Here is a 72089-nt window from a genome sequence, read left to right on the forward strand (position 1 = left end):
CATTCTTTCCTGCTTGCTCTAGTATATGTTTTACTACTGGGACCTGTGGATTGTTTGTCATTTGTGCTTCACAGTGAGTACATGTTAAATATACAGTGCAGCACATGGTGTGAACACCCAAATGTCTTGAGTTAACACTCAGTGGGAACTAAAATGTCAGAAAAGACATTACCCTGGTTTTATTCAGATAACATAAGAGACTGCAGGGAAGACCCAAGAGGCCCACTTGCCCCGGAGTAGAGTGAATGCCACCCCAACACCGACCTTCCCATTAGGACTTACAAAAAGGTTTGTTTGACTGTTCTAGTCCTCCACAATCCTACTGGAAGAGCTCGGGGGTCTGTTACAGCACCAACAGGAGATGTCCGAGGTCTTGCTTCAGGCAGGAGAACATCTTCCCTTACCACTCAGGACCTCCATGAGCTTTTTATGCGCTGCCCCTGTTTTTCCAGCAGACTGATGCAAGCAAGTCTGTAGCTGGTAGTGGGAGGCCAGAATCACATCTCCGTGTCCTCACAGGATCTCCTCAGAGGCCCTTGGTGGCTCTGCTCACTTCTGTCTGTGTTTTTTCTTCTGTTCTCTCCTTTGCTATGCTCTTTGGTCCCTCTTCATCCTTGAGTCCACCACCTTGAAATGACCTCTGACCCCAGCTGGCCTGCGCACTTTGTGACCCATGCCTTTTTGGCTACTACATAGGTGACTTGGCGGAGCAACGGCAAATTGTCTTATGAAGTGACTGCCCTGAATTCCATTCCCACCAGCAACATAAGGTCTCCTTCTCCACATTCTCCAACATTTGTTATTGTCTGTCTTTGTGAATATAGCCATTCACCTATTTGTGAAATAATACCTCACTGTGGTTTTAACTGGAATTTCTCAGATGACTCATAATACTGAACATCTTTTCATGTTTATTTACCATTCATATTCCTTTGCTGGGATGTCTATTCAAATATATTCCCCATTTTAAAAATCGGTTTGTCTTATTTTGAGTCGTTAGTGTTTTATGTATTAAAATAAGTCCTTTGCAAATTATATGATTTGCAAATATTTTATCAGAGTAGGTGGCTTTTTTTTTATCTTAATGGTGCCTTTTGAAGAATATTGTACTTTTAATGTTATATATTCAAGAGCTCTTTGCCTAACTGAAGGTCACACAAGGTTCCAGAAGGTCCTATGTATTCCAATCCCTCTCTTTGGCTGATGACTTTAGTCCATATGTTTTTGTTTTTTCATGGTCAGATTAGTTTTTAGATCTACCCTTTATCTTTTTTGTTCTTTAGTATCACCTTGTCAGCAGTGAGAGGATTCATGAGTTGAAAGGATGTTCATAATATTTTAAGAGGACAATAATACTATAGAAGGATAATAACATTATCCTTTTCCTTCTTGTTCTCTCACAAGTGGGCAGCGTGGGTTTTTCAGAGACCACATAACTGTCAACAAAGGCAGAACAAGATGTGAGGATCCGTTTCTCTTAAATCTTTTTAAGGAGGTTTGTAGAAATGCGAAACAACGGCACTCTTAGTGGTTTTGGAAAATATATTTATTTTTCATATGAATGTTTGTGTTAATATGGACGAGGCTTATTTTATTTTCTCCAGGGAATTATAACACTGCAGAGTACTGAGGCCGAGGTGTTTGAGAATTGCTGCTCTGTATGGTGTTTGGTGCATCGTGGGCTGTGTGTGTGTGTGTGTGTGTGTGTGTGTGTGTGTTTGTATTTGAGTTCTGCTCAGGAGTACATGTTCCTTGGTATGAGGGCTCAGAGCTTCCTTCCCTTTCTGGAACATCAGCCATGGTATCTTCCAATAGTGTCTTTGCCTTTCTCTTCATTCTAGTCTCCTGGCCTATTTCCTAGACATATTTAAACTCTCACAAGCTATTGTCAATACCTCTTTATCTCTGCTGTAGTTTTCACTTCTGGGTCTGTATAACACATCTGGAGTGATTTCTTCACATCTGTTTTGAAATTTGTTAACTTATTTGTTTTTTCATCATTTTTCTATCTTTGTTGAGGTATATTGGGCAAATTAAAAAAAGTGTATGTAGGGCGTATGCAGGATGGTTTGATATACATATACATTGTGAAAGAATTACCACAGTCAAATCAATCCATCCATCACTTCACATAGTTACCTTTTATGTGTGTGTGTTGGGGGAGAATCACTCATCATCAGCAGAACTGTATTATCTATGCTGTTTAATTTTTTCCTCTTGATTTTTAACACTGTAGATTCATTTCTAGAAATAATATTTGGTTCTAATGGAAATCTGGTTGTTTTGGTGGTGTTCTTTTTCACCAATTAAAAAAAGAACTATTGAGTGACTTTGCCTCCTTTAAAAAAGCTTTAATAATTTAATTATTAAAATTCTCAGAATATAATCTTTTAATATGTTGTATCTATAGATTGCCATTCATGGTGGGCTGTTGCCTCATATTTGTTGCAATTTGAAACTGAGGCTCATCTTCCCTGGGACTTAATTTGGGAATATTGCATGGCTGGAATGAGGATTTAATTTGGGGGATTCTGTGTGCTTCTGAATGAGGCTGTCTCCATCATTAGGAGCTTTGCATTTGCTTCTGCCAAGTCCTTTCCAGTTACATCCTTGTCTGTCCAGTTACATCTACGTGCACACTCCTCTTGAGATGAGGGGAGAGCTTCTCCAGGCCATCTGAAAGTCAATTTTATCTCCACAAGGTCTCTCTTTCTTTTGGTTCCTGGAATGTTCTCTTACTTTTATATGAGTTCATATCCAATTAAAGGTATGATTGTTGTATTTTATCCAGAATTTGTAGGTGATTTTTAATAGAAGATTTTCTAGGTTGTCTTGATGTTTTTTAAATCAATAGTGCTCCATTACTCTTAACAATGGGAGTGACCACAATTCATTGGGTTTACTATAACCCCAGTGGTCTGCAACTCTTCTGAATCTGCACACTTTTTTAAAGATTTTATTTTATTTTTAAAAGATTTTATTTATTTATTCATGAGAAACAGAGAGAGAGAGAGACAGAGACAGAGACAGAGGGAGAAGCAGGCTCCATGCAGGGAGCCCGATGTGGGACTCAATCCCAGGTCTCCAGTATCAGGCCCTGGGCTGAAGGCGGCACTAAACTGCTGAGCCACATGGGCTGCCCTTAAGATTTTATTTTTAAGTAATCTCTACACCCAATATGGGGCTCGAACTCAGAACCCTGAGATCAAGAGGTGCATGCTCTACTGACAGAACTAGCCAGGCGCCCCTGAATCTGCACTCCTTCTTACATGTCTCGTCTCTCCAAGGTTACTAGATCCTGTTTCTTACACTTCAGGCCACCGGCTGGATTGCTACATAAAAGAACTGTTTGCCATCTTACCTCATCTATTTTGCTCAACTTCCTGTTATTAGATCTTCTCCCAATTATGCCTGTTTCCTAGAACAGCTCCATTAGTGCTACTTCTTGACTCCTGTAGTCTCTTGCCTTCACAGGCCACCACTGCTGATATTTGATTGATTGAGTACACTTTATAACAGAGAATTTAAAAATTAAAGTTTCCCTGAAAACAAAGAGCATATTTTGATCTATTTTTTTTTCTGTATGAAACAAACATTTTTCCTCAGTCGTTTATCTTGTTGGAATTAAAAATTCTACTAACAAAGAGAGATCCTTCCACATAAATATGGAAATAAAACTGATTTCTTATTGAATAAGCATAAGAGAGAACATGCATGTAGGTAGGCCATAAAGACTATAGAACTGGGATAAAATTCTACGCAATTTATATGGCAAAGCAGGTACAAAATTCACTTGGGAATTGAGATAGCTATTTGTTTAGTTAATTGACCTCCTCCAAAAGAATAATAAAACTTCTTTTATCTTTCTAAGAAATTAATGGTTATACCTGGCAATGTGCATCTAAATGATCAGAGGAGGGAATGAATAGCAACATTTTTTCATACACTTTCCTTATCATGCCTGAACCTCTCAATTACGCAGGCAAGGAGAAAATAACCACATTTCACAGACTGTATAGACCCCAAAAGGTTGAAGTGACATGTTCTAGAATATGCAGTCACTTGGTATAGTATTATGACTCTGTTCCTTTCCTTCCTTCCTCCCTTCTTTTCCCCTTCCTTCCTTCCTTCCTTCCTTCCTTCCTTCCATTTTTTAAAGATTTTATTAATTTTTTAGAGAGAGAGAGAGAGAAACAGAGCACAAGCAGGGGAAACTGCTGGCAGAGGGAGAGGGAGAAGCAGGGTCCAGCTGAGCAGGGAGCCCAACAGGGGGTTGAGTCCCAGGACTCTGAGATCATGACCAGAGGTAAAGGCAGACATTAAACCCACTGAGAACCTAGGTGCCCCTCTTCTTTTCTTTTTAAACAATAAGTTGGAGTTTATTTTTTTCACAGCAAAGTAGCACATAGGGATGTAAGATTGTTAAAATATTGCATCTGGGCACTCTTCCACCCTTCAGTTCTCTTTTATATCTTTGTTCTCATTTTTATTCTATATAGTTGTTAAGTTCATTATAATGTTCTATACATGACTAAGCTTTTAAATTACTGCAACATTTTCAAGTCTTTCTCTCATTATTGGGGAAGTGGAATTTTCCCTTAGGGGAAATTATAATTAACTTGATTACCTTTTATCCAGAAAATAAAAGAAAATAATAGAGACTTGCTTTCTAAGTAAGGTTTTTTTAAATAAAACTTTCCCACAATTGATTAAAGTAAGTGAGATGAAAAGTGTGCTTTGAACTCTTATATTACTTTTAGAAATATTCAAAATTGTTTGCTTTATGAATTTATCAGGATTTTTTGGGTGCTCATTGGTTATTTACTTATCCTATTCTACGCATTATATACATACACATACATGTTGTATGCATTACATATACATATAATCTGGAATATGCCAAGCAGGGATTTTGAGTGATAAGGCTACAGCAACAAATAAAAGAAAGCTCAGCTTTCAAAAAACTTATACTTCTTTGGGGGAGGGAGATAGTATGCAATTAAATATATAATATTTTAGGTAGAATACTCTGTAGTGGTAACAAAGAAGAGTAAGCTACAGCTGTGCAACATTAAGAAAAATTTAGATAAATTCTCAAGTTTTGCACAACATTGCTGTAGCCATATTGGTTTATCACTCTTAAGAGAACCTGCAATGGAGTCCAGGATCTTCTCTAATAATAGCAATTATTAAATGCTTTTTCTTATTACTACATACACTTGCAACTCTGAGAACTTGGAAACACCAATCTGATAATATCAATACCACCATAGACTCCACAATGGCTTCTTGTATCCTGGAAAACTCTTAACAAGCATTTCCACCAAAGTACTTCAGTGAGTAAAGGATGCAATAAAAGGTACAATAACCAAGGCTCAGATGATTGTCAAAGACTGTCAAAGTGCTTAAATCTTGCATTTTGACAAAAATATACCAACAGATTTATACTCTACATGTAATATGCTTACTTAAAAATAACATTTTATTTATAATTATATATTATAAGGAGAAAACTTGCTGCCATCATCTCATTGATTTGTGGGTGCAATACTGGTGAATTTCACCTATTTGTTTTAGAAAATGGAATGGGAAGTTGACATTTTATTTTCATTTCAGTTTAATTTTCTCAGATTTTTATTGCAATATTGTATTACTCTTTGTTTATTATCCATATTGAGTAACATACATGATAAAGGAAGATATGTGTGACAAGGTGGTCCTTCCAAATACCAACATTTTACTTTATCCTCTTTCAGTTCTTAGCTGTTAGAAAAAAGACCTTCAAGATTATTTATATTTCTTTAGCATAGCAGTGTTGTTTGAACTAGCTTAGTAATAAAAAGGAAAAGAAGGAAAGGGGGTTGGAATAATACTGGAATAGTTCACAAAAGAAAGTGTTCTAGAAAACAGGGCCACTCCGCTGTTGAGTGAAGTGGGGAGACACTGGGGCTCTGGGGCTGGGACCCAGCCAGACCCAAAGGAGTCACTGAAGGTTCTTGGTCTTGTCATGAGAAGGAATTCAAGGACAGACATGCAGCACAGCTAGTGAAAAACAGAAGCAAGAATATTTATTAAGGCAAAAAATATACTCTCAAAATAGGACAGCCAGTGAGCTCAAGACTGTGAGTGAGCTGCACATCCTAAGGGTCAGGTTTTTTTATTGACACTTGTTACCTGGGCATGGAATATTCATTACTTGGGGTAGGAAAACATTTTCGAGCTTTTCCTTCTTAATTTGGTCAGGGGTTTCCTGTCATGCCACCCGCCATCTTCAACCTGTCTGGTTTGATCCAGCTTCTTGTGGTGTGCTGCCAGGATAGGCCTTGGATTTTCCAATAGCTGGCCATGACTTTCTCATTGCTGACCCTCGGGGTGTCTTGTTAGACCCTAACAAATTGCTTATACTAACAGTTCTAGAGTCCCTCAAGAAACTGAACTAGAGATTGGCTGAATCCAGAATTTGATTTTTATGCCTGTTTTTTACATTCCCTGATAATCGGTTTCATTCACTCTGGCTGATTCATGTGGCAGAGAACACTGTTACCAGCAGTCTGGGGTCAGACACTGATATGTTAGTGAAGCAAAGAGGTCCTCAGCAGCTGCTTCAATTAGAAAATTCTTGAGTAAGAGCTCTGACTGTTCTAGTTTGGGTTACATGCTCAACCCCGGATGAATGATAATAGTCATAGGATGTGTGATTGATTGAGTCTTAGGGGATATGATTGGCCCTTCAGGACCTATGTGTTTGACATGAAGTGGAACAAAATATACCATTCCCAAATATGCCTCTTTTGAATACTGACTTTTTGAGGTTGATTATTTTTAAGGTGGGCAGACTCAGGAGAAGCTCTGAAAACTGGATAGAAGTTACTCTTTTGTAAAAGACATTTTATGTATAATGGATATCTCCATTTATAAAGGTGTCTCCATCTCTGTACCAGAAAAGGAAAGTGACTAAATCTTTAGGAACTGTTATCAATAAAGAAGGCAATGACTTAATCTGCATAACAACCATAACTTTGCTTATTGTGCTTCCCTGGCAACCCCCGCATAACTGGTCTTAGCTCCCTGTACCCTCTAACATTTTCTTGTCTTTAGCTGGAGATGGTATTTGAGGTGATGAATTGGACCATTTGGAGGAACTACTCAGTTTCTCCTGGATAGCTCCCATTGTATACACGGATATTATTAAACTTTTCATTTTTCTCCTACTAAACTGTCTTTTATTATGAAGGTTCAGCCAAGAACCTAGAAAGGAAGAGGGAATATTATTATTCCTCCCTGACTGATGCATCAATAAATCTCCTATGACTCAATCAATGCAGAAATATAAGTAATACTCACTGGCTATGGTTCGTAGGATTAGAAGAAAACAAGAGCAAAAAGAAGAAATTCAGTTAAGAAGCTACTGAGATATTGTTGGCAATTTAGAAGATGAATGAGACAAAGATGTAATTAAAAGTTGACTCCTTAAAGTGAACCTTGATATGGCACATGCTGTTTCAATTCTAGGTCACATCTCTAGCACCTCATCTCTCTTAACAACTAATATTTAGTAATTAGGACTTTGATATAATTTAGAGGAAAAAAAATCAAAGACTATATTTAGTATTTATCCCAAGAGTTAAGAACATAGGTTTTATATTTTTTCTTTTGTAATAGAAAATATGGTATTCTTTCATTCTTATTCAATAATAATACAAAATATGAAGACGGTACTCTTGACACTTAACTTTCCCTGAATCAGGTTTATTTTTTGGTCGTCACACCAGAAGATCCAAGCTAAGCTGAAAGAACTTGATGAGGTTATTTAATTCACTTTAGTTAATGCAAAATAACCATCTACTAAGTTCTGTACTATGCACTAGATCAATACAGACAGAGCTGAGTAAGACACAATGTGAAGAAGACACAATGCTAGTTTACTTCAAGGAACTGATAATGTAGTCAATGATGTAAAGTGTATATAAATAATTACAGTCCAAGATACTTGATAAGCACTTTAATGTAAAAACAGAATAAAACTCAAAATATTCTATGTTTCTTTTTTTCTAAGATTTTATTTATTTATTCATGACAGAGAGAGACAGAGAGAGACAGAGAGACAGAGAGAGAGAGAGAGGCAGAGACACAGGCAGAAGGAGAAGCAGGCTCCACGCAGGGAGCCCGACATGGGACTGGATGCTGGGTCTCCAGGATCACACCCCAGGCTGAAGGCAGTGCTAAACCGCTGGGCCACCTGGGGTGCCCAAAATACTCTATGTTAATACTGAGGAAACAAATTTATTTCCCCTTAAGGTATTAAGAAGGACTTAAAGGAGTCCTGTAAGAATAAATAGGATTCAAATAATAAAGGAAATTTGGGGAAGGCATGCAAAACTGAGTCAGCAGTTGTAACAGATCTTAATCTTTAATTCACGCAACTAAAGTTTCACAAGGAAGTAAATATATTTTGGACATATACACAAAACCCTATCATTTAGTATATATAGATCATGCAGAACACTACGTGAATGAGGGTGAATTGGGTAGATAGAACTTTACCTCACTCCCAAAAAATGAGAGAGATGAGAGATAAATGTACTATCCTCTGCTCTTTCCTAGTGAATCATCACCATCTATATCAGTTTTAAAGTTTTCTAATGTGTAAACAAGACTCAAAATAATACCTCATTTTCAAATGGTGTTCAATTATGTAAATCTCTATCTTTCATCTTTGCTTTTATTAGCATAGCGGTGTCCAGTGATTATAATGAGAGCATTTTTTTTCAACTATTTAAATGTCATTTATTTAAGGAGCAAAATTTTTGCATAATACACCTACAAAAGATCAAATAGATAAATAATTCAAGGAATATTTATGAGTCTATTCATTTGTTTTGCAAGCCTTCTATCTCAGTAGATGAATTAATGTGCAAATTAAATATTCATGAGCCAATTTGTGTTATTGGTTTATTTTGTGATATCCAGATGTTATTTTTTCCCTCTTTGCATTTAGTAATTATCATTTGAGATTCAAATGCAAACACTAGGCATAGTTGTCATACCTATACATCATTAAAAATGAATAATAAGGCACCATAAGATAAAGCATTTTGCTTATTGCTTTCTTTTCAGTAAGACAATACCATTGGGAATCTTATTTTCTACTTCAAAATAATTTTGTACCTACAACATCTCTGCTTATGAAAGTAGCATTTTATAACGTGGTAATTTTAATTTTTTTTCTTCTCAGAATCCTTTTATATGCTTAAAATTATTGACAACCTCAAAGAAAACCAAAAGAGTTATTTTTTTTTGTCTGGGGTATAACTAGTAATTTTGGCTCTATTAGAAATATTATAAAGTAAAATTGGTAAATTTAAAAATAATTTATCACTTTATTTTAAAATAATAGTTATATATTATATTAATGATCATATATGTTAACATTAATAACATTGTTTGATAAAATTAATTCTATTTTCAAAGACAAAAATAAAAATCATACCACCATTCACTTGTCAACCCACCAGACTGGCTTCCATTCTTAATATTTCATTACAACTTGTTTTGGCAAGGACAACCAATATTCTGTATACTGCCAAGTCCAGCAAGCACTCCTTGCTTTAATATTTTATATTACTGGTTTTCTCTGTTGCATCTGAGAGGAAACAAAACAACAACAAAAACAATATATACATATGCTTTAAACAATGAATTGTTTTTTAAAAACCTTAAAATAAGAAAAATACTCTTACTCACACATTTATCATTTCCAACATTCTTCATTCCTTTGTGTAAAGCCAAATTTAAAAAAAAACTTTTTATCATTTTTTTAGCCCAGAGAACATCCTTGATGTGTCTTGTAATGCTATCAACAAAGTCCCCTTTGTTTGTGATGGAGAATATGACACAAAATTTTAGATAATGTTGACTTAGTGTCTGCTTGTTTTCTTTCAGTACTTTAAAGAAGTCTTTTCTATTTATTTATTTATTTATTTATTTATTTATTTAGAGTGCAAGTGTGGGGAGGGACAGAAGGGGAAAGAGAGAAAGAGAGAATCTCAAGCAGTCTCTGCTGTCCGAGGAGCCCGAACACAGATCTCCATCTCACAACGCTGAGAGCATGACCTGAGCTGAAACCAAGAATCAGATCCTAAATGACTGAGCCACCCAGGCGCCCCTAAAGAAGTCTTTTCACTGCTTTCTGACACTATTTCTGATGAGAAGTCTGGTCTTTCTTAACATCAGTCCTCTGTTCACAATGAATCTTTTCTTGGCTGTTGTAAACTTTTTTAAATAATCACTTTCAACATTTCAATATATGTATTCTGGTATAGTTTTCTTTCTGTTTATTCACCTTGAAGTTTGCAGAGCATTATGGGATCTGTGGGTTTATAATGTTGTCCAAATTTGGAAATTTTTTTAGCCATTATTTCTTAAAATATTTTCCTCCATCTCTTCTCTTTCTGAAACTCCAGTTAAAGATATATTAAATTGCTTTATTTTGCTGCATGTATCACTAGATTCTGGTCAGATTGTTTTCAGCATCTTGTATCCTTGTGCTTCATTTTGGATATTTTTTATTGCCCTTTCTTCAAATTCATTAGGCTTATCTTTTTTTCCTATAACCTCTAATCTCCTATTAGGCCAACCTAGTGAATTTTTCATTTCATAAATTTTTTCGGTCCTAGAAATTCTATTTAATCTAGCTTTATTGCTTCTGTTTATCTTTCTTATTATATGCATATCTTCTTTAAATTCTTGAACATATTTGTAGCAGATGTTTCTTAAAGTCCTTATCTGCTAATTTCATCACCTCTGTCATTTCTGGTTCCTTTTCTATTTACTGATATTTTTCCTGGTTGCAAGTCACGTTTTTCCTGCTTCTTTGTATATTTTGTAATTTTTATTGGATGCTGGACACTGTGAATTTTTTGTCACTTTGTATTTAGATGTCATCCCTCAGACAGTATTGAGTTTTGGTAGGTAGTTCACTTACTTGTGGGTCAGCCTTATCCTCTCAAGTCTTGTTTTTAAGAAGCATTGTTAGGTCTAGAGTAGCCTTTTATCCTAGGGCTATTTTTTAAGTAAGTAAATCATTCTCTTTGTCCAATCTAATAGGCAACAATTTTATAATGTTAATTTTTAAAATACTAATGATGCATTATCAATTAATTTGTGAATTATTAAAATTTAAAGAATTTATTAAAGCCACATTTACATGCCATTCCCTGATTTCTTTTGAAACTGCCTCTTTTGAGTCTGCTTCTCTACTTCTCCCTCTACTCCTCCCCCCACTCGTGTATACTCTCTGTGAAATACACAAATCTTAAGAAAAATAATTCTTCATAATGTAGACTTTGAGGAAATGTGGGAACTTTTGAGAAAAAAATATTAATTACATGTATCAAGAAATAGAATGTGGAGATATAAATGACAATTCAATTCCCTCAATGTAGATATCCATTTAGAAATGCCTCAACTAACACAGATAAATGGAAGAATTAATGTTGAAAATGAAGAATCAATATTGCTTTACACATTAATATTTATGTTCAAGTAAAAACCTACATTACCTGAAAACAATTTCAAATTTTGGTAAGATCATAGGACCTATTTACTTAGTCATAGGTGGGCAGGAATAGTATGTTATGTTTTTTTCATAAAATGAAACGATTAAGGTTGGAAGATCTAGTTTTTGGTCGGGGATCAAAACTCTGCCCTGACAGTGGCTACTTGTACTTTGTTGAGCAACCTCTCTTAAGTTTTCTGAAGGTTTCTACACTGTGGATAGTTGGTTAGAAATATATATCTATATAATGAATTATATATTTATATAATGCCAGTGGTGATTTACAAAAACAAAACTGTTTTTCAACTTCAAAGATCAAGCAAATAAAAGAAAGATATCCTGTAGTTATCCACAATAAGTACAAAGAACAATATATGGTTTCAAGTATATTGTATAATTATGATCTTTTCTCCTCTCAATATGCATAAACAATAAGTTTGCAAGTGCTTAACGTGAAATGAAAGATGAAAGAATTACATGAATGTAAAAGACCAGAAAAAAGTATAAGTGATTTTCTCTGTCCTTTGTGTATTTAGAATATCATGCTTCATGGTATTGTCAAAAACAATATTTAAGAGATGAAAAGAAATGTTCCCAGAAGAGATCAGTGACTTACAAAAGCAGATAAAGTCAAATCTTACAAAGTAAACACGTATCAATATATCTCTCAGTGTTTATTGAGTTATCGTGTCTTTTTGTCCCATAACTTTAGCTGTTTACTCTATCTTCAAATTTATCTTTCTCTTTGAACCCATATAATCAGAAATTATATGGAAAGAAAGCTACTAAAGATGACCTAGGTGAACGGAATGATTTAACCCTTCTTTGAATTTTACAGTGTGACTACACATTATATAATTGTGTAAAACACTGAATAATATAAAGCACCATGAAAGTAGAATTCAAAGAAATTGAATTATACTTTTTCTCACCTTCAAATTTTATACATAAAATATCTACAGTATCAGCATAGGTAGGTTAAAAAATAATAAAATATTAGGTAACAGTTGTTTCTAACTTATATACTTAACATGTCAAAATTCCAAACTTCTTTTTTTCAAACATTTTTTATATCATGGTCCAAATATTTTTTTTTCAAATTTAATAGAATATATGCATAAATGTGGGCAAGGCACACATTTGTGCTTCCATTTCCTTATCTGAAAATTAGTGCTACAGTATCTGCATGTGGCATAGATTGTCAGTGCTTCCTAATATCGATCTCATCTTTGTCTTAGTAATGGTAAACTTCCTCTTCTCTGCCTACTTCTTTACAAAGTGTTAGCAGGGAAGATGTCCATCCAGCAGAAGACTATGATTTCTATCCTAACCTCCTAGCAGCCCTATATGGCCCTGTCAACTCTCTGGTCACATAACTGAGTCCTGGCCATAAGGAGGAGCACAAGGTCTAGATCACACCTTAAGCAATAGTCGAATTTCTCCTAATTACCTTTCCCTCATTGGTTTAGAATCTAGATACAGTGCTAACAGGCTAGCCTTGTGGATGAAAAGTGAGTGAGAGCAACAATTTTGACCTGTACTGTCCAGATCAGTGGCTACCAGCTGCATGGGGCTGTTCAGCCCTTAAAATGTGGTTACCATGACTGATGAAATGAATTTTAAATTTATTTGTTTTTTTTAATTTATTTATTTAAAAAAATTTTTTTAAAGATTTATTTATTTACTTATGATAGACAGAGAGAGAGAGAGAGAGAGAAAGGCAGAGAAGCAGGCTCCATGCCGGGAGCCCAAAGTGGGATTCGATCCTGGGACTCCAGGATTGCGCCCTGGGCCAAAGGCAGGCACCAAACCGCTGAGCCACCCAGGGATCGCCAATTTATTTGGTTTTAATTAATTTAAATTTAAAAATTGATACTCTGGTTATCAAAGAATTTTTAAGTATTTTTGAAACATACATAAATTAATCTATTTTTTAACTGAGACTTTATGAAATCTAAAAATGGAACAAGTATTTCCCAATTAACATGTAATTAAACATCCACTTAACATCTAACTGAAATTCAATGCATGTTTGAATTATAACATTTTGGACATAATAGGATGTGTTGAATCGATTTTAAAGTTAATTTCATCTGTTTCTTTTTATTTTTTAAATGTGATTAATAGAATACTAAAAAAAAAAAAAAAAATTACATGTGTGCCTCACACATTTTTCTCAGAAAGCACTGGTCTAAGGGATGGAATGGCCGCAAGATAGAAGGATCCCAGTCTTTGGATGACCTCCTGGACAGAATAATACAACAGCCCTGAGCCATTTACCTGCTTAGATTTCTATGTAGGAGAGCAATAAAACTTCTAATTGTCTTAAGTCACCATTATTTTGGTTTCTGTTAAAGCAGCATATACTGTTTTAACTAATAAACTACTTCACAGAGTTTGGGGAAGACTAAATGAGTTAACGCTCATTAAAATTTAGAACAGATCATGCCTAAGACTATAGGCTCAATGTCTATAAATTATTATCATTATTATGTCTCTCAGTTTCAATGTAATTTTCTACCCCCTTATAATTCTATGTCATTTTATATATTTGTATAATATAATGCCATCATCATTCAATCTCATGCATTTAAATTAGAACTCACTGTGGAAAATTTGTCGGAAGGGGTATGTTCATATTCTATAATTGTTAACCTCAAAGATGATAAGCAACTCTTGCTCAGAGTTTTACTAATATATTTATTACATTCAACCACCACCCCTTCACCATTGTTTCTACAACCATAAGGAAACCACAGTCCTGTCATTGTGCATCTCAAACCCTTCTCTGGTTTTCTATTGCTCTACGAATAAGCACCACATTCATGTGTCCTTCCCACCTCCCTAGGATTACTTCTCCCCATTGGTTTCCTGGGATGTCCCATACTCTGTTTTTCTCTAATTTCTTCAATTGGCATCTCAACATCTTGTGTATTTGTTTCATTCTTCCTTGAATATGTTCTCTTCCCTCAACATGCAGGTAAGTGATACTTACCCTTCATTTAAGCTCACATATTGTCCTCTTCAGAAAGGCCTTCCCTGCTAGTCTCCTGCTTCATGTTTGCAGAGCACCTTTTCTGTACCATCCTGTCCCATGTCTCTTCTAGAATCTATGAATATCATCCTTATTATAGATGTAGCACATTTCCCATTATTAAAATGTGACACTGTTTTCTGTCCACTTTTCTGCTAAGCCATAACTTCCTTAAGGGCAATATTGAATGTATACTTTGACTTCCCCTCCCACATCAAGACAGAGCTTCTTCTCTCTCTCTCTCTCTCTCTCTCTCTCTTTTTTATTTACTGTAAGCTCTATGCCCAACGTGGGGCTTGAACTCACAACCCGGGAATCAAGAGTTGTATGCTCTACTGACTGAGCCAGCCAGGTGCCCCAAGACACAACTCCTAATAAATGCATCGAACTACCAAATAAACTATACAAAAATTGACTAATATTTGATGTGACAATTTAGAGAAAAATAAGGAACACATCAACTCAGTGATGGAGATGAGAAAATATTTATAGAGCTACTAAGATGTGAGTTGGACCTTCTAAGGTAGAATTCAGGATGGGTTAAGAGAGTGGATTCTGGAACCAAAATGGCTAGGGATTGAATCCTGTATCTTCCAGTTAGTAGCTATGTGATTCTTGGCAAATAACATGAATCCTCGGTGCTTTAGCTTCTTCATCTGTAAAACAGAGAAAACAAACAGCTGTGTCATAAGCTTTCAGGGAGAATGAAATGAATTAATACAGATTTAGCGTGGAAGAGTGCTTGGCACACAGGAAGTACTTGATATATGTGTGAAATGTGACCTTTGGGGTGAGAGAAAGGAGGAAGGAAGGCATTTAAAATAGATAAAATTGGGGATCCCTGGGTGGCTTAGCGGTTTGGCGCCTGCCTTTGGCCCAGGGGCAATCCTGGGGTCCTGGGATGGAGTCCCAAGTCGGGCTCCTGGCATGGAGCCTGCTTCTCTCTCCTGTGTCACTGCCTCTCTCTCTCTCTCTCTCTCTCTCTCTCTCTCTTTCTCTCTATCACGAATAAATAAATAAATCTTTAAAAAATAAAATAGATGAAATTTCACAAAATATAATGAGGGGAAGTAATAAAAGAGTGAATGAACTTACTTTTGAGATGCAGTCCGTAAATGAGTAGTAGGTGGTTAACACAAGGAAATGGTCAATAAAAGACTTCATCATATAGTGGTTGGGAAGTCAGTGTAAACTCTTGGTCAGAGCAAGTGGCATTCTCAAAATTATTTTTTGTTTTTGTCTGTCAGGATTGCCGGGGGGCGGGGGGGGGGAATAGTGACATAGAGAATTACTTGTTAAGGCATTTAAGAGGCATTTTCTCTTTTGATAACACAAAGCTATGAGTAGGTATTACTACAATGCCCTCTTTATTGATAGTGGAACTGACGTAAGAAGAGATGTGAAACAAAAAGACAATGATAATACCAAAATAATAGAACTTCTAAGAGGATTCAAGGTATGAAAAATATTTAGCACTTATGCAATACAGCAAGGGTTCAGTAAAAGAAATCCATAGGCGTTAATGTTAGTATTACTATCTATCATAAGGGAGGAGTATTATCCTTTTATCCCCCTTTTTAATCCTATATAATGTAGTGAAATATAAGAAAGCTTTCACATGCTTTGTAGAGACAAATGGTGAGTTTTAATTTCTAATTTATATGTGTTTTACAAATGCATAAAATTAGGGTAAGGTGAAACAACAATATTAATTTCTCCTTGGGCTGAGGAGGGTCAGTTCTGTCCTGAGCATGTCTATAAATACAGATTTAATTGCCCACAGAGAGGACATGAAAGGAAAAAAAATGAGTGATAGCTAGAGGGTACTTCACGGCTCCAAATCCATTTCCTCAGAATTGAGATTGTTTGAATCTTTTTGAACAGAGTGCTGGTGGTTATTATGTGTGAGAAAGGAAGGGGTTTCAGGGGGATGAACTTGGCATGTGAGGGATGACTCATGGCACAAGCAGTGGGTGAACGTGGGTGGGCTTATTGACAGATGAGAGGGAGTCTAGTAGACATGGGAAGGGTTCAGCTTTACAGAATGAAGATAATAGGACAATCTTCCTTAGTGGGTGTCACGACACTATTAGAGTAAAGAAGTTCTGCTGATTGTTGAAAGAAATGGAAAGACAGCTGTGGACTCCTTGGAGTTCATTTATTCTATTTTCCCACTTTTCTGCTACTTCTATCATATCAGTCAACTCCAATGAAAGCAATGAAAGGGGGAAATGATTTTCAAATCATTAAATATATATATTTTTGTTTGTTATGGGTTCTAAGTGAACTCCTTAATGAAGAAGTTGAAGTAACTGTCTCAAATTGGGTTGGAAGTTGTAAATGGCTTTTGGTAAACCACAATGTTTTTTCCATTATTATTAGAATGACTTAAGAGTTACTTAATCTTTTTGTAAATTGCACCCAAATGCCTAGAATAGTGGATAATGTATTCCAGGTGATTTTATTATGTGAATCATCAGTGTTTTCCTGCTCGTTCATTAACATGCTTAAACTTGCTTAATAAAGATAAATAACGTTGACAGCACATTATTTCAATAGCTGTAAATCCCAAGGGATAAGTGGACATTTGATTAATTCTGGAGAAAATGGGTAGTTGGAAATGAGGCTCAGAAGTGATGACCATTATGTATTTTCAAATTATTTAAAATGTTAAGGGTTTTCAATCCAAAGGCAAAAAGTAATAACTGTGTTACAAAGGTGTAAATTGTATCATTAACCTGCCCCCATGCATTTTTTTCATTTCTATGCTAGAATGTTAAGTACCTAACACTTCACCCTGCAGATAAGAGTTGTGACTGTCAAAAGGGAAGTTGAAACCCATTCCTTTTTTGACATGAAGTCATACTTTTAAAAATCCATAACGTTTAAACACAAATACATTACAATCATCTTTTATTTAATTCTCTAAACAAATAAAAGTATCCCTGCCCTTTTTACAAATAATGGAATTGCTTCAGATTTCTGTGCCATCAATCAAAAGGACTTTGAGACTCTATGTCATAAGTTACAGCAGTCACACACCTTTCCTGGTCAGGTTCTTTTCCATTACATAAAAGCACACCCTGGCTCTGGGTCTTCTTTTAAAGCAGATACTACTTTTTCACGAAACATGGATGTCAAGGAGTGTGGATACAGCCTAGCAAGTAAGTTGAAATTCTGTGAGAAGTGGGATTTTGAGTATCACTTGTCAAAAAGTACAGAATGTCAAAAGTCTTATTTTATGTGATTATTAATCACATATATTTATCATATATCATATATTTTGACAAAAACAATAATCTTTGTCTTATATATTTAAAACAATAATTTTGTTATTAAATATAAATATAATATAGTTTTAGGTTGTAGGTTCAATGTGTAGTTGAACTGTTAATGGAGGATAATTCTTATGCCAATATATCAAATCTTTTGGTTTTTATATAATTTCTTTATAAACATTTATAATAGTGTTCCATATGTAGAATTTTTAAAGTTTCATATTTTCTTGTAATTGTTGTGTACACTAATTATTTAAAACAAGTTTTGCTTCTAAAATTTTAGTTACTTTAGCATTTATTTACATTATTAATTATTCTTCATTGTGTATAGCAGTGAAACTTTAAAAAGCAATTTCCCTTGAGAAAAAAAAATGTTTAAAGAATTAAACTAATATATGTCTATTGGGTCAACATGTAATATGGAAACTTGTTTTTCAGTACACTGCATGCTTTGCAAATCATCTCACATTTCTATAATTCCTGTCTTATATAGTTTTTTTTCATGCATCAGGTTTTTATTTATGGAAAAAGCTCTAATATGACATTTTTATCTCTTACATAAACACTTAAAATACTTAAGCATTGTATCAAAACTAAACCAAATTAACTCTGCTATAGTCTAAAAATGCAATCTGAAATATATAGGGAACGGCTTATTTTATTTTAAGAAAAATCCATTAAAACTGGAAGCAATTAATACCACTAACCTCATAAAGTCAAAACAATAAAATTTAGCTAGAAATTATTTTCTGATTACTTCATATTTTATCCAGTCTAGCTATAGGTAAACACCTTGATGTTATGAATTATGTTTATACTTCCTTTTCCCCCCTACATTGCCCAGAACATTAAAAGATACTTAAGAATGACTTATTTGCTGGATTAGATGTTTGGTTTAATATTTTTATTGAAGGGGATCTCAGTACTTACTATTTTTAAATACTGATTTTTAAACTTAATGGTCTTTGGATTCAAACATCCATCTATAAATCCTAGTTCCACCATATAAACTATTTTTATTAATAATAATAGCATCTATTCCATAGCCCTGTGTTATGAGGACTGAGTAGAGCAATACATGTGAGATTTTAGAAGAGTGTCTAAGCCATCATATGAGCTCAAAAAGTATTAATTATTACTATTGCTTCTTTAAATTTTTTTCTTCATCTGCATACTGGGAAAAATGGGATTATATTGTAGGATTATTGTGAGGATGAAAGTGTGCAAGGCACTTAAGACTCTTAATATGTAGTAGAAATTGTTTTATATTGTTAAATGTTAATAGCAGGATCTTATTATGAAGTAGGGATTGTTATTTGTATTTGAACATTTTAGGTCTTAATTACTAAATTCCCAATCCTGTACACTAAACTGACATGAAATTAACAATCACAAATTGTATCATTTGTTCTCTATATGGTTATAAAAAAGACTTACATAATTTCAGTAATTTTAATATTTCTCTCTCGTGTATACCTACCACCAGAGAGATAGCATGGGATGAATACAAATAAGAATTTCAATCATTATGAATTTCTTGAAAGCATCTATTTAATTACAGATAAAAGCACTAAATACATGTTATCAGCATGTTTTAATAATGACAAAATATTTCCTTTTTAACTTAGATAAGAAACAGATGAAAAAAAAATCTGATCATACTTTTCAATCAACTGAGAAAAATGTGACAAAAGATGCTCAGACTGAGAATGTGTTGACTGATTTATCAAATGCTTTTGCTTCAGGTATGGATATTAGTAACAAATGTTATTTGTTTCATTCTTTTTTATAAAACTTTGTCATCTACATATTTATTGAAGCAATTGTAATTTCATTAAGATGATACTTTAACATTTGTTCTGTTTTGTTTTGTTTAAGAGAAAGAGAGAGAAAGTTTATGGAGGAATAGAGGGAGAGAGAGAAAATCTCAAACAGTCTCCAGTCCTAGCAGGAGATCAGGAGATCACCTGAGCCAAAATCAAGAAACAGAAACTTAAAACTATCTGAGCCACCCAGGCACCCCTCACTGCTTTAATTTACTTTTAAAAGTACAATTACCAGCTCATTTTTTGACAAGACAATATAATAAGGTCCAGTTGGGGATCTTAAAGGTTTAATTACTCCAGTGGCATTAAACTAAAATGGCTTGTTTTTCCTTTGATGAAAATTTTTATACAATGTGACTTTGAATGAAGATTATGAGAAAGATTTCGGAAAATTCTGCTTGTTAATTGACATAACCTTTTAATAACTTTAATTTCCAATGATCAAAACTCTATCCCCATGGTCATTTTCTTTGATACTCTAGTTACTTGACCTGGCTGTTTATCTCTTTTTTTTTCCCCTCTAGATTTGTTGCCATTCAAGGACAGTAAAGATTTAACAAAATGTTTTTTGCTACAAGTGGCAAATATCCTTCTTCATTACATCAAAAAAACTTTTGATGTTAAAACTAAAATACTGGACTTTCATCATCCTCATCAACTTCTTGAAGGTTTGGATGGGTTTAACTTAGAACTGTCTGACCACCCTGAATCTTTGGAGCAGTTACTTGTTGACTGCACAGATACCTTAAAATATGGAGTAAAAACAGGTATTCAAACTGATGCGTCTGAAATGGAAACTGATTGAATAGTCTTGAGTTTATGTGTATGTTGAAAATGGTCGTTTTACTCATTTTTATTTAAAACATTTGTCTAGTTTATTTTCAAATTGGTGTTATCACGTATGAATTGTTTATTAATTAAAGAGAAGTAAATAAAATAGTTTAGGTTTGGGAGGTTATATCCCAATGGCAAATAATTATAATTTTAACTTACTTATTTCCATTTATCTATTTTATTTGGTCATACTCATTTTTAAAAAATCATTTTATTTATTCACGAGAGACATAGAAAGAGAGAGGCAGAGACACAGGCAGAGGGAGAAGCAGGCTCCATGCAGGGAGCCCTATGTGGGACTCTGGGACTCCAGGATCAGGCCGTGGGCTGAAGGCGGTGCTAAACTGCTGAGCCACGGGGGCTTCCCTGATTATCCTTTTACATAAATAAAATATATAGACATAAAATTATATGTATAATTATGTATATGTGCATAATTTTAGAAATTGTATTTTCTGATTAATTGTATCATAACTTTATTCTTAACCACTTAAAGCAGTGATATTTCCAGGAGCTAACACTGCTTGAATAGACTCTATCGAACCTTTTCCCAAAGTCAAATGTATACTTACATTTGGAACATGTCATGCTCCATATGTAAAACATAATCTTTGGAAAGAGGTATACAAAAAAGAGTTCAAATACAATCTATATCCAGTTTATTATTCATTTCTTATTATGTGATTTGTGAAAATATTTAATGTATATTTTAATAACTGGAAACCATTTGTATATGATGACTTGCCTTGTATTTGATAGACATCCAATAGACACTTAATGTATTTTTGACAACTCAGAAACTTTAAGCATCACAAATATTTTATCTTCAGATCAAACATCAACAAGCCAACAAACAAAAATGACTTATATTAAATAATGCTCATTTTTGCATTAATTTTAATAACAAGAACCAAAAAAAGTATACTCATTTTGATATTTATCTTATATAAACTGGATATCCTTTGAGAGGATACTCTGCAATGTTATCATTTAAAGTCCTAAGGAATTTCTCACAGAATTTTAATCATTATAAAAATCATTATTATAATCATTTTAATCATTATAAAAAATTTTAATCATTATAAAATCATGATTGTGTAATCATACTATAAAATAACATGCTCAATATGATATCAATTATATTTAACTATATTTTAAACTCTGAAAGTATATATGTACATGCACAAATATAAAACTACCTATTTATAATAAATATGTTCTTAAATTATATCTTCCAAATGTATTTATTATAAATATTTGGATAACTATGTAGATACTTTCTCTACATATATGCATAAAAATTACTGTTCTGTGTATATCATCTTCTATTCAGGCACTTCTGTAACATGTAGTATATTTACAACTAGAAAAATATTGAATAAGACAAAAAGAAAGTCTCATAGGATTCCGAAATAGAAGGCATGTTTCAAGACTAAATTCAACCATAGAAAGAAAATGTGAAGTTGAAGTAAGTTTTAGTCTGAAATAAAATAGCAAAAGGAAGTTCTGAAAAACAGCATTGCAATTGGGAAGGACTCTGACAGATGTAAATCAAGTTCTTTATCCTTCCCTTAGTCAGCATTGCAAATGTAGGCCAATCTCTAGGGACCCATTCCCTCCATTTGCATTTCCCAGTACTAAGCACGGAGGGAAAAAGCAAAGATGCTGAGAAAGCGAAAAGTAAATGATAGAAAGAAGCATTTCTAACACAGCCACAACTTCCAGACATGCCATTCCTCCCGATTTAATGAACATTAACTGAGCCCCTACTCGTTAAAAACTATGCATGTGCTATGGGAGGAGTGGTGCTGCAAACAGGGGTAAGTGACCAGAGGGAAAAGAGGTTTGCAAAGAATTGTGATGCAAGTCATCATTAGGATAGGTCCTAAAATGGGGCACCTGGGTAACTCTCAGTGGCTCAGTGATTGAGCGTCTGAGTTTGGCTCAGGTCAGGATCATGGGGTCCTGGGATCAAGTTCCTCATTGGCCTCCCCTTAGAGAGCCTGCTTCTCCCTCTGCCCATGTCTCTGCCTCTCTCTGTGTCTCTCATGAATAAATAAATAAAATCTTAAAAAAAAAAAAAGAAATAGGTCTTAAAAGAAGTGCAAAGAACAATCTGTTATGGAGTTAAGGAGAGAACTAATTTCTCAACTCAGTGACTTCTCACAAGCTACTCCTTGCTACTGCACCAGTAGCACTGGACCACTGCACCATGATGCATCTCCTCTACTCTTTGGCTGGAAGCAAATTTTAGATCTTACCTGAAAGATCACATCCTACAAGGAGCCTTCTCTAAAGATTGCTTCTCCTGCTCCCCAGACTACCTTAGGAGTCAGAGGAATGGTCTTACTGACACCCTGATCTTTTCCTTTGTGGTGCTTTTCGGAATTGCAATTGAACACATTTGTGTCATTATTTAATACCCTTTTCTTCCACTGGTCAGTAAGATTCACACAGTAGTGGCTCTGTCTATCTTGTTTCCTACTGTGTCCCCAGTGTTGAGCACCATCCCTGCATACGTTAGCTCTCAGTAATGTCTATTGAATGAAAAAATTAGTTTATGTGTGATTGATCCCTGAATACCTGATAACAAAAAAACTGCTAATCAAATTAAACCATGTTTTAGCCCTGTTTTTATTTTGGCTCATTTGCAATTTTGTCTTTTTTTTTTTTTTCTAGGACATCCTCGCTTTTTTAACCAGCTCTCCAGTGGGCTAGATGTGGTTGGACTTGCTGGGGAATGGTTGACCGCCACTGCCAATACCAACATGTGAGTATCTTTCTGGGCCAAGGAGGGTGAGCCTCATAGACACCCGTAAACAAGAATAGAGATGTAGTTTGTTTTTTTCGTTGTTTATTTTGTTTTTTTTTAGAGGTGTAGTTTGTATATTTTTGCTTGCTGTATCAAAAACAAGTAGTCTATACCCTGAGAGAAATGCAAAGAATCTGCTGCATGTTCCCTGGGCGACATGTTTGAGGTTTATCCCTTCTTCTGGACCATTTCTAGAAACTTCCAAGATCAGAATTCCCCAGTCAGTAGTAATAGTCAGTTGATTAGTCTGAATTACTAATGTGCAAACTGTGAGTCCAGTTCCAGTGTTGGAATCATTTAAACACTACCCCATGGAGCCCATTGCACACAGTAGCCTGAAACCCACACACAAGTGTATAGGAAGTTGCCTGAATATAAATTAGAACCTAAATCTAATCAGAGGTGAAGAAAGTAAACTTTTAAAGGAAATTTGAATCCAACTCCAATGTGATTCTTTAAAAATTTGACCTTTGCCACAGCAAAACTGTTGTCATATGAAAATTAGATCTACTGCTGCAGTGTTTGGAAATAAAGTTAATTTGGGGGCACTATTTTTCAAGGTTAAAAGGACAGAGAAATGATTAGGTGTGAAATTGAGAGGAACAGTCTGTGTCAAATGTTAATATAATTTAACTAGCAATCAAAAGAGAGAGCTGGTAGGAATTTAAACTTTAAAACCAACGACTAAATGTTTATGAGGAGAGACTATTTTGCTGTGTGGAAAAACTAAGGCTTACTTTAACTGTTTAGTTATCATTGGGGTTTTAATGATGCATGGTACGTGGTAGTGATCAGCATTTTGTAGGTATGAAATGCAAACATAAATGGCTTACACAAGCCACTATTTTTAATTTTTTTAAAAATTTTTATTGCTTGATTATGGCCCTTGAAATAGGCATAGAGCAATATGTTACTTGAAAAAAACTTTATCTTTTGAGAGAATATGTTTCTTTGCTATATAAATGGATTACAGAAAACTCAATTTATAAATCTTATTCCATTGTTTAGAATCCCATTGTTATGAGACTTAATCATTCTCTATGTGAGGAAAATACAGATTCTTTGCTTAAGCAGACATAGAGTAAAAAGAACACATGGGAGATGCAGAGAGAAGGGACTTCAGAGTCTTCTTTACCTTCAGGTTCTTCCTTTTTAATGAACGGAGATCTCTTACCATAATCTGAGCTAGTGGGAACATGCAGAGTGGAAATAACTGGATTCCAGTTCTAATTCTACCGTCTACAGTGCTGGCAAGTTTAGTGAGTCTCTGTTGTCTGAAAATGATAATACCTACCCCATGGAACTGGGAGAGGATCAGAAGTGTAGTGTAGACCTTGAAACTGGCACAGCATGTGCTGGCAGAAATGAGCCTGATTGAAATATCAGCATATAAGGTTTGCTGCTTACTTTGCTCCCCTTAGAACTAGAATCTTAATTCTCATATGGAATGGGTTTCCTCACTGGATGTCTGTGTGGAGCTCTTGAGCAAGAGCACATATGTTACTACGGTAATAGGCCATGGCATTCTGAAGAACAGGGTTGAGGATAGGTGAAGGGGGTCAGGATAGGGAAGAAGAGCAACATGAGACTAGACCTGGAGACCATTAGGATAAGCAGAAGCAAAGGCTTCATCTTCTGGGATGCTGTGCCCTCCTATAAACAATTGCTTCAAAGGGCAGTCCACTTGTTCCCCACCAGGTCTTTTATGGCCAAAGGACTACACTATGGGATGTTAACTTCCCCAGGGCTGGGGACTTTTCTGGCACTCCCAGCAGATTCCATGGCTTGTCCTGCCTGGATGCAAAAAGAGACCCCTAGGCTGGAGGTCAGTGCCTGCCTTGTAGGTGGGAGGCGATTCTCTGTTGGGTTGTGGGTATGTCTGAGTGAAAGTGCTCACAGCAATGGCTGGGACTGAATAGTATCCACAGGCTTTAGAGACAGAGCAAGCTGAGAGCATCTAAAGTAGCACAAAACTGGTGTCTGATACTGACATCTTTATACGAGAACATGTACAGGGGTCTTTAAAAAGGTTTTTGAGGACAAATAAAAGAATTTCTTGAAAATAGCTGAACCAACTCTGATTTCAGAATGTACTGTTAAATACTTCATTGCTTATTGTACATGGTATGTATAGACAAAAGTGTTTAGCCTTCTTTTTAGTCTTAGCTGCTTCATTTTGTGGAAGGGACTCTAATCTCACAGTTTGACTCAGAGGAGAGTCCCCATTGCCATGCTCTCAATTCTTGTTCATGAGTCTCATACGGATCTTGCCTTATACCATCTACTTGTTTTGAGCTACTACTGGAAAACATAATAGTTTCAAGGTTTTTTTTTTTTTTTTTTTTTTTGGTTGTTTGCCCAAAGTAGAATCTTTAGGTAGAAAATCTTTATCAATTGATTTTGAGAAAAAGCTTTTTCTACTTATTTCATGTTCTGCAAAACATTGTCTGTAGCTCTATATATGGCAAGTTAGAAAGAGTTCTAGAACTACAGACAATGTTTTGCAGAACATATTTATATATATATACACACACACACACATAACTGGGCATTTTTCTGGTCATAACAGTATTGTGTATGTACTGAGGGGCTAAGGCTTGCTTTCAGAATTCCTTTCGGTGGGAAAGAAATCCCCAGTTACTGCACAGTACATCGGAGTCCATGATACATGATACTTTCTTTATAGAACGAATATATTCTTAATCTGGAAGGGGTGATTTAGAGCATATAAGTTTTAACTCTTTCTTGTACAATCATCTATAGAATACAAAAAATGTATGACCTTATATAGCACATGATTTTATTTATCCTTTTCCAATTTATATGATTCACAGTGGAAATCTATGTATGTAATATAGGTTTACCTATGAAATAGCTCCTGTATTTACTGTCATGGAAACAATTCTTCTTAAGAAAATGTATGAAATCATTGGCTGGGGAGAAACAGAAGCAGATGGAATATTTGCACCTGGTAAGAAAAAGCAAGAAATAATTTCTCTAAACTAAATACAATATATAGTAGGAGATGCTCAAAGCATGTTTCAACAAATGATATTATTTTTAGGAGATAGATGTTCATAGGCCATTGTGTTAGTTATAAACAAAATTTCCATAAATCTAAAAGTTATGAATCATGTTGTTTGGTATTTCTCTCAACACTTTCAAGGAAAGACATTTAAAAATAAAAATAAAGTTGGTGATTTGGCACCATTTTAGTTTCAGAAAGCTCTCAAAATGTAATGATTTCAATAAATATTTCTGATTTTTGAAATTAGGTTAACAGTCACTATTTCTCTTGTATAGGTGGAAGTATATCCAATCTCTATGGTATATTAGTTGCTCGTTATAAACAATATCCAGAGATAAAAAGACAAGGCATGACTGTACTTCCGTGTATTGTTTTATTTGTTTCTGAACAAGTAAGTATCGAGTCTAGAGTTTTCCAACTTTTAAGAACCTTCTAAGATAAACTGTAAGGTAATTGTAAGTCTGAGAACATTAGCTTTACTCTAACAATATATAGATTCAGTAATCTCTGTGTCTAGGTCTGCATATTGATATGAGAAAGAGAAAAAACAACTTTCCAGTCAATATAGGCCCCGGAGATTAGCAATACAGATGATTCAGGATTAAAATTTAATTTCAAAATATGAGAAACTAACAAAAAGTGTGATTATAAATATAAAGCCTTATATCTTTACCAAAAAAATCATGGTATAAAAATTTTAAACTCTTAATTTAATGATTCTCTTTATCATTGAATGAGGAGAAGAATGTGATTAATATTTTATTTTTCCAGTGAGGATCAAAAGAATCAGTTAAAAAGAAAAGGCTTATTTTTATAGACTATGTTCTGGCCAAATGTTTCTGATATTGATAGTGTATCCAGTGATGTCTCCTTTTGTTTTAATGCTCCAACCTTGTGCACAGCATCAATGCTTTTTAAAAAAAAAAATGATTTGTCCCTATAATAAGTTTGGTAACTTTTTCTTTTCTCCTCAGCAACATTTGTAATATTAAAACATTTGAAAAAAAAAAAAAAAACATTTGTAATGGTAGTCCCAGTTTGAAAATTCTACCTTAAATTGTCTGCCAACACCAGGTTTTCTTTGAAATGTCCCTGTGTTGGCAGTATGTTTCCATGACCAAACTCAAATTAGCGTTATATATATGCACATTATCAAGTTGGAGACCACTGCTGCATGTTTAATGTCATTTGCTATAACATTTAACATAACTTAAGATTCTTACTTAGTTAGAAATGTCATTTTTATCTTTTGAGATATAATTTTTTGCATATAATGAGCAAATATGCTGAAATTCTATAATGTAGATAAAAAATCATGTCCTATTTAATTGGTGCATTCTTCGTTGAAATGGAGCATAGTTAGGGTTTACATTTCTGCATTTTTTCTTTCATATATCTGATTTTCTCTTGGAAACTAAAATAACTAGGTCCAAGTTCATATCTTGACATGGTTAATACCGCCATCTCACTGATATTATTTACACCAGGTAGCATGACACAAGGAAATAGCTATCTAGAAGGCAAGAAATCAAGGTTGGTATCAAACTCAAAATTAAGAATTGCAGGCATCAGAAGAATCAATTCATTTCTCCAAGCCTCATGGTTTAAAAAAATACGTTATCTGTAATGCAAGAGTTACAGCTATCTGGAACCTGCAAGGATTTTATCACTGGGGAATATTGTTGCTAGATTTATAAGTGACATAACTTTCTATGTACATTCAGACTCTTACCGCATGCAAAGAGTTGTGTGACAGTGTCTTATAAAAGAGGTGTCACAACCTTCTTCATCTGAACAAATGTCATGATGAGGGTCTAGAAATATACCTTGAGACCCGTACATGTGTATATACGTTTATACATGCACAAACCCATTCAAAACTATGTGTATGTGTGTCCAAATGCACTCGTGTAAATGATCATTGATTTCAGAGAATTTAATGCCTTGTCTATTTTCATTTTTGCCCAAGGGTCATTATTCAGTAAAAAAAGCTGCAGCAATACTTGGTATTGGAACTGACAATGTAATTGAGGTAAAATGTGATGAAAGGTATGTTTCTAACACATTCTCAAAAATTGTTATTATCACTATGCTTCATAGATTAAAATCCTATTTCCTATTCCAATTTTTAGAAGGAATACTTTCCCCGTTTCAATAAATTTTAGCTGCCGTAATTAAGAAGTGCCGAAGTTTTCCTATTCTACTCTTAAAATTTCTTTGCTAAATAGGACTGTTACGTATCTTCCCTATTTTAAATATATTGAATTACATATAATATAAATAAATATAAAAATATAATAATATCAACTGCTTTAGCACTCTACAAAGTAAAAATATTTTTCTATTTTCCTTAAATACCATGCTTTAGAAATAAGTAAGATTACAAATATTACATATAGTCAGAAGATCATTTTTATGCATATCAAATTTATTCACACATCAGTTCTGTGCTGTATTCTATAATTTGCTTTCATAAGCTTTTTGGTTTTAGAATATGTTTTACAAATCTTATCCCATGAATTATAAGACTTTCTTTATTCTTTTTAATTACTTCAGAGTTTCCTTTTATAAATGTAACAGAATTTCACAAATCGTATTTTAAAGGACACTTAAGGGTTTCCTCCTAGATGTTAGTATTTAATAGCAGAGATTAAATGAATATAATTGTATAAAAACATTTGAGAGTCTATGTTTGAATATCTCACATGAATTCCTAGAAACTAGATTATGGATTCAAAGAATGTCTGGATTTACAGTATCATAAAGTTTTTTTATTTGCCTTTCAAACATTTTTAAGTTAATTGATGCTCTTCAATATAATGCTATACCTGAATATTATCAATACCTTTATAATTGAAAATTCTGATCAGCCAATTGTACATTACCGTGATTTATCTGTTCATGTTCTTTGCCTACTTTTTATTGGTTGTTTATTATTTGTTATTGGCTTGTAAGACATCTTTATATATTTAGAAATTCTGAAATATAAAGTAAATGAATATAAAATATCTTACAAATTTTTATGTTTATTATTCAGTACTTTCTCACAAGTTGTTTGATTTTCTTTATATATTCTGCGTGCATCTCCTGAGAATCATCCCTGTCCAAGATACTTTACATCTTTTTTATTATTATGAATGGGATATTCTATTATTTTTTCACAACAATTAGTTTTTAAAAATAGGAACATGACTTACTTTTGTAGGCACCCAGTTGCTAAGCATTCTTATTATTTTCAAAAGCTTTTTAATGCATAAATTTAGGTATTCTAGGTATGCAGTCATAGATTCTTCCATTAGGGTTTTTTCCTCTTTTCTTTTTTCTTCCCTTTTTTCCTTTTCTTTCTTTCTATCATACTTTTAAATAATAATTTCTTCAGAAAAATACTATAACACTGATGGTAGTGAGCATCCTTATTTTATTCCTGACATTAGTAGGAATGCTTCCAGTGAATCATCTGTAGGCATGCTAGGTTGCAATCTGATACCCGGATGGAGTAAAAAAGTGTTGACTTTTTTTTCTCAGATATTTGCTATGAAGAAATGTGAAGGCCATCTGAAATTTGCCACCCTTTTTCCTCCCTCATCAAGTGGATTCCTGATTTTTATTCCTTGATGTCAGGAGGTTTTTACTTTTTTTTGAAAGTTTCTATTTAAATTCTCGTTAGTTAATATACAATATAATATTAGTTTCATGTGTACAATACAGTGATTCAACACTTCCATACATCACCTGGTTCTTATTACAACTAGGGCCGTCCCCATCACCTGTTTCACTCATCCCTCCACCTATCTCCTCTCTGGTGACCATGTTTGTTCTCTAGAGTTGGAAGTCTGTTTCATGGTTTGCCTCCTTCCCATTTGTTCATATGTTTTGTCTCCTAAATTCCACATATGAGTGAAATCATACGATATTTGTCTTTCTCTGACTGACTTATTTTGCTTAGCATAATACCCTCTAGCTCTATCCATGTCCTTGCAAATGGCAAGATTTCAGTGTTTTTTTTTTTTTTATGGCTGAGTAATAATCCATTGTGTATATATACTACATCTTTTTTTTTTTTTTTTGTCCTTTCCTAGATCTTGGGCTAGGTTTAAGGTTAGATCTAGGGTTAGGTGAGGGTATGTGCCAGAGAAGAGATTTTTACTTTAAAATGAAGTTTAATAACTTGAAGGAGAGATTATCCTTCTGCATCTTTCTTAGAAAAGTAATACAAATTTTAAGATGACTGAATAGCACACTAAGCATTCTTTAATTCAACGTGATATTTACCACTGGTTTTTGGGACCTGAACATTTACCTAATATCTGTTTACTGAACATTACCTAATAACTAAATATTTACCTAAGAAATACATTAGGGAGAAACTAAACACTATTTTTTTTTTTTAGTTTTACATATCATCTATTCCTCTCATTGGTAGAATTGGTATGTATATTTTTAAAGTAATTAACTTATTGTATTTTTAAGGGGAAGGATGATTCCAGCTGAATTAGAGAAAAATATATTAGAAGCTAAAAGAAAGGTATGTTCTGTAACTCCATACTTAAAATGCAGATTCATTTTCATTTTCTTTACTTATTTTCACTAGTGGGAAACAACTGTTAAGGTAATTTCTAAGAGAAATAAAGTAATCCCTAAATGTGGGAAATTCCTCATAAAATTAAAGTGAAAGAATTAAGTTAATGCTGCAGTATTTCTTTAATAATTTTCTGTCAAATTACAAATGAACACTTATCAGCACATGGATTAAACAAAGGAATTTGGTCATTTCCATTTTTGTGGTATTATTTTGCAAAAATAAATCTGGAGAGAACTATAATAAATGAAACTCAGAGACAGTGATACGAGTTCATCTTATGGTTACACTACTCTCCCCAGTCCTGGAGGTACCTCAGAATATATGAAGTTCTTAGGTATTTAAGGTTCTTGTCCAAGTCATGCAGCTTCCTGATGCCCAGAAGTAATGGTGAAGTGACAATAGTCTTCCCATGGGACCTCCTGAGGCTCTACTAACGATTCAGCTTGTGTCATCATCAGGGCCAGACTCCTTTTTGCGTTGTAGCCACAGCTGGCAGCACAGTATTTGGGGCCTTTGACCCTCTCCACGCCATTGCGGATATTTGTGAGACACACAGACTCTGGATGCATGTGGATGTAAGTCACATCCTTTAGTCTAACTCCTAATTTCCCCTTTAAAAAAAATGTATCCCATGAACAATCCATAAAATTACTTAATTGGTATTGTAGGCCAGATGAAAGTTTCTCTGGAAACTAATTTTTATAATGAATAGAATTGACTCAATATATTAGCCTCGAAAGAGCTATAAATGTATCAAGGGGTTTAAAATAGTCTAAACCTCTATTCAACTAAGAATTTAGAAAATCAATTTGAAGAAAGAGTTATACTTTATTTTAATTAATTAATTAATTAATCTTTATTTATTTGAGAAAGAGAATGCATGCACATGGCGGGGGGTGGGGTGGAGAGGGGAGGTCAGGCAGGGGAGTGGCAAGATGGAGAGAGAGAGAATCTCAAGCCCACTCCACACTGAGAGTGGACCCCAACTCAGGGCTCAATCCCATGACCCTGAAATCATGACCTGAGCCAAAATCAAGAGTCGGTGCTTCATGAACTAAGCCACCCAGGTGCCCCTTCAAACTGATTTTAAATCAAAAGATTTAGCCCACTACTCTAATGAAAATTTTAAAATTAATACCTATCAAGAAAATCATAATTTTTTTTTTAATTTTTTTTTTTTATTTATTTATGATAGTCACAGAGAGAGAGAGAGGCAGAGACACAGGCAGAGGGAGAAGCAGGCTCCATGCACCGGGAGCCCGACGTGGGATTCGATCCTGGGTCTCCAGGATCGCGCCCTGGGCCAAAGGCAGGCGCCAAACCGCTGCACCACCCAGGGATCCCAAGAAAATCATAATTTTTGATGCTATTAATTTAGTACAGTGACCTTGGGCAAAACTTTCTTCAGCTTTGGTAAAAGTTGGACAAATTTAAAGTTATACAATATGGTAGATATGTTAATTTCTCTGTGGTATTGCCAAATCTGATGCCAACATTTTCATCTGTCCCTGGAAATTATACAGAAGGTGTTTGAATTAATTAGAAACCTAAAACTTTACTGTGTCATGAATAGGCAATAAGAATTCATAGGAGGAAATTTTAAAATGCATTGTTCTTATAAGTAGTATAATGATAGCCAAGTTTATAATTATCTAACACAGCAATTAAAGCTTCATCAATGTCTGAAATAAATTTAACATGGGAAAAAGTCGTCTCTGCTACTTAAAAAGAAAGAATAGAAGAACACGTATCTTTTGTACCTGTAGGCAGCCTGGGGAGGTGGATTGTTGCTGTCCAGAAACTACTCCTCTAAACTCAATGGCATTGAAAGGTAAGATCTGCACCATTGCTGGTGAAAGCAAAATAACCTGTTTGGGTTTCTATTCTCTTTTATTAGACTGTGAGCACTAATTGGAGCTGTTTTATCACCTAGAGCCAACTCTGTGACTTGGAATCCACATAAACTCATGGGTGTCCCCCTTCAGTGCTCTGCTATCCTGATCCGTGAAAAAGTAAATGATTTCTATTTTTAAGTAGTGCCATGATGGATGTCTTGGTAATGACTAGTTTCATTGTGAATATTTAAAACCAATATAATTATGGCCTCATTGAATTAGCATAGTGCAGCACAGTTTGCTCTATTAAACAGAACCTTCTCTCTTGATCTTTAAGTAGCAGCCACTGGGTCATTGAGGTGCCACAAACCAAATGACTGTAAGCACAAGTGGTAACTCAATGTATGGATAAGACCTGGGATGACACAATGGGCAGTGATGAGGTCAATAGAAAACCTGACCGTTCATGCCCCACTCATTAAAAACACCACGAAAAAACAAAATGTCTCTTAGGGATCAAATTTGGTCCACTGACCCATTTGTTATCTCAGAGTGTAGGGTCAAAAATATTGCTCATTTTAAATGTAGATAAGTCTGAGTAACTGCAATATATTTTAAGCATAGAAAGCACAAATTTATGGATTGTATGAAATTATTTTCTTCTCATATGTTTTTGTATTTTATCTCCAACAATAGTAAATGCAATGTTACTTAAGGAGATAAGGCCATGGTCTTCTCCAAGGAGAGATATAATGATGAACTTTAACTTAAGAATTCTTATCTCCATGTTTGTCAGAAATGCAAATGAACTTTATGTAGTATCATTTATAGCTTTGTTTTCCTTCTCTCTTATAAGCAATCGAAAGAGTTTGGATATAAAAATAAAGTGTCTGTGCTCTTACTACAAACTGCTTCAACTGGCACTCTACTTACTCTTTTTTTTTTTAATTTACTTTTATTTAAATTCCAGCTAGGTAACATTCAGTGTAATATTAGTTTCAGGTGGATGATGTAGTGATTCAACACTTCCATACCACAACTGGTGCTCATCACAACAAGTGCATTCTATAATCCCCATCACCTATTTCACTAATCCCCCTACCTCCTCCCTCTGGTAACCATCAGTTTGTTCTCTAGAGTTGAGGGTGTTCTTGATTTCCCTCCCTCTCTCAGGCATAAAAAAAGAATGAAATCTGCCATTTGCAACAACATGGATGGAGCTAGAGGGTATCATGCTAAGCAAAATAAGTCAGAAAAAGATAAATACCATATGATCTCACTCATATGTGGAATTTAGGAAACTCATTTACTCTTGAGTGCTCACTCAGTGACCACTTTATCTCTTTTTAGAGGGCCTTTATTCTCCCTAGCCTAGGCAATTCTCAGCAACACAAGCTGGAACACTTCTTAACTCTGCTTCAGATTCTATTCTTTGGTCACATGGCAACCATATTCCTTCAATATCCAATAAAATATTCAATAAAATGGCAGCCGCCTTGTGTTTGAAGCCTGCAGGCTAATAGGTCCCCCCTTCCTGTCCACTCCTGCATGTCCAATACCCGGAAACTATAATTTGGCTAACATTTGTTTTCTTTAAGAAGCTTCTGGGTTTGCTCTCTCTTCCTATTGCTAACAGGTCTGTCTTCAACATTCAGATTTCTGATACCTTCATGTTTAGGACTCAAATACAAATTTTTTTTTGCAGTCTTCCTTGACTTCTTCACCCATAGTGAGTATGTTGAAATAGTACATTTTACTCTATTATCACATATCATGTGTTCCTCCAAGAAGTTTCTGTTTTCTTGTTTTATACTTTTTTTTGGTATAAAAAAGACATATAGATGGTCAATGGTGGTAGAACAGAACCCTCAAACTACTAAGCTTTCACTAATTTGAAGGTCATCTCTGGAAAATAAGCCTGTTTTGGTGTGGCCTTAAATTAAGAGGAACATTTGGTTCTATCTATTAAACCACTTGAGTGTCTAAGGTTGCCCATTAGACCATTTTGACTCATGCCTTAACGAGCAGTATAAACCAAGTATGTTAAGTATTGAATGAATATATTTTCTGATGCTAAAAAAACACATTTAGGCACTTTACATATAGATATGCATATATATATATTGCTGCAATTGTACACAAAATACAATTAAAACTAATTTTAAATGTCTTTTATTTGATCTTTTAAAAGAAAGGAAATACCATGTGTTTTTGAGGTGAAGTGCTAATCATGTTAATCTCTTTTATCCAGAAGGACTTTTTCATAATGCAAAATTGAAACCCATTCAGTGGCTTCTTGTTGCTTTTAGGATGGGGATTAAAATCCCTGACATCGCCTACAAAGCCTGGGAGGCACAGCCCATACCCTCCTCTGCTCTCCTATTCACCGTTTGCTTCCTTTTACTTTCTTCCCTTGACATCCTTGACCTGCTCTTATTTCCCAGAAGAAGCAGTGCAGCTCATCACCTATGACTTTGGCAGGAGTTTCTCCTTCTGCTTATGAGGGTCTGGCTCCACTTTGTCCCCCATACCCTCCCCCAACATCTTTCTAGTTTAGCTCCTACTGAACTTGAAAATGACTTTTACCCAGAAGCCTTCCTAGACCTTCAGACTAAGTGAAATCTTTGATCTTAGAGCACAATATTACAACACTGTGAAACTCCTCCACAGAGTTTATCCTGGGTACAATTTCACACTCATATGCTGTATTTTGTTTAGTGTCTAACCCACCTAACCTGTAACCCAGATTGTAAAGTCAGTAGGGCAGAGCATTTCCACCCTTGCTTGCCACAAATCCACTGCCTGGGCACGGTGTGTGACAGATTGTGGGTAAATATGACTAGCTTAATCATAACATCAGAAGAGTAGATATAACCTATACTAATTATAACTCTGTCTAACATAACAGAAGGGGAATTTAGGGGGTGGCTGGGTGGCTCAGTAGTTGATCCCAGGGTCCTGGGATCGAGTCCTGCATTGGGCTCCCTGCATGGAGCCTGCTTCTCCCTGTGCCTGTGTCTCTGCCTCTCTCTCACTGTGTGTCTCTCATGAATAAATAAATAAAATCTTAAAAAAAAATAAGGGGAGTTTGGAGTAAACTAAAGAGAAAATATTTACATGTAGAAATAGGATTCCTAAGATATAGATACATAAAGTACTCATTTCAGTGTATCATTTCTATTCTTTTCTCCCTAAATACTTCAATTCTTACCACCACATTGCACTTTTAAGCCTAGATCTACAAGCCTATCTTAAAAAATAAAAAGAGTGTGATTTTTTTCCCCTTGAAATGGGGTTTCCACAAACTCCAGCACATACTGCCCCTCCGTCAGATCCCAGATTCGTCACTGGTTGGTTGTGTGACCTTGAAAATTGTTCAGTATGTTAAAGTATCCATTTCCTCAATTTACAAGCATGATACAACAATAGTACCTATGCTATGAGTTTTCTGTGAGGCTCAAATGATACACTACTTGTGAAGTGTCCAGTTGATAAAAAACACATAGTAAACATATTGTTATTTGCTTCTTGTGCAACAGTTATGCTTGGTGTGTATTTAAACGGTACCCTGTCAGTGCACGCACATTTGGCCTTGCTTGTGTTCTCTTGGCGCACATCCTTTGAGAAAATCCTCTCTTTAACTTGGTGACAGGAAACACTTCTTTTCTCTAGTGATTACTTCTTAACCATCCAAAGCAAATGCTTCTCCATTCTTCAACACTTAAGAGGAACGTTTTCAACATCTTTTATGTGAGAAGCACAAAATTAAATGAACGGGTTATTTTATTCTCTACCTACTGTGACTCCCAGAGCACTTTGCTGACTGGCACCCAAAAGGCTGATTCATGGGATAGTTTAGTTTAAGCGAACGAGGCCCTCAGTTCTCATTAACTTCAATACATAGTAGCAAATGATTTCAAAAGAGCAGCAAAACTTCAAGGAGTTTGAGAAAAGTTAAGGAAAAATAGAGAAATTGTATTAATCCAATTACACCATCTGTTGTCCCAGATAAACCCAAAGGACAACTGGATATACAAAAATCCTAGAAAGGTAACATGTTTTTATATAAAATAAACAAAATTCTCTTTAAAAGTGCATGGACTTAGAAATGTATAGAATTGTTGAATCACTATATTGTACGCTTGAAACTAATATAACACTGTATGTTAGCTATATCAGAATTAAAATACAAAACTTCATAAAATTCAAAAAAATAAAATAAATGAAGGTAACAAAAAAGTGCATGTAATGTAGAAATGCTAAGTTAATTGAAATAAATAATGGTGGTTTCTTATTGAAATGTATATAACCTACATGTAGATATATTCTTGCTTCTTTAGGGTCTTCTGGAAGCATGCAACCAGATGAGAGCTGGGTATCTTTTCCAGCCAGATAAACTCTACAATGTGGACTTTGATACAGGGGATAAAACTATTCAGTGTGGCCGCCATGTTGATGTCTTTAAGCTATGGTTAATGTGGAAAGCAAAGGTAGGAATGTATCATTCCTTTTATTAGGCCCTCTTTGTCTGGATCAAGAATATATAGATTGTTCCATTTTCTTTAGAGTTCTATCTGGGTGTCTTTTCCAAAGGTTTTGTCTCACTATTTTCCTAAATATCTCTCAAGAAAACTATATTTCTAACTACAGATAACAACGGTATTGTTGTTATCTAACTGCTATATTTCTAACTACAGATGACAACCTTGGCTTCTCGGGTCTAAATTCCAACTGGGGTAGAAAAAAAAAAAATCTGGCATGTTCCACTGTTACTATATACTCTACCAAACTGTAAGACTAAAAATCTGTTAAGAAAATAAGCTTGTCTGCAACTTTTTAAAAAACTGTTTTTTTCCTCTACTACTTAGAATTGTTAATAGTCAAGTAGACTTGAAGTTGATATAGATTCTCAGATGTGAACCCTTGTTACATGGATGTGCAATCTACCTTTGCGTCTAAGGTCAGCAGATGGTCTCTCCAAAGATTATGACAACATAAAACATGTTCTGTACCCTTTGCCTGCCCCTTATTTATAAGTTTCTATTACTTCATTTCCAGTCCTCTATAAAAAGATGGACATTGGGTTCTGTGCCGATGAAAGCTATGACATGAACTAACACCATCTATAATGTATTACTGACCCTGCTATTTAATTTGAAGTCTTTTTGTTGTTGTTAGAAATCTATTACCACAAAAGCAGAGACACCACTTGTCATCAAAGTCACCTAGCAACATCCTGTCATATAGTCAACACTCTGATAAAAGAACATTGGTGACTCAGGAAGATAATCAGCCATTAGTTAGTTCATTGTGGAGTTTCATTGATAATTTTCTTCATTGAAAGATAGGCATTCTCTAAGTTCTTTTCCGGGAGATTTTTAAATATCCAGTTTGGAAATTTTGTTAAGCTTGCTTTAAAAATATTCAAAGTTCCAATTTTTGCAAACACGAAGCTCAAAATTTTGTGCAGATCTCTCAGACACCTATAATCCAAATATCCCTCAGTGTGATTCTGTATCGATTTTATTTGTGTAAATATTCTCAGGGACCTCCTGAACTCTGTAAGAGGCTGTTAGTTCTACCAAAGTTGAGCTGCCAGTCACAGCATATATCTACCTCAATTTACCGTACATGAGTATTTACACCTAGATACTTGTTGACAGGGGGCATCCTTGAACTCACAAACGCTCAATATGTATCAAAACATTTTTAAAAATTATATATATGTATATATATATATGAAAGATTATGTAAAGGATCACATAGTTCATCTATTCCTTTATATAATAAAGGGGTGACATTTAAACTTTTTAACACAAAGAAATACATTTTATGCTGTGGCCCAGTAATACATACACACACGTAATTAAAACAAAAGTTTTAGGAAAAGATCTTATAATGTGAAATTCTCTAATATTTTCTTTTCTGCTTTTTTCTTTGAAGACTTTTTTATTTTTTTTAATTTTTATTTATTTTTTATTTTATGATAGTCACAGAGAGAGAGAGAGAGAGGCAGAGACATAGGCAGAGGGAGAAGCAGGCTCCATGCACCAGGAGCCCGACGTGGGATTCGATCCCGGGCTCCAGGATCGGGCCCTGGGCCAAAGGCAGGCTCCAAACCGCTGCACCACCCAGAGATTCCCTGCTTTTTTCTTTGAAAGAAAAGCTGATCTGACCCACTTCACTGGCTCTATTACTCGCTAATGACCTATCAACTGCAGGTCAAAAGATACAGATAAGCACATTTGGCCTGGATTAAGCCAGACCATCGGAGAAACACTTTGTTTGGCCTTCTATAAAGCAGATGTGACCAATGAATATTTTGTATCTATATTTATTTACTTTGTCCTTCCTGTAAACATGAGGTTTCCAAATCAGAGGAAGATCAACTATTTACTTAGAGAACATCTCTTGTGTCAGTTTCTCCTTCCCCTACTCCCCATTCGGGCAACTTAGCGAGGCCACATCACAGCACCCTCCATGTGCAAAGGAGATTTCTATCGCAGCACAGGGACCCTGCAATTAGGAAACCGGAATCTTATACCAGCTGGCACACCCACCCTGAGAGAGAGGGAGGGAAGGAGAGAGAGCTTACGATGACTCCTGAATGCTAAGGAATCCTCTTCGGGTGGAGAAAAGGAAGTCTCTATCCCATTCTACCCCAGAATGAAAATCACTTGACTCCTAGGGAGATAAGAAATATTTTATTACCCTTTCAATGGGCGCAGATGATTACATAAAAACTTAGTATACACTGGCATGGAAATGCTTTTCCCATAAAAAAACATGTCTCACACTGGAAATCAAATTCAGGAAATATCCATGGCAGGTTCGACAGGGAGGTTTTGACTTCCAAGATTGAAAAATTCTATTTTGTCCTCCTTTGCTCTAATTACACAATGAAAACTTCACTGATGATAGAAAGAGGAGCCATTGTTAATGAAATTTGTATTACTTATAAAAATAATCAATTACATAAAATACTGTGATAGGCTATAAAAATAAGAAGAAAAATCAGATAATAGTATAAGATGCTACGAGCATTGACTATATATGCAAAAACAAATATAATACAGAACCTTCCTTTTATGTAGATTTTCTACATGGGGTTGGACTGGTTGTGGATTCATAATATGAATCTGTTTTGGCCATGAGAATACTATAGGGAGTTTAATTGTCCAAAAACCCCATCTGCTTTTCTTAACTTCATAATTGCATTTGTCCCGGGGCTGTTTCCCAAAGTTTTCTCCCAGCCAATGACTGAGCCTGTCGGGGATTCTAAAGCATTCCCACTCCTGAGAGGCATAAGGCTCTTCTGACAGCTGACTTGGTGTGAGGTCTCCTCAGTGGCCTTTCTGAATTTTCCTTGGACTTCTTGGTAGTCTAGGAAGTTTCCACCCCACTTAGCCTCCCTTTCTCTTTCACTTAGGCTCAGACTTATTTACAGTCTGATACTTCTCCCACTCTAACCAGCTCCTCCTTCCACCCAGGTACTTCCACTAATAAAATCCTGGCACCTTTAATCACATTGTGATGTTTGCTTTTTTGGAAAGCATGAACTAACAGAGTCCACTAAAGCTTAAACTAGAAGTGCCATTGTCTTTAATATTCAATCTTTGTAGATTCTTTTCACAGAACTTAAAGATTCATTTGCAGTATAGACACATACCTTGATATTTTTAAATGCCAATTCAATATGCATGAATGCCATTAAAAGTTCTAAATGGAAAATTCCTGGGAAGTAGTGAGCTCTATGGCAATCACTTCAATGATCCTTGGCCTCATTTCTCTGGAATCAAAAGTAGGATCATTCATCAATAATTTCTATTAACTTTTCCACAAGCCTTTCTCCTTCCTCTTTTAACTGTTTATAGCTTCCTCCAAACCGGACTGCCCTCAAAGAGAAACTTCTGGCATATCAGATGATAACGTGGTTATCACAAGAAATTAGTCCATCATTCCAATTCTTAAGCATTTCAAATACTAACAATGCCTTTTCCAAATGAATGTTTGTTCAAAATTGTGAGAGTTGTTGGTTCTAGCCATGTATTCATATAATTGATTTTTCAAATATATGCATATATATAAAATATACATATTATAAACATAACACATACTACATATGTTAATTTCCTGTAGAGAAAGACATTGAAGGCATGGAAAAGGATAAGGAGCGAAGGAAACAAATTCTGTTGGAAACAAATTCTGATTTGAGATAAAGTCCCCTTTAGGGCTCTTAGCACCCTATTTACTCAGTTGTGTTCACCTGTATTGTATTGAGAATCCCAGAGCTCCCACATATCATAGGGGCCGTGAAATTCTGTGCTCATTGAACATTGCAAATGCTGTGTGTAAATAGGGTGGCAAGACATGGAAGTTGCATATATCTCCTTAGCTCACATGTCTCATTAGGGACACTTTACTTACTTGACTCACAAACACAAGTCCAAGGCAAAATTTTAAAGAATTTCAGGATAGCAATGGCAGAGAATAAATTAAGCAGAAAATCCTTCTGAGTATAGGGCCCATGTGATTTTGCAGGTTGTATGCTCATGAAGCCAACTCTAATTACAAAGGCTTATATACTGAGAATCCACTAAAGTACCACTTCATATGGTTGTGAAGCCTAGAATAACTGAGAATGCATACCCTCAGCTTGGGCTCTGGGTCCATGGACCAAAGCAAAGAGATCAGTGGGGAAGCAATTTTAATAATGTGGGAGAGAATGATTAGGCCAGCAGAGTGGCAGTGGATATAGGCTAAGGTATATTAGAGTCTAATTACATTTTGAAGATAACCATAATGAAATTTACCAAAGTATTAGATGTGGACTATGAAAAAAAGAAGATCAAGAATATGAGAGCTTTTAAGTTTTGGGATTTAGCAACTAGAGGATCAAATCGATACATTATTGAGATTGGAAAGACTGTGGCAGAAATAAGTTTGTGTAGAGAGATCAGGAGTTGAGTCTTGAACATATCATTTTGAGATGTTCATTAGTCATCTCAGTGGAGATTTGAGTGAGCAGTTGAGTATATAAGTCTGAGATTCAAAGAGAAGGTCTCAGATGAAAATATAAGTGGGAGGGTCATCCCGTGTAGTGCTTAATAACACGAGACAAGCAGAAATCACCATGGGAAAGAAGGTGGGTGGAAACAAAGACTGGACAATGCTTCTGTGCCTCGGTTGCCCACCTTATAGGGTTCTTCTAAGAGAAATTAAACCAAGTGTATACAGTACGGAGCTACATGCCTGTGGTGGAGCAGAATTTCAATGGTTGTTAATGTTTAAATACATTCTGGGGATCCCTGGGTGGCTCAGCGCTTGAGCACCTGCCTTTGGCCCAGGGCATGGTCCTGGGGTCTCCAGATCGAGTCCCTGCATGGAGCCTGCTTCTCCCTCTCCCTGTGTCTCTGCTTCTCTCTTTCTCTCTGTGTCTCTCATGAATAAATAAATAAAATCTTAAAAATTAATTAATTAATTAATTAATTAGCAAAAAATTACATTCTGCCTGCGAGCATGCCAAGGGCTTTATTTATAGTATTTCTCTCATTCCTTGTAACATTATATGTAACTTTTAAAAATTTGCTCTACATACTAGACGGATGAGAATCACATGTCAATATATTTAGCAAATGTGCGTAAATCTAGGCACTGAAGTGCAGAAGGCCGAGAAATCGGCCTTACATTCACAGACAGTAGGGATCAAAGTGGGATAAGGATCTAGAAATAATGAAGTGATAATGGAGAACACCTACTAGTGGTAAGATAATAATCACATTATTTATTTATATAAGTACATTTAAATAATTTAAATCAATTTCAGGAACTTTTTTGATGTAATTTAAAGGAACTTACTTTTGAATGGAAACTTTGATTTTTTTTTTTTTTTTTGATTACAGGGAACCTGTGGCTTTGAGGCACAGATCGACAGATATATGGAACTTGCAAAATACTTCTATAAGGTTTTGAAGAAAAAAGATAACTTTAAGCTTGTGTTTGATGCAGAGGTAAAGATGTCTTTCTTTTTTTTTTTTTTTTTGATAATTTAATGGATTTATACTTTGCTGAGTATTCTTACCTGAGATAATTTTAAAAATATGCTTAGCAATTCTCATAAATAGCTTATCTTATCTAAATGCAAATCATCTAGGTTTTAAAATCTGTTTTAAGTTCTGTGTCTTACAAGCCAAGGGTCCAAAAGACTTTTAATTGATAATGATTTTCAATATTTTCCTTTTTAGGACAATTAGAACTATCTGGTTAAATTGCTTTTCTGATTTCTCTGGCACAGAATAAGAGTAATTTAATTGTTCCTAGCTTTTTTTCTTGTATGTTATATTATGTAGCTGGGTTTCTGGACAGCAGATCATTAGAGAAGGTAGACTTAAAATTACCATAATCTTTGGTAGATTGTTATTAACCCACTAAGTAGGTATTAGTGAAAAAATTGAGATTTTTGCCAGCATTATGTCAATTTTCCTCTCCAAGTCCCAGTCAACCATCCAATGGCATGAAGCCATGCTAATAAGAACAATTGTTAGGGAAAAAATGTGCTTCACCTATCTTTGAAATTGTCTTCCTCTGACTACACTATTATCTTAATTTTGGTGAGTCTCGTAGTTTTAGATGGAAAATAGTAGTAAATTTAAAATTTAATTTAATTTTTAATTTTTTTCTTTTTTTTTTTTTTAGAGAGAGAGAGAGAGAGAGGAAGGGGGGGGGGATAGAGGGAGAGAGAGAGAGAGAGAATCTTAAGCAGGCTCCATGCCCAGTGTGGAGCCCCAGATGGGGCTAGATCTTATGACTGTGAAATCAACAACTGAGTTGAAATAGAGAGTCAGACACTTAACTGAGCTACTCAAGTGCCCCAAAGTCTGTTTTTAAAACTATACATCTTTTACTAGTTTATTTTCCTCTCTGAAATCAAATTTATGTAAAATTTTCTTTTATTTTTTATCTATGTGGAAAACAGCCAGTCACTGAAACCAGAAAACTTGAATTCATCTTGAAAGACCAGGAGAGGTTAATTATATCTGTTGAAATTTTGGAGATGTAAACCCTCTTATCTGTACCCACAGCCACTGCTTTAGTGAAGTCATCTCTGTTCTCTCCAGACTTACTATGATAGCCTAATACTAATATCTAATATTCTTCTCTATTCATTTGTTCTCTCCTCTAAGCCATTGTCCATATTGCAACCCAAATGATCTTTCTCAAATATGAAACTGGAACTAGCATTATTGTTCAAAATATTTTGAGCAATGGTCATGGAATGGATAGCTGAAGATCTCTGAAGGAAATTGAGAGAACAGAGCATGGCAAGGATGACTTACATAGATATGAACATCATTAAGAATTGTGGTAGGAGAGGTTAAGAAAGACAGCAAAAGCCATGCCAGACTGGAAACTCTGTAAGGACAATGATGATTTCTGTTGTGTCTGTGTCTAGAGTCTGACATGTATTATACCCTTAAAAGTTATTTTTAAATATCTTAAAATATCTAGGTGGTTCAGTCGGCCAAGCATCTGACTTCCACTCAAGTCTTGATCTCAGAGTCCTAGAATTGAGCTCTACATGGGGCTCCCTGTACAGTGGGGAGTCCGCTTGTCCCTCTCCCTCTGCTCCTCCCCCTGCTTGTGTGAGCTCATTCTCTCTCAAATATATATATATATATATATATATATATATATACATATATATATACACATAGAGATTAAAATATATAGAATATATTTTAAATATATTAAATATTAAATATATTTATATTTATAAGTATATTATAAATATATATTATACATAAATGTAATATATTAAATATAAAATCATTAAAATACCTCTGAAATGCTTAAGAAATTAGGTAGAGTTTTAAAGATACTTGTAAAATTTTTATGCTCAATTTAGCCTGAGTTCACCAATGTCTGCTTCTGGTATTTCCCACCAAGACTTAAACATATCCCAAAAGGTTGTGAAAGAGATCAAGAACTCCAAAAGGTAAGTGTGTGTGTGTGTGCGTGTATGTGTGTGTGTGTGTGTGTGTGCGCGCGCACACACGCAGTTTTTAATTTTAACATCGCCTTTTAAATAATGTATCTGTCTGGTTAGTTTGATTTGTTAGGACATGGTAATCACGTGGTCCCAAGCCATTGATTTAATACTTATATAGAGATGAGCTCAATCTCAACATGTCAGTCTTTTTTCAAATTAATCCAGTCATAATATATGTAATTGAAAAATATTTATTGAGTGCTTAATATACATTATGCTGAGTTTCCTACTCTTTGCTTAATCCATTCATCAGTTAATACATATTAGGTATTCCAATAGAAGTTCGAGGTATAAAATGAATTAGAATCCAAGTCGTAAGTTGGCTAAGAATGCTGAGTAGGAGAGAAGACAAAAATATAAATAATCACAATTGCTAACAAGAATACAAAAGGTAGTTGTAGAACTGTTACAAAATTTGAAATACTTACCAAAAGATCACCTGAGCATGGATATGAGCTTTTATTAGAGAACAAAGAACAATATACTGGAAAAAATTCCAAATGAATATCATAACAAGGGGGATAGCTCATATTTCATTGTTAAAGAAGATCACTACCGTCATATGCAATTTATCACATATATTTATCATAAGTTTTTAACCAGTATTAAGCAAGCATCACATATACACATTTTACTTTGAGTTATGCCAACATCACAACCACTTATGTTGGTGCCCTTAGGAGGTACCCTGGCATACACTGAGTACAAACCATCTGATATCGGTGTTTAAGAGCTTTAACTTTTTGTATCACCAAAATTTCACTGGGCTTGTAAGTCCTAAGTGAAAAATAAAGATTTTTTTTTTGTTTTGCCTTTTGCTTCTCACAATACCACTTGTTTAAATATTTTGTGGTTTGAGGCAAGTATTAAGTGAAACTCTTTATATTTTTTTAAGTATATGTGTGATCTTCCACTAGGGCAATTACTACGGCTGAGAACTAGTGAGGCACATGTTTTTATGCAGACTTGCAAGCTGGCTCCTGAGGTGCACACAGCTCATTTACCAGAGAGCTGTCCCTCTTAGGGACATGTTCTTGGATAGAAGGCAAGGGGGAGACCATGAAACAGTTCTTTAAAAACACCACAGGCAATAATTAATATCTATTGTTTTATGATCATCTTGATTAACTAAAATATTAAATAGGGAAGGACATTATATGAAGTCTCTTTAAGGTAGATAAATATATCTATTTGCTTCTACACTGCCATCATATAAGATTTATGGGGAAATTAAGTAATGGATAGCATATGCAGCATTTTAGTAGTAAACTGTGTGCAGAAGCAAATTTTCAAGAAGCACAGCAGGTTGAGTAGTTATAGAATGCCCTCCTCTGGCTTTCCCTAATGCCAGTGCCTCTTTGCCCTATAATAATAACCCAAGAATGTATTAATGTGATCTGGTCCCACATATATGCTGTCATTTACACAGACAGGATTTGTTTCTGTGAAACTCACAAAGAAACTATGTTTTGCTGCAGAGCAGTGACCTGGTAGAAAAACTTACGGTGTAGTACAATAATTTAAACAATGAAAGTTATGATGCCAAATTGCGCTACTATTTTTCCATTGCCTATTTCCTTTTACCTCTTTCTCAGATGCTTCTATTTGAATTGCCATATAAATATAAGCAAAATGTCATACAACCTTCTTTAATGCATTCTAGCACATTCATATTATTTTGAGTTGGGTCATTGTGAATCATGAAGTAACAAGAGCTACAGTATGAATACAGAACATGCTGGTATATATTTTTTTCCTGTACTAAACATCTTAAAAATTATCCCTGATAGTTTTAAATTGCTTGCTATTTTTACTCTGTACTAATGATAGCTATGTAGCCATCTAGAATGTGGGAGAGCACAGGCTTGTAAAATTACCTTTTAATAATATTTACATTTGCACACAGATTGCTCCAAAGATTAAAGCACAGATGATAGAGGAAGGCACAGCCATGATAAGCTACCAGCCATGTGGGGACAAAGTAAATTTTTTTCGAATGGTCTTTTCTAACCCTGCCACAAGACGAGCAGATGTTGACTATCTCATCGATGAAATTGAAAGGCTTGGAAAGGATTTATGAGACTTCAATATGAGCTTGAATACAAGTGTGAATGGCAACTTAAAAAATCTGCTGCTGAAGATAAGAGAGGAATACTATAAGCAGTTTCCTCTCTTTCAGAACTTATGATTCTCTTTTATCCTTTGCTATCTAAGATGATGAAAGGGAAGCCAATTCACCGAAGATAAATAGATTAAGTTCAAGTTCCTTCATGTATTTGTTATTTTCGTTAATTTGATCAAAATTATTGAAAATCTGCTAAATGTCAGCTCCTTGTCTTGGTATATTCAGAGTACATCAGTAAATAAGAAAGACAAAAATCCCTCCTCTTGTAAAGGAAGAAGCTCCATTGTGGGCATTGAGTAACTTAGCATATATTTACATGTTGGAATTAACTGAATAAAGATTTCCTGAATTGAAATAATTTTCGATATCACATGGTAGTATTGTCTCTGTCAAAAATAAAATCATATGTATCATGTTTCTCTTTTTCAAACAGTCAGATGAATAAAGTGTTCTGTATTTTAGAGCAGAGAGTCAGGAATGGCAGCAGCTGACCTATTTCCCCTTTGATCCTTGTCTTTTTATTTAGAAGGGACTGTGGGCCTACTATATTTCTATGCAATAATTTAATTCATTTTTTTCCTGCAACACCATTTTTAATGTCTCTAAAGATCCACTGCAGTGACATCTTTTACAGTTCTCCAAAAGTGTATCAGCCATATTTCATAAAATGGAATAAGGCCGTTCCATATTGATGGTGTCATTAGCGTTTTTTCAGCTCCATTTTGGAGATAATAATAACTAACATTAATTGAGCACTTACTGTACATCAAATGGTATGCTAAGCATTTCACCTTGCATGGTCTCATTTAGTTCTCTATTAATGCTATGATTCAAGTGATCTATTATCTCCATTTCACGAATGAGAAGGTGAAGATTTAAAGAATTTAAATAATGTGTTTAACATCATGCTGCTGGTAAGTAATGAAACCAAAATTTGAAGCTAGGTAGGTTTCTTCTCAAGTGTGCATGACGAAGAATCCTCCCAATACCTTGCTGCAATTAACATTCACTACCTGCCACTTGAGACGTTTGTCAAATGACTTGACTTAAGCAGTTCTCTTTGCTCTTCTCTGAAATAGGAATAATAATGGTGCCTTTGCTACACCACAGGTTTTTGTTGGAATAAATAGTTTCATTAAATATTTTTAAAAATTGTGTTAGTTTTCTCCTTTTACAATGTATACATATACCAAACCATCATTGATGCACACTTTACGTATCTTACAATTTAATTGGTCAATTATACCACAATCAAGCTGGAAAAATTAAAATATTTTCTCAATTAAGAAAAAAAATCAAATGATTCAGTAACTTCAAAAGAAGCTGAAAACTTAAAACAATATCACATACTGAGGAAAATGAAGGGAAACATGGTATTGAATCTACAGAAAAATATAAAGAGGGAAAAAGTGTAATGTAGTGTACATGTAACTTCTTCTTTATAGTCTGACAATTTACCTTTCCCCCACAGAAAAAGAAGAAGATAGACCCAGTAAGAGACCTATAGCATGCCTGTTATAGGCCTGGCACATAATTAATGTCAGTATTGCATATTTCATTTTTAGTATGTCAAATAGAGCCAGAGACTTAAAAATATACTAAGTAAAAATCAAGTTCTGTAACATTGGTTTTATCTTTATTGTAATCATTCAGGGTTACAATCAAATATTGTCACGTTTCTTTATGATACAGGACATTGTACCTTTCTGTTTTCCAAACTGGGTTGCATTCGTTCAAGTTAAAAGTGTAAGAACTTCTGTATTTAATGAAGAAAAACACATGAATTGGGATAGAGATTCTTTTCAATTGTTTTTCTACCAAATAAATAAGACATTTCAGATCCAAAGTTTTCCTCAGAGGAAACATAAAATTGATTATACTACAGACTTTGATAGGCTGTGTCTTTGTGAGATATAGGGAATGGCAGTTTAATTATCTAAGTGCAATGTATCCCTTGATAAGAATTACTGCTCTAGACAGGAGGGTTTGTTCCAAATGTTATCGGGTTTGTCAGGCTCAGAAACATAAATCTGTTTCTTCCCTATGCATTATGCATGATCGCCTATCATTACATAAAGGTTATCAAAGAGAGATTAAACATTTTCTTTTCAAGAGTGCACCCCAAGTTTCTTTGTCCCTATATTTACAATTGTAGGTACTAGCTTTATTGCTTAATAAATACTTGGAAAAAGAATAAAGTAAATCATAACTGTTTCAATATAATGTGCATGTTGTATGGGTTATATAAACAAGTTAGAACAGCGCTTTCTTCTAATATCAATTCTATGAATTAAGCAAATATTTCTGTAGCATTTCTAGAGATTCACAATCTGATTTTTTCAGTAGTGCCCTGTTAATAACAACTAACTTAATATGAAGTGTTCTCTATTGTTTTGAGGTATGTGACATTTTCAATGGTTCAGATACCTATTTTATGCAGTGTTGGAAATTTGTGACATTTAAATTAAATTAAATTTAAATTAAATTAAATTAAATTGTGACATTAAATTAAAGGACAGTAGTCATTAACATATGTCACTCCGTGACCTTGGATTATTTTTTATTTCAAAGTCAATCAAAATCATTTTAGCCACAGAACACTTACCCACTTTCCCCATGGCTATGTTCTCTCAAGCATCCGACATTAGGCTTGAATTACATGAAATAATGTGTGAGTTTGCCTTCTACAACTTACAGAAATTCTATAGAAAGGGCCCTTTTTTTGCTGCTAAGTGATTTAACTTAACATGAAATTCTTAAAAGAATTTTAACAAGTTGATTTTTTTGGAACTTTTACCAAACATAATATGTTTTTAACAAATGTCATTCATTTGAACCAACAGAGATGACTACCAAAGAGACTGTATCTCCAGAATTTAGGGTACAGTGGGGTAGACCAACAAAAGAAGTTAATGCATCTCTTAAAATTGTATTTTTGATTCAAGGTGCTGCTATAGAATCATGTACAACCTATAGGCATTTTTTCTGATGGCAGTTTTAAGGATGTGTTAGAGGAGGCACAAGCCTTGAACTCAGAACCGTCGTTTTAGAGGCTATTACAATAATCCAAGGAAGGATAAGGGTCTAACAGTGCGAACCAATAGGGAATTGAAAGCTATTTAGGAAGTAAATTACCAAAATGTATTGGGAAGAGAAAAATTCAAAAAGCCTTCAATTTCGTTTCTAGCTTAAGAGACTGCTTAGGTCTTAGTAGCACAGAAATCCAAAAGGCAGAGCCTTATTAGCACAATGTCTTTGGTCTATTTAGCTTACATACAGTAAATAACCTTAATTTATGGATTTAGAGGACTAAGCTCTTTAGAAAATATCACATAAACTATGTAACTATCTGAGTATACAGTGGAGATGTTTCATGATTGACTAAGTTCCCCTCTACGTAATTAACGGAGAAGCATACATTACTTAGAGACTTTATATGTTAATGCAAGTCACAGAGCATCCTGAACTAGCACAAAAGAATCTGAGAATCCTCTGGATAATTCCATACCTCTCCCTACTTTGTGCTTCATTAATTACTTCTGTCCTCCAGATTCTTAGTAAGGCTTTGTACTGGACAGGATCTTTGGCTCGTCTGAGTCTGATCTGACAATCAGATCCTTTGTATTATCTCAGTGATTATCAGACCCAAGAGACTAGAAGGAATATTTGAAGACTCTGGTCTAGTTAGCTCTTAAATATTTCCAGCGCAGTGATGCAGGGGTGGGCCTGGAATAGAGAAAAGCCGCAGAGGCCCTACATTAATTAGAAACAACTTCTCTTTTGCTGAATCATGCTGTTCTAGATGCTTGAACTCCTCACTTTTCTGTCTGGCTTTTGTCTCAGCTCAGCTTGTCATTTAACTCCCTTTAAGTGAAGGGTCAATGTTTGGGGGATTTTTCCCCCTCCCCCCTCAAACATCTGACTTTGACATTCGTCCTCTCTGTAGGTTCAAAGCTTTTAGTGTTCATTCTGACCAACCAACCAGCCCCTTGCTTCTCCTCATGGCCTGTTTGTCAGACCCTTAACCTGCAGCCCACATCAAAGGTCAGGAATACCAACCCTCACTTGTCACCCTCATCGTTCATGTTCATTCCAATGGTATTCGATTCTCTCCATCCCAAGTGTACCAACTTGAATGGTTCAACCCAAGGTATCTCCTCCTGTGTCTTTTTCCTAGTCCAAACCCCACTCAAATGGGAATGTGAGCACAAATTCAACAAATATTTTACAAGAATATTGTAAGATATCTCATGTGAGATATCTTAAGTCCCCATTATAGTTTTCCTTTTGCAAATATAGTAGTTGATGGACATTAAATTTTTCTGATCTTCACTCCTAACACGGAATGTCCTCTCACCTATAAAACAATTTTTAAGAAGTTTCCTTGATAAAGTGATGATAGCAGCTATGTTGATGTTATTATATATAAGAATAATAGATATCCCATTCATCCATATCACATACTCTCAAATTAATGAACCATTTATTTTTTTTAAAAGATTTTTATTTATTTATTCATGATAGAGAGAGAGAGAGATATCAGAGACACAGGCAGAGGGAGAAGCAGGCTCCATGCACCGGGAGCCCGACGTGGGATTTGATCCCGGATCTCCAGGATCGCACCCTGGGCCAAAGGCAGGCGCCAAACCGCTGCACCACCCAGGGATCCCCTTAATGAACCATTTATAATGAGCACGGACATTCCTTCAATTCTGCATCACATTGGATATTTCACAGTCTTATCTCTCAACTTCCCCTCAGTATTCTGAAATTTCCTGTTAAAAACAACTTTATATTTTCCTGAAAAAGGAAAAAAAAAACATGTTTTTAATTGTAAAACAATTAAACTAGCTTTGGTCAATACATTCTAGCAGAACTGTAGGCTACGGTTCCTTGAATGGCATGATGTGACCATCAATGAAACACAAAGGCAACCTACTAAATGGGAGAAGATATTTGCAAGTGGTATATCTGATAAGGAGTTACTATTCAAAACATATAAGGAACTTATACAACTCAACACACACACAAAAAGAACAAATAATCTGGTTAAAAAATGAGCAGAAGACCCGAATAGACATTTTTCTAAAGAAGACATATAGATGGTCAGCAGATGCATGAAAAGATGCTCAACATTATTCATTGTCAGGGAAATGCAAATCAAAACTATAATGAAATATAACCTTCCACTTGTCAGAATAGGTAAAACCAAAGATAAGCAACAACAAGTGTTGGCAAGCATGTAGAGGAAAAGGAACCCCATTGGTGGGAATGTAAATTGGTACAGTCACTGTGGAAAAAGGTATGGAGCTTACTTAAAAAAGGTAAAAGTAGAAAGATCATATGATCTAATAATGCCACTACTGGGTATTTACCCAAAGAAACCGAATACACTAATTTCAAAAGATATATGCACCTCTATATTTACTGCAGCATATTTACAGTCTCTAAGATACGGAAGCAACCTAAGTGTCCACCAATAGGTGAATGGATAAGGGAGATGTGGTGTATAATCACAGTGGAATATTATGTAGCCATAAAAGAATGAGACTGTGCCATTTGAGACAACATGGGGCATAGAGGGTACCATGCTAAGTGAAATAAGTCACACTGAAAAAAGCAAATACCATGTGGTTTCACTAATATGTGGAATCTGCACAAAACAAAACACTGAATAGAACAAAAAGCAGAATCAGACGTATGAATACAGAAAATAAACTGGGAGTTGCCAGAGAGATCAGGGCTAAGGGTTGGGCAAAATTCATGAAGAGAGAGGCTTCCAGTTAGGGAATGCATAAGTCATGGGAATGAAGAGCACAGCATAAGGAATATAGTCAACGATATTGTGCTAGCGATGTAGGCCATATGGGGACAGATGGTAGCTACACTTGTGATGAACAGAGCATAACATGAACGTACGGAATCACTAAGTTGTACGCTTGACACTGACGTAACACCGTGTATCAACTATGTGCAAATAAAAAAAAGAATATCCCTTGTGAACATTTGTTGAAAATGCGATAATAGGTAATAATAATAATACCCGATCTTTGATAGCCATTTTCCAGTTTAAAATCACCTTGGGATAACTTATTTTTAGCTGATTGTGTTTTCTAAGGAAGGCATGGTCACAAACTGTGAAAATAAAAGAGTATAGCAAAGAGGTTAAGAGCTGGGATGCTGGAACCAGGATTCCTGGGATCAAACCCTAGCTCTGACCCTTAAGAGTGAGGCAAATCAGGCAAGTTCTCTGCCCTCTGTATTCATTTTTCCCCTCTCTCTGCTAAATACTAATAGTACTTCCTCACAGATCCTATAAGAATTAAATGAATTACTTTGTATATGTTACATTCTTTACACAGTGTCTGGAATGTAATAAACCCTCAATGCATGTTAATATTGTTAATACCACAAACACAAGCTTTACCAGTATTTTTATTTATTTTTTCTTTTAGGTAGGTTTCAAACTCACTATTCTGTTTCTTCCTTTTTTTTTTTTTAAAGATTTTTATTTGTTTATTCATGAGAGAAACAGAGAGAGAGGCAGAGACATAAGCAGAGGGAGAAGCAGGCTCCACCAGGGAGCCCAATGAGGGACTCGATCCCGGGACCCTGGGATCATGACCTGAGCCAAAGGCAGATGTTCAACCACTGAGCCACTCAGGCTCCCACTATTATGTTTCAAAACTCATGCTGTTTCCAGTTTGCCATGCTGCCTTTCCATGTGCAGAGACTTGTGTCAAAGGCATGACATGGAACAAACAGTCTGTACTTGGGCCTAGAAGCTTTGGTGGAACTTGGTAGATGGCACCATCAAGAAAGATATGATCTGGAACCTTTGAAAGAAGAAAGATGTAAAGATTATCAATGTTACTTAAGTGAAAGGTATTTAAAATAATTTGTCTGTCTGAGATAACAGCAAGAATAACAGCTATTTTTGAGGATCTACTCCCAATATTTACCAATATAATGAGACATATGAGGTATTTATGAGAGACTCAGGGATTTTTTTTAATTTACCAATTTAAAGTTTTTTATTTCAGTTTAAATTCTAGAAAGTTAACATATAGTGCAACTTTTCTTTCAGGAGTAAGATTCAGTGATTCATCACTTAGATAAAACATCCAGGGCTCATCATGACAGGTGCCCCCTTTAATCCCCATCACCCATCTAGCCCATCCTCCCACTCACCTCCCTCAGTTTGTTCTCTATTGTCTCTTATGGTTTGCTTCTTCATTTTCTCTTTTCTTTGCCCCCTTTCCATATGTTCATCTGTTTTATTTCTTAAATATACGACATCTCCTTTATCCTTTCGTCAGTCAATGGACATTTGGGCTCTTTCCATAGTTTGGCTATTGTGGATGTTGCTGCTATAACCATTGGGGTGCATGTACCCCTTCAAATCTATATTTTTGTATCCTTTGGGTAAATATCTAGGAGTGTAATTGCTGAATTGTAAAGTAGTTCTACTTTTAACTTTTTAAAAAATATTTTATTTATTTATTCATGAGATACACCAAGAGAGAGAGAGAGGCAGAGACGCAGGCAGAGGGAGAAGCAGGCTCCAGGCAGGGAGCCCAATGTGGGACTCGATCCCGGGACACCAGGATCACGCCCTGGGCTGAAGGCAGGTGCTTGACCACTGAGCCACCCAGATGTCCCTATTTTTAACTTCTTGAGGAACCTCCACACTGTTTTCCAGAGTGGCTGCACCAGCTCGCATTCCCACCAACAGTGCGAGAAGGTTCTTTCTCAGCATCCTCACCAATACCTGTTGTTTCTTATGTTGTTAATTTTAGCCATTCTGACAGGTGTGAGGTGGTATCTCATCGTAGTTTTGATTTGTATTTCTCCGATGATGAGTGATGTTGAGCATCTTATCACGTGAGACCCAGGGACTTTCAAGACAGCAAGCAACACACTTGGATCAAAACAATCAACATTACATTTGCTGAGGTTGGTCCTGTATTCCCAAGCAGACCATATAATCTTGGCTACAGAAACCTCACATGTATTTGGAGCTTGTACTTGGAACTGACTCATGGTTTCAAATTTTCTCTTGGCAACCCTGCAGTCCTGTCTGGGAGCATTTACCACTGCAGTCCCTTGGGAATATTTCATGCCACAGTTAATCTTTCACAGATAGTAAACACAATCCAAGTCTCAGCTCCCTCATTCCCATTCGTCAAACCATTTGTAGGTAAATAGAAATAGGAGTGAAGCCATATCCAAATTATCCTTGGCTTATTCAAGAACTGGAGGTATCATATAATTCATAGTTTATGTTAATTCCCCTCGCCCAGCTCACGTATCTCAGGAAATAATTGGCATAATTAAAAGTCCAACAACCTCATTCAACATGTTAACTTTAACATGTGCACTCTACTCCAGTGATGTATGGATAATTTTGAAAATCAACATTACTCAGCCCCTCTCAAATCCTATGGATTGATTTTTGTATAATTATAGAAAATGCATTCAGTAGCTGTGTGATAAATTAAAATTTCCTTGGAACAGATGACTTATGATAATTCAACAGTTTTGGATTCTTACTATAATAACTGTATTGAAAAGCTAAATGCCCCCAGGAAATAAAACAAAAATGTGGAAATGTCAACTTATAGAATTGTTTTATAGCTTTGTTAAATTTGGTCTCTGCTTCTTCCTTGATTTCCAAAGTGAAGAGCGTTTTGGTGGTTTTGTTTTTCTCTCATGTGAGAAGAAAAATTTTGTATCATTCTTCTTTTCATTTTATGCTTACCTTTCACCTCCTAACTCCAGGGCCATCAAAGATGGAGAATTCCTGGTTGAGTAGTGTGAGACAGCACTCAGGCTAGGACAAGTTTTCCTTCTGCTTTAATTTGTTCTGGGAGTGGTCTTAATTAGGAGTGGAAATATTATATCCACTCCTATCCGCTGCTATGGGAGGATGATTGACCTGCTGTACTCTAGGCTCTGCTCATTACATTTGATCTGCCTTCCTCTCTCTTGCACTGGCAAGCAAGGTTAATGCCCTTATCCTGACATGACTTCAGTTATTGGTAAGTCCATAATTCTGTGTTCTTATATCCATCCAGCACCTACGCAGACCTCTTAGGACTTGGGATATTTCAGCTGCTTTTTCCCATACCATGTCAGGGATGCTGGACTCCCTAGGAGACTTGAAACATAACAAGATATGCCACAACTTTTGTTTTTGGCCTTTTCCCTAAGTCTGTTTGGGATTTTCTAGCTTTCTGGATTACCATCCTACATTTGCAAGACAAGGATGTAGACAGATTGTTCTGGGAATGCAAAATAGTGCAGACATGTTGAAAAACACTGACTCTTTTGTATAAAGTGAAACATAGACTCACATATCACCTAGCAAATTCCACTGCTAGGTATTTCTTTCACCGGCATAAAAACTGGTTTTCTTACAAATCCTGCATGCAAATGTTTATTTATAGCAGGTTTATTTCTTTTTTTCACCAAAAACTAGAAACCCAAATTCCCTTCAACCAGTAGATGGACAAACTGTGGTACATATTCCATTGTACCCTCTCAGTGAAAAAGATTCTGTTAATAACACAGATGACTCTCAAATCCATTTACTAAGTGAAAGAAGTTTTATACGAATTGTAGAAAAAGGCAGAATTATGGAGACAGAGATGAGATAAGTAGTTCCCAGAAGCTGAAGGCTGGAGGAGGGTTTGTATCTAAAGAGGCAGTATGAGAGAATTTGGAGGTGATGGAACTGTTCTGTATTGTGGCTATGGTGGTGGACAAATTCTCCATGCCTTTGTCAAAACCCACAGAACTGTATGACACAAAAAAATATAATTTAAAAGAGCCTATATTTTACAACCAGAGCCACATGAAAAATTTCTACTTTGGCAGAAGATCTGAACATCTACTTTGACAGATGATCTGAAGTATGAAAATAACAGTGAGTCATAAGAAGTTGGGAGAAATCGAAGTTGAAAAGGATCCCATGTAATGGGCTTCTGAGTAATTCTGCTTGGGCAAAGGAAAATAGAGAAGTTTATATCAAGTTTCTCTCCTTAATTTCAAATGAGTGATCCTTGATCCCTCAGTGGGGTTTTTACATTTGTTGCCATGACAACAGAGATGTGGTAAAAGAGCCACTCACGATGGCTCTTTAGAAATTACATGTTTGATAGGATGATGTAACTAACAAAGAATGATAGTGCAAAATACTGCTCCATAGGCTCAATCTGGTTCTCTTTAGGTGCAAGCTGTCTTCCTAACCATATCATCAATTTTTATGATTTTAAAGCCTGGTGAATAATTTGCCCTTAATCCAGTGATCCTCAAAGGCTATGATTTCTTCAGACCACAAAGATTCTCATAGTCTCTTCCACTGAAGAAGCTACTCTTGTGCCCTGTACACAATTTTTATGAGTTTCATGGTTTTCCTGAAGCTTGTTCATTTGCAGAAGATAAAGGCCTTGCTCAACTGGCTTGTGGGGTCAGTCTGCTGAGTTATGACTTCAAACTCTGTCTTTACACATATATCCCCCCCGCCGCCCCGCAGGTGTTGATGACTCGTAGGACATGTTTCCCAAATAATGTCTCATTTAATAATAGATACTGCTTATATTCAGCTCTATTATTAGTTCTACAAGGACAGGGACTATTTCTTGAATACCATTTTGTAACCGGTGCTAATGACGTAAATGCCAAGAATACAATTAATGTATGTTTACCAACTGCTAACACTGAATACATTACATTGAAACAATATGCTTGGCAAACTGGCTCTCTCACTGGGTCTTAAACTGGCTCTCTCACAGAAGAAGCAACCTCTTCTGTATCAGGGATGATGTCCTGATCTAGTCCTGGGAAATAATGGGAATACGTTGATGCCTAGTTTATCAAGAGGGTCATGCACACAGATACAAAAGAAATGCTTCAGGATTTTGATGATACTAGAGGATGGTGGGATTTGAAATTACTTTCTTTATTTCTTTAAACAACGTATGCCATTAGTCATCCCCTGTTTACAATAGAGAAATGATAGAGGAGTGTAGAATAGTTTTTTAAAAATTTTTTTTAAATTTATTTATTTATTTATTTTTATTTATTTATGATAGTCACACAGAGAGAGAGAGAGGCAGAGACATAGGCAGAGGGAGAAGCAGGCTCCATGCACCGGGAGCCTGACGTGGGACTCAATCCCGGGTCTCCAGGATCGGGCCCTGGGCCAAAGGCAGGCACCAAACCGCTGTGCCACCCAGGGATCCCCGGAGTGTAGAATAATTTAATGTATGGGGCATATATGACATTAACTACGGATATAAAAAATTTACATAAAAGCAGGAGTTAATTCTCTCATTAATTGGATATGGCCCCAAACAAGTCATGTAATATCCTGAATTCTAAGGTTTTGGGTGTGTGTATCATAGGGAAGCAAAATCAGAATTTGTAAATATAATGGCTTTATCTGATTATTTGCCACACGTTATCTTGCCAAGGTTGTTATGGCATTCTCCCAATCCTTAAGCAGGTTTCTACAGTGCACTATTAGAGGAAGATTACTTGGCTGGAATTCAGTCTTTTGGCTGTTTGAACCTCGTATTGTTTCTTATAGTTCTTTTACTCTGGGTCATGACCCCTGCATGTTGGTCCAATCCAGTGATTCTCCAGAGGAGCTTTTTAAAATAATAAAAATGCATGGATCTACCTCACATGAACTAAATCAGTATTTCTGAGGTCATGATCAGAATATTGGTTGTTGTTGTTGTGTTTTTTTTAAAGCATCCCTATTGATTCTAAAATGCAGTTAAAGTTGAAGCACTGGTCTTTAAGCCAATTAAATTAAATAGGAAAATCTGGGCTCACTGAGTTCTAGTCCCAGAATAGCCACCAAAAAGTTGGCTAGTTGCTTGAGAGAATGAATTTACACATTTATCTTATCCAGTATCTTGCTATACCACAGCATTTGATGAAAGATCAAATATTTACTTTGAGCTTAAATATAGTATCCAATTAACCAAAAGCATTCATTATCTAAGCATTCCATATGTTAATACTATGATCTGATGTGTGGATATAGGTTTTAGGTGGAAAAATATATGATTGGTCAAGAGGTCTTATGATATTGAGAGAAGTTACTCATTCTGGAATACAAGTAGCAGAATCTATTTTGATCATATATTTCCCTAAATCAAAAAGAAGCATGTCATTTGTAAAACAATAGAATACAAGCAAAAATTATTTTAAGGATACTGAAAGGTCTAATATAAATGACTTGTAGGTCAGTAAGAGTGATCGCAGCCTGTTTTGTTTCTCGATATCTTACTCAAGTGTATCCACTAAACTGAGAAGACTTAAAACCAGTTACTTAAAAGAAATTAAAAAAAGATTGATTTATTTAAGTGCAGGAAAAGAATAAGAAAGGGATGGCACTCCTTGTCCTTTCTATAACTCCATTCACCCACCAGGTAAGGTTGCCTCAGGGTTGTTTTATCTCTCCCTCTGGAGGAAGAGCAAGCAACAAAAGAAGAGCTAATGACTCCTCCTAGACTATATATATATATCTATATCTATATATAGATATAGATATATATATATCAGCTATAAGGGGTTGACCTTGCTAGTCTGGGAAGAGCTGAAGGAATGGTGCGGGGTCTCCTGGGATTATCCAACAGAAAATATGGCATTGCTGTCCTCAGTACTTGGTACTTGGTGTTCTGGCTACAACTGAAAGCATTTTTTAAACGGCTTAAAAACCACTTATTGCTCTTCTTAGAAACAAGAGCAGCTTGTTACTCATGGACTCATTTTATCCATTAGATGGCACTGGCTATCTGTGGCAGAGTGGGAGTGACAGCTGTTTTCAGAGGCTTAGCTTACCTCTGGATCAAGTGCTGTACATTACTTAGAAAAAATAACTGTATAATTTAAAAGAACACAATTTTTGTGGGTTTTTCATTCTGCCCCATATAAAAGTTAATGTGAGTCTCTAAGTGATTTGCATAAAAATATACTTGGTATCTTAATGCAAATATTTTTATTTTACTAGTTTTGGACTACTTGCCTTTACCATTAGTCTGGAAGTTTCCTTCATAGAGGCTAAAAGCTGTTCTTTTCTCTCATCTTCCATGGCAGGAGTCTTTGCAATGCCTCCATAAAAATGTTAATAAGCAAGTAATTTAATTTTCATAAACTCAAATTTTGGATGTACATTAAAAATATGCAATATTTTAACATGGTTATTAAGAATTTCAATTTGTCCTTTTCTGAACTTTCTTCTCAGAAAGTGCTGATTCTTGGAGTTTTATATCTTCAATTAGAGGATGTATCTTGTCAAATTATCCTTTATATTCATCAGGATAGATAGTAAATAACCTCAAAATCTTAGTGGCTTTATTTTTTGTTCACTCCACATGTCCATTGCAGATTATCAGGGTAACTGGTCTCCAGTGTCTTACTCTAGGCCTAGGCTGACAGAACAACCACTGTCTCTAAAGTCACTGGTCACTACGGTAGCAGAAAAGAGATAAATCATGCACTGGTCCTTAAAATTCCCTGGAGTTGTACATTGCTTAAGTTCCTATTTGCAGACTGAAACAGGTTATGTGGCTATGCCTCATCTCAAAAAGGTCAGCTAAATATAAAATTAACATGTATCTGGAAAGAAAAGACCCAGAGATATTTGGTCAATAGCACTAATTACTACCACATCTGAGCTTTTCATCACCAAACTAGACTCTATCTCCTTTCTTTGAACAAGATATGCTCACCCTATCTCCAAGAAGTTAAGCAACAACAACAAAACCCAGTTTCATTACAGGATCAAGATCAAAGTTCAGGATTGTTGAAGAAAGTGTGGCAATTTGTACTCGAAGGAGTGATAAGCCATAGTCTACAAATAAGAACCAGATATGGCATGTCTTAACTCAAAGACTGATAAAATCAAAAGAACAATACTGTGTCCTGAACAAACCCAATACACAATGATGGAATAGACAGGATTACCACTGTGAACACTCCCTTTCAGAAAGAGGACAAGGAGACACTTAGCTGTTATTAGTACATAGCAATTCCAAAATTCCACTGTGAAAATGTCAGGAGCAACTTCTACCATGAGGGCAGGGAATATCCTTTGATTTGGTCCCCCTTTGATTCATCACTCTGACTCCCCAACCTACTGTTCTCAAGAGTTCCTGACTCTGCCAATTGGAGGCTTTTATCTTTCCATTCCCTACCTTGCCACAGCTGAACCACAAATTGCAGACTATGACTTCCTTGCAGATGAGTGGTTTTCTCAGACCATTTCCTGTCTACAGATGCCAGAGTACCGAAGGCTAATTTAATTGCCAGGTAGTCACATGTTGTCTGTAATGCAAGTTGGCTCTTCCTTTGTTAGTATACCTCTTAAAAACTTAGTAAGCTCCTCATAAATTCTATTTCAACAGTTCACTGTGAGTAGTTTCATCCACGGATCATCTCCAGGCATGTATCTTAGAATTGATATATTTCTTTGTATTCTCACCTCAGTGCGTCCCCTAGATAGGTGTTTGTCTCTCTCTTTTGACTTAGCTGTGGGTACCTGAGAGCTGTTCACTCTTCCATGAGACAGCTGTCCATCCCTTCAGTCTCTTACCCCTGAGTCATTTTGACCAGTTGAAAGAATTGACTGGAAACTACTTTAATTCATTCTTTGATTTCGACCAAATACAGTTAGAGGAGCTTATTAGAAAAACATCCTTTTATTTTCAAAACATAAGGAATGAGTCTAACTTGGAGAAACTAGAAATGTGTGTAATCTGCCTCCATCAAAAAGTTAAAACTCAAAAATCAGACTTTGATAAAGGAAATATTTACATGAAAATTTTGACCCCCAAAACTACTCAACTTCCAGTACTGCTGCTGTACTGGAAGTACTCAACCTCAGTACTGCTGCTGACACATTGAATATTTATTTCCAAAAATGAAATTCTCGTGTCAAATAAAATATCCTCCAGATATAAGTAGGTAAAGCAAACGTCTAACAAAATAATCAATAAAACACAGAAGAACGAGTCAACACTGGGCATGAAGTAGGGCCTCTAATATAGATTCTACAGAGATTTTTAAAAAACCATAATAAAATTCAAAGGAAAACCCCTATGCTAGCAATTTTGAAAGATATATTACCATAATTCTCTCAAGAAGAAATAGAATCATAGAAGAAAGTGAAAACATTAAGGAATTGATTTAATAACTGCTGCACTATGAACAGAGACACATCAGGCCCTGGTGGTTTTATGGATGGGTTTAACACACCTTCAAGGAACAGAGAATTCTGACTTTATACAAACTACTTTATCACAGAATGAGAAAAGGGGGCAGTTCTCAATCTATTTTACATGTGTATTCTAATGATTTTAATAAAACCAGAAGAAAACAGTATAATAAGATCACATTTGATACCAAACTCCTTTGTGAACACCAACACGCATCTCCTAAACAAAATACTCTTAAATCATATTTTGCAGTGTATGCACATCTAAAAAAAGACTCCACATCTTAAAATAGAATGTTCTGTTAATCTTTAAGATCAAAGCAATTTTTGATCAGCTTCTCGACAGGTGTTTTTTTTTTTTTTTTTTTGCATCCTTTTCAAAACACCATGGCCTGATTTCAAACTGCTCACAGGAATAAAGAGCCAAGAATAATCAAAGGCAGTCTGAGGTGTAAGGAAGAGCTTGCCCTACCAAACTTTCTGCAAACCTGGAGTAATTCAGACACTGGGGTGCTGGCACGGGGGTGGATCAATGAAGCCCGAGGTGACTAGAACTGAAAGTGAGAGTTCACACATCATGTAAGAAAAAAGGGAAAACTTGAGCAAGCTGGATACATACAGATTTCAGAATTAATAATTTCCTTCTTGAGAGGGAGGGTGAGCAGTGAGATGGGAAAGAGGCCATCCAACAAGATATGGACAATCACATTTCTTGAAGTATTCTCAAGCAAATGCGAACAAAATAGAAAGTTCGTTTATCTACATGATGGGTGAATGAATATTTGTGAAAACATCTATACGACTGAAACGTTTCATAACTTCAGTTAAAAATCCACTTTGACGTAGTTGACGGCATTAAGCTGAGAGTGAGAAAACCTGACTTAATCATCCCTCCTCAGCCTATAATTGTCTCTATAACTTAGCTATCAAAATATCAGGTTTTTGGGGCACCTGAGTGGCTCAGTGGTATAGTATCTGCTCTTGGCTCAGGTCATGATCCCGGGGTCCTAGGATCAAGTCCCAAACCGGGCTCCCAGTGGGAGCCTCTTTCTCCCTCTGCCTGTGTCTCTACCTTTTCTCTGTGTCTCTCATGAAAAAATAAATAAAATCTTTAAATATATAATATATATTGTATATTATGAATAAAAATATTACAGATATTTAAATATATTATATATTAGTATTAATATTATACATTATATATATATAGCCACCAGAATAGATATGTGGTTTCAGGTCAGATACACAGTCTGTGCCCCTCGGTGCCCAGTGGTAATGTCCCTGGCCACTCCAACCTGGGTAATTCCCAGCAAGTTCAATGTGCTTTACATTTTTGCTGGATTTATCAGTTAGCCTGTGTTTGTCATGTAGGTGACTACAGCTCCCACCCACTCCTGCTCATCCCCCAAAGAGGCAATTGTGATGGTATCACCAGTGGAATGTGCTAACTAGCTCTTCATGTTTATCATTTCCAATCCAACCTCACTCACTTATGGTAAATGCCCATCAATTCCAACATCCCTGTGGGAGAACAGTACATGTGTCCTGGGTTCCATTCAACAGAAGGCAAACCAAGCTTGGACAGACTCCAGGTTTTTCCTTTTGTTTTTTAGTATTTTATTAATTTATTCATGAGAGACACAGAGAGAGAGGCAGAGACAAGGCAGAGAGAGAAGCAGGCTCCCTGCAAGGAACCTGATGTGGGACTGGATCCCAGGACCCCGGGATCACAACCTGAGCCAAAGGCAGATGCTCAACCACTATGCCACCCAGGTGCCCTGGTGCTGCCCCATTTGATAGTTAAATATGACCTTAGGGTGAGCTCAGTACCAGTTACCCAGTCAGGCCTGATGATAGATGCCTGTGTTTTTTCTGGGATGACTTTAAAAGATAGTCAAATCAATATATTTTCATAAAAGTGCCAGCAGATGTCAGCAAAAGGCAAGGTAGTGATACATGCATTTTGTATTGGGAGGTCAAATATTTAAGTATCAAAGTCAGAGTTAGGTCAAACACCTCAATTGTCTAAATATAATGACTCCATGTATAATTTCCTTTTGTTGGGCAGGGGCATCGGGTGGGTAGGTAGTGCTCCTGTCGCTGGGGTACTCCTAACCACTTCTGGTTTGGCACTGTCCAGTTGCAGTGGGGTTTTCCTCAGGTCAACTCTTAAAAATGTTAACATTTTAAACAGTTTATCTTTTAATACATCCTAATACCCAGTTTTAATCAAAGCCCCCCCCCCAATCAGCATCTGGAGATACTAGCTACCATGGACCTCTGCCTTTGTTAGCATCACTGGTTTGTTTAAACAGCCCATATGTTATTTTATTCTTTGGTTGTTCTTCATTCACTCATTCATTTTAAATGATCAGTTTGGGGGATTTTTAGATTATCAGACCCTCAAAGCTGTCCTTCCATCTGAAACACATTTTCTTCTCTGGAGTTCATCAGCATCAACACCAACACTTCCATTTATTAAATGCACACATATAGGACAAAGCTTTATTTATTTATTTAAAGATTTTATGTTTTTATTTGAGAGAGAGAGAGAGCAAGCATGAGAAAGGGGAGGGACAAAGAGAGAGCGGGGGAGCAGACTCCCCACTGAGCAGGGAGCCTGATGCAGGGCTAGATCCCAGGACCCTGAGAACATGACCTGAGCAGAGGGCAGACACTTAACCAACTGAGCCACCCAGGCGTCCTTAGGACATAACTTTATATGAGGTACAATTTGCTTTCCAAATTTTGCACTGATAAAAATGGCAACCTCTGACTCCATTATAGGTAAATTTTTTTGCTATCTTTTGTGTATGTTATATAGGTTTCAATCTTATATCTGTAAATTTTCAAATTTTTCTGTGTTGACTTCTCACATGAAGAAAGTGGATGTAGCTGTTCTCAAGGTATTTTTCTGCCTTTGAGTTAATTAAAAGGTTACTGATGGCAGTTGTCGTGATGACTGTGACATTTAGAGAAACTTTGTGAAATTCATTGGTGACATAGAGGTGGACACCCACTCAACAAAGAGTCCAGTTTAATTCATACTAACAATGTTCATTGTATGCCACATTGCCTAAATTTCTCTGATATCTCTAGTAGAGCACAGGATAATCGTCTTAGATGAGAGCATTTTGACATCTCAGCCTCAGTTGACCTCTCCCCACAAGGGGCTATGACTTATTTTTTAATCTTATGTTTTTGCTTTTCCTACACAAATGGCATAGGTTTCTTGAGGATTTCATTTAAAGGATGCAGTAACAAACTGTTAAAATGTCACAAGATCTATCTCTTAACATGGAGGATGGATATAAGCTTGTGTTCCATTCTTGGTAATTCATTAAATTATATACTTAACATTGTGCGCATTTTCTGTATGAAAGTTTGCCTCTATTTTTAAAAAGTTAAAGAAAAAACACCACCACTTTAAGCTACTATGTGGTAGTTTATACCAGACTAATATTCTTGTACACCTACCAAAACCAACTAAAAACCATGGATAGATTACAACGAAGCATCTCCTTGGGAGCACTGCCGAGCTGCTGAGGCAGCCAGGACCTGAGGAATCTCACTGATATGAGAGCAAAATGAGGATTTCACTTCTGTTTGCGGAGCATTTGATGATTCTTGGAATAGGTGGGGGCAGCTAAGAAGTCATCAGACTTTTGAGCAATCACACTGAGCTAACACATAAAAGCTGGAGTTTGGGATTGTCATGGTTTATGTCCATATCAGAAGAGTCAAGCTTCTGGAGAAAAGGCAGGCACAAAGAAATGCCCTGACACTTGGAGGTTGTGTCCTCAGGGAGGTTGCCCTGAGGTCTCCTCAGGGCAGTTGCTCTTCAGGCAATAGGTTAAAAAACCCAGCAGATAGTGGGGAAACAGCAGGAGACGTGTATTTCTAGTACTGTCTGCTGAGAAGGTCTAGAAAAATGATAACCCATTAGCACTGGGTACACCTACCACCAGGTCTTGATATCTAAATATCATTCTGCAATAAAGGGAAGTAGGGGGATTCTTGGAAAAGTGGAGTTCTAGGGTGTGGGCAGGGAAAATATAATAGGAACCTGGGACATCTTGTGGTGCTGGAGACTAAAAATAGATTTAAAAGCAAACAAAAAACAAACAGTGCATGTCTTTAGAAAGGGCACAAGACCATGGTAACTCACTTGAAGGGCCTCCCAGTGGCCAAAGCCAAGGGAATCTGAAAAATAAAATAAGTAATGACAGTATTAATTTTTAGCCTATAGAATAAAATAAATCTGCACGAAGCTCTTCCAGTCTAAGTGGATAACTGAATGAAAATTAAGTGGGGAAAGACATTACTTATACTAGAAAAAAAATGAAGAAAATAGAAGATCATCAGTAAACAAACACTGCAATAACAGTTCCTGCACACAACGTCAAAGGTGCTCCAATCAGTGCACAAAAGTATGATGAATAATAGAATAATACTTCCATAGTCTTGAACTATTTTCCCCATGTTCTCATTAATTATGAAGAAATACATATGAAGAAACCCGGCAGAGAGCACTGTAATCATGTGATCGAAGTGAAAATCACCCAGTCATCACATATACCAATAATACTGATGCACTGAAAAGGCACATCACACAGTCTTCAGATGTGCCCAGAAAATGAAAGATGAAGGACTGAACATCTGCCAGATATTGAAGGAAACTGAGGAATCGTGACACAATGCAATGAGGGATCTGATCCTAGACATTACTGAAAAAGTGGAAAAATTCTATTAAGGTCTCTCTGTAGGTGAGTTAACAGTTTTGTACCAATGTTAATTTTATGGTTTTGATAATTATGTCTATGTAAGATATTAACATTGGGGGAGCTTGGGGCAACAGGAAAACTCTGTATCATTTTTGCAATCTTTCTATAAGTCTAACACTATTTCCAAATAAAGATTTAAAAAAATAATGTCACAGGATATATCATCTAGTAATTTATGCATGAGGTTTTGATGCTTATGTTTAGAAACGTCTTATGGCTCCAGTGTTCTAAATCAAAAGTTAGCCAGACTTTCTTGTAAAGGGCTCCACGGTAAATATTTTAGGCCTTGAAGACCATGTGGTCTCTGTCACAAATACTCCACTGTGCTGTTGCAATGTGAAATTAGCCATAGATAATATGTAAACAAATGGGCATAGCTATGTTCTAATAAATATTTATTTACAAAAACAAGTAGTTGTTGGATTTGGTCCAGGGGTCAGTTTGTCAATCTCTCTCTCTCTCTCTCTCTTTTTTTTTTACTAAGATCAGGATGTATCATTTGATTAACGGTTTACCAGAGTCATCTCAATGTGGTATGGACATTTCTTTTCCCAAACCCAAGGACGCTCATTAATAACAAACTGCTCTAATTGTTGATTTTAAGTGTAAAATGAGAATTTAATATCTATTTTAATATAGTTAAAAATGAATTCTCCAGTCTTTCCAACTGGTTTCCTACTTTATATTATGCTATTTTATATCTTATCTTATTTAAATTAGTGTCTAATATTATAATCCCTTATGTCCTTTCATAGTAAATTAAATTGTAGCATAAGGCATAAATTGGATTATGCTTGTGTATCCTTGGAAAAGTATAAGGTATGACACATTTTATTATATTTTAATATTATAATAACAAAAACATTAATTTAGTTTATGTTGCTTTTCCTTCCAAGAAAATGAAAGTAAAAAGTGTATCAATTATTCACAGAAGAGGATTTATTTAGAGTGCCTAAGGGTACTATAATAAGGATATTTAATTTATATTTTAACAGTTTTGAAGAGTGATCTAAAGATCTGAGAAGACCCATGTTTGAACTATACAAGCATAAATACTTTTAAAGCCATTCAGGCAGCACTATACAGCGTATAATTTATATTTGCTGTATGCACAACAAATCAGGCTCCAACAGCAGGGTAAAGCCCACAGGCAAAGAGATGCAGGTGGTGGCGACCAGGAGTTGGGGCAGGGCATGCTGAAGCAGTGCATATGAGGAGCACTTATTTGGACATTGACAACATCTACTTTTATGTTTAACTGATGAGTCTATACCAGCTTTTGATGCTTAGAAAATTTTCAATGTTATTTTTTCTACTCTTTTGCTCTTTGGGGCAAGATAGAGGGCAAGTTTGTCAAGTAGAGTATTTTTATTTCCTCCTCCTCCTCTTCCATCTTCTCCCTCTTCCCCTTCTTCCTCTTCACCTTCCTCTTCTCCTCCCCTTCTTCTTCTTTTTAGTTCATGTAAATTTAATGATTGGAAAAGTTGATCGCATAGTGGCAAAGGGACACATTTTCCATTGGATGTGATGTGGCTTCACCACTTGCAGCTCATCTCCAAAGCTTCATATCTTTTCTTAGTTGGGAAAGTGCTTTTTTGCTGGAAAGGACTGCCCAAGTTAACTACACGAGGCTATACATTTATGTAGCAAAATGCTGAGGAGTCTTTCAGAGCTGACCTGAAGGGAACACATCTTAGAGGAACCTGAAAGCTGACGGAGAGGTGATCTTCAGCAGCACAGACTCCAGGCTGTGGTCTGAACCTGAACCCACGAGCCCTGCTTTCTGGAGCTCAGCAGTATTTGTTGTTGTTAATGATTTGGTAGAGCACAGTTTGTTTTGGATGCTGTTGGTGTCTGTAAGCCCAATTCACTTCACGTATTTAACCTATGAGTACACCAGAAGGAAAATGCAGTAAAGGCTAACTCAAATCTAACCATTAACCTAGATAGATGGTGGAAAAGAGAATTCCTTCTTTGCTTTAGAAAACAGCTTAATAGGGTGGTGCAGTCGGTTAAGCATCTGACTCTTGGTTTCAGCTCAGGGTTGTGAGATCAAGGCCCACATAAGGCTCCATGCTCAGCACAGAGCCTTCGTGGGAGTCTATCCCCCTCTCCCTGTGCCCCTCCTGCTCGTGTATCCTATCACACTCTAAAATAAATAAATCTATCTTTTTTCTAAAAAAAAAAAAAGGAAAACAGCTTAGTAGCCTAGCCCTGTTTGACTACTGAAGGGAGTATCTATATCTTTAGAAAAAGAATAAGCTTTCCTCTGAAATAAAGCAAAAGAGGGGATCCCTGGGTGGTGCAGCGGTTTGGTGCCTGCCTTTGGCCCAGGGCGCAATCCTGGAGACCCGGGATCGAATCCCACATCGGGCTCCCTGCATGGAGCCTGCTTCTCCCTCTGCCTGTGTCTCTGCCTCTCTCTCTCTCTCTCTCTCTCTGTGTGTGTGTGTGACTATCATAAATAAATAAAAATTTATTTAAAAAAAAGCAAAAGAGGATTTGGAATTGTGTTGGGTTCATGCCTCTAGAAAATGAGAGAGAAGAGAGGGAGAGGAGAAAAGAGAGAAGAGAGAAGGATTCAAGGGGATGGAAGAAGCAGTAACTTAACAACCCAGAGCCTCGTGAGGTTCATATCCACCCAGAATTCTGTTCCTTATGGTGAAGACTAACCAAAATATCACTACTAGGGATATTTTACATGCAATTTAAAATTTTCCTAATTTCTGAGGCAATTACTTACTCTGACCCAACATACTTTCAGTAAAAATCTGATACAAACAAAAGCTTTGACTGGTGAAGTCGGGGACATTCAGAGAAAAGAATCACAGTACTTTATAAAAGAGCAGCAATGCAGCAAGTACTATTTAGTAGCCAACATGTTGACGCCATGCATCCTCTCAGGAGTGGACATGAGACTGATAAACTTCCCTTTGGTAGGAGATTCTGCTGAAGGGACATCCTACTATGTGGGGTTTGCAGACTCCCAGGAAAATGCCACTTAATAACAGAATGTCAAATATTTTATACAATAACTGGCCTAGACTCTTTTAAAAAGTCAATGTTGTTAAAATAAGAAAGGAGACTGGAAGGAATGGAGGATGTCTCTTTACTCCTGCCCAGGAGGGAAACACCAAAAGCATTGCTTTGAGGCAATTATGCTGGCAAATGATTTTATAAGGTCTGTGGAATGGAGCAACTGTGACAGCAAGTGACAGACACTGAGAACAAGACCCAGAGCAAATTTCCAAGCATGCTGATGTGTCCATTTTCAAAATAGGATATATGGTTGACATGAGCAAGAAAAAACGATTCCAGTCATTTCCCTGAGAAAAATAAGAATGGTCATTTCTCAGTGACTGGCATTAAGTTAGAGCTAAGTAGAATTTCCCAGCTAAGATATCTAGGTAAAATTCTATTAGATCAGGGGGATTCAGGATAGTACAGGAATAGACCATGTTTCAATAGCATAAAAGACTAAGTAAATAAATGTGCTGTAAATGCTCTGTCCTAGATTTAGAAGCATAATAACTAAATGCATCATGCAGATTTTAATTGGATCTCTAAAGAAAAAAAGAAACCAACTAAAAAAGACATTTTGGGGGCAATTAGGCATTTTAAATATGGCCTCGTGATTACAAGACATCACTGAACATCAATTTTATTAGATGTGGTAACAGTATTGTAGTTATGTAAGAAAATATTTTATCATTAAAAGATGTGCATGCTGAAATATTTAGGAGTAAATGTCATAATGGCTTTTCCAGAAGAAAATGTGTGTGTAAATAGATAGATAAAGGAAATATGGCAAAATGATAACAATTGGTCATTCTAGGTAAGGTGTCACGTGTTCTTAATACTATACTTTCTTCTTGAGTATATGTTTGAAAATTTTCAAAATAAAAATGAGTGGGGAGAAAAGAGTCTTGAACTAATTCTTACTGACATCCAACATCAAAGACAGGATAAAATCTGAGAGCAGAAAATGAGAAATAGCTTGGAAGGTAGAGAGGAAAGCAGAAGAGTGTGGTGTCATTGTTGCTCAGAGAGAAGAGTGTATCTAGAATAATGGAGCAGTACAAGTGTTCAGAGCTCCGAAGAGATCATATACGACATGGAGTGAAGAATAGGGATTGAGCTAAGTAATAGGATAGTCACTGCTCATACCATACAGCTCAAAACTGAATTCAGTTTGAAAGAAAAAAGTAAGATACTTACAGCGAATTAATTTTTTAAAAAATGGAAATAACATCATGATGGACGTGAAGAAGAGACAAAGGTAACTGAAGACCAGGAAAACTGATGTCCCTACAGAGAAACACAATATTGAAAAAGCCCAGAGATGAAGAACTAACAAATTCTGCTGACATATAGGATTACTTTATCAGCAACTTCTTAATTCCATTCAAATTAAAAATGGGTAGCTATTCTCACCCTTGGTTAAAGTTGTGCCATGAATACAAAAGAAGACAGAAGGGCAAGGTAGATTACTGTCAAGAATTTCTTAGCTCAGGGGCATTAAATCTCAGATGACTAGGCTGTGGAGTATACAGAGGAGTTGTCTAAGGGATATAAGATGAAGTAGAGGTATTCATTGACTGGATGTATAGAAAGTTTATGTTCAAATGCTGTTTCTTGAATTAGTGATTTTGAAGGTGAAACAGTATTTGATGATAACAAAAAAAAGGAAGAAGTACAGGTAGCTATGAAATTATATGAATAAAGGAATTTCAAAATTGAGGCCTTTCTTTAAAAAAAATAATTATTTTGAAGAGAGATATACACAAGTGGGAGGAGGAGCAGAGGGAGAGAATCCCAAGCTGACTCCCCACTGAGCTCAGAAACCCATTTGGGACTTGATCCTACAACCCATGAGATCATGACCTGAGCTGAAACCACAAGCTGGAGGCTTAACTGGAGCTACCCAAGTGCCCCCCAAATTGAGGCACCTTTGTGATTGCGGCTCTAGGAGTCAAACCCAAGGACTATCTGCGAAAGCAGTCATTTGGAAGTGAATTACGTGACAAGGGCATCGTATTTTGTAGGAATTTAGGAAAATATTTCTGAATAAATACAACTAGAAATTAGGGGGAGCATGGAAAAACATGAATAC

At 35.7% G+C, this 72089-nt stretch overlaps 1 protein-coding gene across 1 annotated transcript; it reads left to right on the forward strand.

Annotated features, from left to right (window-relative positions):
- The first annotated feature begins 17721 nt into the window (after positions 1-17721).
- Positions 17722-46915, forward strand: LOC112919196 (glutamate decarboxylase 1-like). Its single transcript, XM_025997551.2, has 14 exons — positions 17722-17755; positions 20220-20462; positions 23209-23299; positions 26200-26312; positions 26645-26760; positions 28339-28418; positions 30840-30894; positions 31410-31526; positions 32718-32782; positions 32885-32963; positions 37127-37276; positions 42689-42796; positions 44692-44781; positions 46742-46915. The coding sequence occupies exons 1-14, from the start codon at positions 17722-17724 to the stop codon at positions 46913-46915; spliced, it is 1515 nt and encodes a 504-aa protein (XP_025853336.2).
- Positions 46916-72089: the final 25174 nt, after the last annotated feature.

The sequence above is a fragment of the Vulpes vulpes genome, chromosome 5 (genome assembly GCF_048418805.1).
Source record: "Vulpes vulpes isolate BD-2025 chromosome 5, VulVul3, whole genome shotgun sequence".
Taxonomy (NCBI): Eukaryota; Metazoa; Chordata; class Mammalia; order Carnivora; family Canidae; genus Vulpes; species Vulpes vulpes.

Coding starts and splice junctions, on each gene's coding strand:
- LOC112919196 (XM_025997551.2), top strand. CDS start 17,722: ATGGATGTCAAGGAGTGTGGATACAGCCTAGCAA. Junction 26,761..28,338: donor TTTTATTTGTTTCTGAACAA/GTAAGTATCGAG, acceptor TTTTTGCCCAAG/GGTCATTATTCAGTAAAAAA. Junction 44,782..46,741: donor GAGATCAAGAACTCCAAAAG/GTAAGTGTGTGT, acceptor ATTTGCACACAG/ATTGCTCCAAAGATTAAAGC.